Source organism: Zingiber officinale, chromosome 2A, assembly GCF_018446385.1.
Source record: "Zingiber officinale cultivar Zhangliang chromosome 2A, Zo_v1.1, whole genome shotgun sequence".
NCBI classification, from domain to species: Eukaryota; Viridiplantae; Streptophyta; class Magnoliopsida; order Zingiberales; family Zingiberaceae; genus Zingiber; species Zingiber officinale.
The window spans coordinates 139,255,839-139,327,927 of record NC_055988.1 but is presented as its reverse complement, the minus strand read 5'-3'; the positions used below and the strand labels follow the sequence as shown (position 1 = coordinate 139,327,927).

At 39.3% G+C, this 72,089-nt stretch overlaps 2 protein-coding genes across 2 annotated transcripts; both read right to left on the bottom strand.

Moving 5' to 3' along the window:
* Positions 1-10,089: 10,089 nt before the first annotated feature.
* Positions 10,090-11,978, bottom strand: LOC122042436 (cytochrome P450 84A1-like). Its single transcript, XM_042602562.1, has 3 exons — positions 11,197-11,978; positions 10,915-11,136; positions 10,090-10,804 (listed from the first exon to the last, which is right to left on the bottom strand). Exons 1-3 carry the CDS (start codon positions 11,926-11,928, stop codon positions 10,172-10,174), a joined length of 1,587 nt encoding a protein of 528 aa, XP_042458496.1. The 5' UTR covers positions 11,929-11,978; the 3' UTR covers positions 10,090-10,171.
* Positions 11,979-17,901: 5,923 nt separating this feature from the next.
* On the bottom strand, positions 17,902-60,562 carry LOC122042435 (SH3 domain-containing protein 2-like). The gene is made up of 10 exons (XM_042602561.1): positions 60,293-60,562; positions 59,090-59,212; positions 58,933-59,002; positions 58,708-58,859; positions 50,187-50,288; positions 33,960-34,160; positions 33,814-33,876; positions 33,521-33,673; positions 33,357-33,431; positions 17,902-18,329 (listed from the first exon to the last, which is right to left on the bottom strand). Exons 1-10 carry the CDS (start codon positions 60,350-60,352, stop codon positions 18,213-18,215), a joined length of 1,116 nt encoding a protein of 371 aa, XP_042458495.1. The 5' UTR covers positions 60,353-60,562; the 3' UTR covers positions 17,902-18,212.
* Between the last annotated feature and the right edge of the window lie 11,527 nt (positions 60,563-72,089).

Below are 72,089 nucleotides of genomic sequence, written 5' to 3'. Positions count from 1 at the left end.
AGGAAACCCAAATTTGGAAGTTTTGAGGGTCAAATATTCAAAATTTGAAACAACATCAACCTAAACTTCTACTTAGTCTTCGTTAACCAATCCATCCTTGTTTTCAACATGAAAACACCCTTTGTATGTATACAAATGTATTTAAGGGGTTTGGAATGGTTACCTAGACTCAAAGAGGTTCAAAGATGCTGAAATCAGGCCTTCCCAGCCAAAATCAGCAACTTGGATTGATTGGAGTTGGGTTCCAATCGATTGAACCTTTCTGAATCGATCCACGGATCGATTCAGACTCCCTGGATCGATCGGCTGATCGATCCAGCGAGCTTCTGCTCGCGGGAATTGCCGTTTGAATCGATCCATGGATCGATTCATGGAACTCCAATCGATGGATCGATCGGAGCTCGATAGTTACTGAAATTCCATTTCGGTCAACTTCAGAAACCCCTAAAAAATTCTACAAAAATCCAAAAATTATGAAATTTTGTGTAGACATTATTTAGGGCATACTTAATCATGGAAAAATAGCTTTCTATGAAAATACATCATATTTTCAAAGATTGACACAAACTTGAAAACTTGCAAAAACTTTAGTGTTTTTCTTCAAGTTTGTGTCTAACTATTCAATGGTGATTACTATCAAAAGATAGCCTTCACCAAGGTTTTCCAAAACATTTTAAAAACATTTTCAAAACCAATATCCCATCATGTTCCTTGGGCATAATGCACATGACTTGTACATTAGCTTTCCCAATGATGGGAAAACACATAACTATGTGTTTTGATGAATTTAAAACTCAAAGGAATGCACTAAATCAATATCTTGAGCTTTGTTCATCATCCTAACATCTCACTTGTATATAATATGCACTAAAACACATACAAGTCACCTTAGAGGTCTTTGTGAGATGTAAAATTTGGTTTTGCCCTATTCTAGGGATCATGCATATCTATCTAGGCATCTTAGAAATGTTAGACATCCACCTAGGATGTCACTTGTCAATAAGTGTCGTTAAATGCCATTCGTCCTTAATTACAAGGAATTAAACTTAATGCATGATTATGTTATGGCATACATCAAAATAAAATAGCTTTCAAAAGAAAGATTTCTATAACTACATGATGTATGTATGGCATGACATGGTATTTTTGTATTTTTCATGATAAGTCATGAATGCAAAATCCAAATAAGATAAAATATGATGTCATGGCATATTATGAGCAAACAATCATGGCATGGTTTAGCATAAATAAAATATACCTAGATTACCTATCTAAGTATCATTAATCTTAGCTAATCCTAAAACTTAAACCCTAGATTGCCCAAAGTGCTTCAAGAGAGTGCCAAAACCTAAGTTTGCATTTCTTATTCCCTTGATTAATTTATGCCAATTAAAATAAACATGTCCTCAAATGTTGGCATATTCCATTTTTCCTCAAGAGTAGCACTTTTAAATTTAAGGCCCGGATTGCCTTAAATTGCCTAAGAACATACCAAAAACCCAACTTGATAGTTCTTATGAATTTTCCAATATGTGCCATTTAAGATTAAAATCAATTCTTCCACCATTAGGCACATTTTACTCTTTCAAGGAGTAATCAATAATTCCATTTCATTTTCAAAGGTTAACAAAAACCTTGAAAATACTCCTTGAGTGTCAATTTCCTCAAAGTTGGGTTAACTACCCTTCTAATCGGAGTTGACACTCTCTAACCCATCTATGGGGTAGAGAAGATGCTCCTAGGAACCCAACACCTATTGGTGCTCCTTGGATGCTCTAGGTACTCACTAGGGATAACTTCCCTAGATACCTTCCTAGTGACCTTGTTGGGCCTCTTAGAAGCCTTGGTCACATTTTCTAGGTTAACTCTAGGGATAACCTCCCTTGTGACCTTGTTTGTGACTTTCTTAGACTTCTTAGAAGTATTAGTCACATTTATTGCAAAAATACTCTTAGGGATGACTTCCCTAGTATTTTTGGCTTGACTACTAGACCTAGGGTTTATTCCATAACTATATGGAACTCTATGGTAAGAGGGCACATCCTTCTTAGCCTTTGGTTTGTATCCCAAACCTTTATGGCCATTGGATGACGTTTGTACCCCTAAACCTAGGTTATGCTCATTTTGCCCTAATAGGATATTTTCCATCCTTTTTAGGGTCTTTTCAATTTTATCAAGTCTTGACCTCAAGACTTGATTTTCCATCACTAAGTCCTTAGTTTTTGGTTTTCCATTTAGTTCATGAGCATTTTTGTTTCTAGGCTTGTATCTTACATCCTTAGAGTTATCGCCTAGGTTTTTACCTACATTCCTAGCCTTTGGGATAGTAGTTTTGGCATGTAGGGCCACATGCTTTTCCTTAAAGCCCTCATGCTTCCTATTCTTATGGTAAATCGCATTAAGATGATAAAAATTTGACCTAGCATGTTTTTTACCATTTTGCAAGGGAATAGGCTCAATGAATGTTACCTTCTTCTTTACCTTGGAGGCTCCCCCTTGACTAGTGCCTCCTTGAGCCTTGACCATCTTCTTCCCCTTGGGACATTGACTTCGGTAATGCCCTTTTTGTTGACACAAGAAGCACACAATGTGCTCCTTGCTCTTCTTTGTCCCGGGGGTGGTCTCCTTGAGCTTCTCCTTGCGCTTTTGTGCCATTTGGCCCTTCTTCTTGGCCAAGTTGGGACACTTGCTCTTGTAGTGCCCACTTTTCCTACACTCAAAACATATTATATGATTTTTATTTTTAATTGAAACATTTATACCTTCTTGTGTAGGGATGGCACTTGCTCCTCCATTTGCTATTTCTTGAATTTCGGAGGTGGCACCATCTTCTTCTTCTTCACTTGACCCGGATGTAGAAGCTTCTCCTTCTTCTTGATCCGGCGTCACCAAGGATTGCTCCCCCTCAATCCTAGAGGTGGAGGCTTCATCATCTTGAACATGAAACAAGGAGTATGCTCCCTCCTTGTTCCCTTCGTTGCATTCCCTTGAGGATGAAGCTTCTTGGATTTCCTCTTCTTCGGAGGTTGAGCATCTCTCAACCTCGGAGTCCTCCTCTTGGTCTTGCTCCAAAGAGTCACCCTCTCGGATTCTTCATGATCTTGTACAGTGGAGGGATCTCTTCATGAAGCTTGGCCAATTTGCTCCATAGCTCCTTTGCATCTTCAAACTCTCCAATTTTGCAAAGGATGGTGCTTGGCAATAAATTGACCAAAAGCTTGGTCACTTTGTCATTGGCCTCGCACCTTTGGACTTGCTCCGGGCTCCATTTGCTTTTCTTTAGAACTTTGCCCTTTGAATTTCTTGGAGCCTTGAAGCCTTCCATTAGAGCAAACCATTGCTCTATCTCCATCATAAGAAAATTTTCGATTCTTGATTTCCAAGAATCGAAACTCGTAGAAGTGTATGGTGGAGCCACCCTTGTGTCAAATCCAAGCCCATCTTGGAATTGCATCTTGAAGTTGAGCTTGATAAAGTCTTGAACTTGAAGAATTTGCTCCAACTTCTTCACCCTCTAGCTTTTCTTGATATGCTTGACCCTTCCGGCGATGATTCCGGTGAAGAGCGGCCTTGCTCTGATACCACTTGTTAGGACCAAAAGTAGCTAGAGGGGGTGAATAGCTCGTCGCGTGCTCGTTGCTCGGTGTTGCTTGTTTCTTCAAGAATGCGCAGCGGAAAATACATAAACAAACACAAACACGCTAACACTAGGAGTTTACTTGGTATCCACCTCCAACGGAGATGACTAATCCAAGGATCCACACCACGCACGCACCCTCCACTATGAAAACACTCCTTTTCGGTAACTACCGAGGGCGGAGAAACCCTACAAGACTCTCAGTACAAGAAGAAGAAAGGGTAGTAAAGAATAAGCAAAAGCTTACAAGAAATGCAATAAAACCCCTAGCTTCTTCTTCTTCTCGTTGCAACTCGCCTCTTGACTTGGATGAACCTCCAAGAACCTTCAAGAACTGGCGGTGAGGAGCTTAGAGAGTGCTGGGGAGGAGCTGTGTTGAATCTGGAATGAATCGGTAAAAACTTCCGAAGAATCGCCGCCAACAACTATAAACGACGCAACGGTCGGATCCCGATCGATTCGAATGTTCCCAATCGATCGAGGCTTTGGATCGATCCACGGATCGATCCGAGCGCCTGATTTCGAATGCGCCGATCGATCCACGGATCGATCCGCTATTCCACGGAGGGCCCCCAATCGATCCATCGATCGATTGGACCTCGATCGATCCACGGATCGATCCGAAGCTCGTCATTGGACAGTCGGATCGATCCACCGACGATCCGAGCCCGGATCGATCCATCGACGATCCGACTTGATTTTGTCCAAAACCAAGTCCCAAACCTCCCAACCAACATCCGGTCAACCTTGACCTGTTGGTATGTCATGCCTAGCATCTAGTCACCCTTGACCGCTAGGACTCCTTACCAAGTGTCCGATCAACCTTTGACCCACTTGACTTTTCTCTCATACAAGTATCCGGTCAATCCCTTGACCTACTTGGACTTTTCTTTCATGCCAAGTATCCAATCAATCCTTTGACCTACTTGACTTCCCAACACCGATGTCCGATCATCCTTGATCCATCTAGATTTTCCTTTGCCTGGCTTCACTCACCAGGACTTTCACCTAGCTTCACTCACTAGGGTTTTACATCTGCCTAGCTTCACTCACTAGGACTTTCACCTGGCTTCACTCACCAGGATTTCCATCTGCCTAGCTTCACTCACTAGGACTTTCACCTGGCTTCACTCACCAGGATTTCCATCTGCCTAGCTTCACTCACTAGGACTTCCTTCTGCCTGGCTTCACTCACCAGGACTTTTCTTCTGCCTGGCTTCACTCACCAGGACTTTCATACTGCCTAGCTTCACTCACTAGGTCTTTCATTTTGCCTAACATCCCAGTTAGGACTTCCCAGTCAAGTATCCAGTCAACCTTGACCTACTTGACTCTTCTTCAATCAATATCTTATTGTCAAACATCTAAACCCAAACCAAGACTCAGCTTGGTTACCCAGGTCAACCTTGACCTGAGGAATGTTGCACCAACAGATATCTCCCTGTGGGGATATGAGAAGTGCTCCTACACCACTCCCCCGATGGGTAGCCGACCCGTCCACGTAGATTTTCCAGACCTCTTCTGAGTCCGCTGGGTGTACTTCTGTCAGGAAATTTGCCAGAGCCTGTGCTTTGATTGCGGTTCGAGGTTGATATTGTATGTCATATTCTCCTAGCTCAGTTGCCCACTTGATAAGCCGACCCGCCACTTCCACCTTGGTGAGAGCTCGGCCCATTGTACTGTTCGTCAAGACAGTAATGGGGTGCACCAAGAAATACGGCCGGAGACGCCGAGCCATGAGAACAAGTCCATAGACCAACATTTCCAGGGTCGTATACCGAGACTCAGCCCCCTTCAATAGATGACTAAAAAATACACTGGCCGTTGTACATTATCCTGCTCTTTAACCAGCACAGCCCCCACGGCCTCAGGGGTAGCTGACAAGTACACCCAAAGAGGCTCTCCCACAACGGGCTTAAACAACGACGGCAAGGATTCCAGGTACTGCTTTAGCTCCTCCAAGGCCTGCGTGCACTCCTCCGTCCACTGAAACTTGGCAGCCTTTCTAAGCACTTTGAAGAAAGGCGCAGCTCGATCTGCAGATCTGGAGATAAATCGGGATAATGCTGTTATTCGGCCGACCAGCTTCTGTGTTTCCTTCAGATTCTGTGGGACCTGCATGTCACGAAGTGCTTGAACCTTCTCAGGATTGGCTTCTATCCCTCGCTCAGTCACCAAGTAGCCCAAAAACTTCCCTCCTCTGGCCCCGAACAAACATTTCAGGGGATTCAGCTTTACCCCATATTGCCTCAGAGTCCCACAGGTTTCTTCTACATCTTTTATCAGACTGGACGCTAGGGGGGACTTGATCAGGATGTCATCAACATAGACTTCTACGTTCCGCCCGATCTGACTTCGAAAAACCTTATCCATCATCCTTTGGTAGGTAGCTCCAGCGTTCCTGAGTCCAAACGACATGACAGTATAACAGAAAGTACCATCAGCTGTTATGAAACTAACCTTCTCCTGATCCTCCTTAGCCAGAGGTATCTGATGGTATCCCTGATAAGCGTCCATCATGCATATCCTTTCACAGCCAGCAGTTGAATTCACCACCTGATCAATCCGCGGGAGTGGGTAACAATCTTTGGGGGTGGCTTTGTTGAGGTCGCGAAAGTCTATGCACACCCTCCACTTGTTGTTGGGCTTCTTCACCAGTACGACGTTGGAAAGCCAGGATGGGAATTGCACCTCTCGAACATGTCCTGCCTTCCTGAGCTGATTCACTTCAACCCGGATAATCTTATTTTGATCGGTGGAGAAGTTTCTCTTCTTCTGCTTGACTGGCTGGGCCTCGGGTATAGTATGCAACTTGTGCTCAGCTACCTCTGGTTTGACGCCGGGCAGTTCTTCTGGAGACCAAGCAAAGACGTCTCTGTTACGGATCAGGCATTGTATCAGCTCCGCCTTGAGCTCCGGTGACAGGTCACTAGCAATGCGAGTGATGCTCTCAGCTCTGTCAGGATACAACTGAATATCTTCGCAGGAGACAAGCTCTTCAGCAATAGGCAGAGGCTCCTCCTGGATGGCATGTACACCGCCATCCTGAGTCCGCCGGCTTTTGCGCGCCTCCACCCGGACCGTATCGATGTAGCAACTTCGAGATACCCTCTGCTCCCCCCTTACTTCTCCGACCTGCTCGCCTACTGGGAACTTGATCTTCTGGTGAAAGGTGGAGACGGCGGCTCGGAACTCATGCAGGGCTGGCCTTCCCAGGATGACGTTATAGGAGGAAGGTGAATCCACCACAATGAAGGTGCTCCTCCGGGTACGCACCAATGGCTCAGTGCCCATGGAGATGGCCAGCTTGATCTGACCCATGGGTTTGACTTCGTTACCTGTGAACCCATACAAGGAAGTGGCCACGGGTTGAAGCTCAGCGGCGTCGATCTGCATCTCTTCGAACGCAGCTCTGAATAAAATGTTGACCGAGCTCCCGGTATCCACAAAGACCCGAGCCACCCAGCTATTAGCAATAACGGCCTTGATTATGAGGGCATCGTCATGAGGCAGTTCCAGACCCTCCAGGTCTTGAGGCCCAAAGCTGATAATAGGGCCGGAGGCCTGCTCGTTTCTGCATCCCACGGCTCCCACGTACAGCCGCCGAACGTGTGACTTACGGGCTCGGCCTGAGTCTCCGTCAGTGGGTCCTCCTGAGATCATGCCGATCTCTCGCACAGCAGCGTTGCCCCGGTTCTCCAGTTCTCCGACATCTCCTCGATCTTCTCCAAGGCCAGCCTGATTATATGGGCCGGCTAGGTCAGGTCGGGTCTGCCGAGCGCGCCCAGCTGCAGCCCGTTCTTCGTCCATCCTTTGTATTTGGGGCGCCAACGTTGGGGGAGGCAAGCCCTGCTCTGCAGCTCGCCTGGAGTCACGAGCGAATTGGAAGCAGTTACTGAGATCGTGCGTCCTGGACCGATGCTGGCTCTCCCCTTGGTCCAGGCCTAGGCGCATGTACGGCGGCAACCCGCGATGCTGGCCTAATTCCCTGGGCAGGCTGAGGAGCAGGCCTGGGTTGACCTCGCTGGAAGGGCTGAGTCGGTTGTGGTGCTCTCATTTCAGGTCGGTTGCCTGGGGCCATCGTCTTTTCGGCTTTCCTCCTAGTGGCCTGCGCTTCTTCCACCTTGATGTAGCACGAAGCTTTCTCCACCATATCGTCGAAGCTTTGGGCGGGGTTTTTGATGAGGTCCCTGAAGAATTCCCCCTCTCGCAATCCATGGGAGAAGGCGCTCATCAATATTTCTGAGGTGGCGGAGGGGACGTCATTGGCCACCTGACTGAACCGGTTGATGTAGTTCCGCAAGGGCGCTCATCAATATCGTCGAATCCTGCTTGAGAGCAAAAAGACAGTGGTCGGTTTTTTTATACTTACGACTACTGGCGAAGCGGCGTAGGAATGCCGTTTTGAAATCCATGAAGCGATTGATGGACTCTGGGGGCAATCCATCAAACCACTTTTGTGCCGACCCGGACAGGGTGTGTAGGAACACTCGGCATTTGACAGCGTCGCTGTATTGATACAAGATAGCCACGTTCTTAAACTTCCTCAGGTGCTCTTCCGGGTCTTTGCTCCCATCGTATTCTCCGATGTTCGGGGCTCGATACCCTTTAGGCAGGCTTTCCCTAAGGATATGAGCCGAGAAGGGTACCTTGTCATCCGGATCTTCAGGTAGATCTCCAGCAGGGATTATAACTTTTCCCTTCCCTGAATCCCGAGGTGGGTGTAAAGAGCTTTCCGCCACCGATGCCGGCGGTTCCTCCTTCTTCGGGCTGTGCGCACGAGGTTCGGCTCGATGATAGTTGCGGCGAGGCTCCCGGAATGAAGTACGAGGGAGTTCTTCCTGCTGCTTCCTCTTTGAGCCCCTGTCGGAGGTAGGAGCTGGTTCCTTAGACGCTTCGGGCACCAAGCGAGGTCGCGAAACTGTTCCTTGCTTTTCAGAGGCGGCTTGCCTTCTAACTTCCTTGAAGAGCTCGTATTCCCCCGCGGTCATGGTTACGTTGATCCTCCTGCTAGAGCTACGGCCCGAGTCCTCCATCTTCACGCTCCGGATCAGGCTGTTGTGTTTCCCACAGATGGCGCCAAATTTGATCCCGTCCGGAGGCTGAGTCGGACGGAGGTCGGTCCAGGTGTCCCGATGGTTGACGGAAGGTCGTAGAAGATGATCTGCCCCACGGTGGTCGACGCTGCAGGACCTCGCACACTCGCACGATCTCCTCCTACGTTAGAGACCGAAACCCGTGGAAAGTCCCTGATCGCCCTCCGACGCCTGTTAGGTCATTTTTCCCGAAAGAACAGAGAGAAGCGAAGGAAAGACAGGAAAAAGTGGCGAGAGAGTGTGTGCGCACTGCATACCGGAATTTCTCGCCTTTATGTCCCCCTTCTCGAGTCCGCCATCCCGCCGAAAACGTTAGACTGGCTTGTCGCCTAGTTCCGGATACTGTCGGTCGCTATTTGTCGCGCCAGATCTTCCGCTAGGAACCTCCGCCTCAGACATGATTTTGTCCTCAGAGTGACACCGGCGAGCTACTACTGGTTATGAGGGCATCTTTTCGTTTTAGGAACCTCTGCCTTCGCCCGCATTGTTGATGTGTAATGACTCTCCTCGACGGACCGTTGAGATTCTCCGCGCCCGTATTACTTAGCTCCTCCGATCCATTGTATCCCTGCACCGGCCTACACCTGTGATTCGCATTTCCAAGCCTCCAACTCGCAGACCTGCAGCTCAAGCTGTCTAGACACAGCTACGCTGATCTTCAACCTGCATCCTGCACATTGTACTTCCTGGCCCTCAACTGCAGGTCTGTAGATCGGGCTGCTTCTGATCAGCTCTGCCGATCCCGACTTGCATCCTGCACTTTGTACTTCCTGGCCCTCAACTGCAGGTCTGTAGATCGGGCTGCTTCTGGTCAGCTCTGCCGATCCCGACCCACTGGCCTATACTTCCTGTTCTTGGCCTCTGCTCAGCTCTGCCGATCCCGACTTGCATTCTGCGCTTTGTACTTCCTGGCCCTCAACTGCAGGTCTATAGATCGGGCTGCTTCTGGTCAGCTCTGCCGATGCCGACCTGTGACCTGTGTGCCGCCTGACGTCTTCCCTCGCCTTCCGACTGCTTTGCCCCCTTGATTGATCAGCCTGCCTGACTTCTGACTATTGCACCTGCTCGTCTTTAACCGCCCCGTCAGCCTCGCCTTCCGACTGCTTTGCCCCCTTGATCGATCAGCCTGCCTGACTTCTGACTAGCGCACCTGCTCGTCTTTAACCGCCTCGTCAGCCTAACCATTGACTGCCACATCACCTTGACTATTGACCACCACGTCCTCCTGACTTTTGACCGCCACATAGTCTTGACTTTTCCAACCCTTTCCTCATAGGCCCTCCATTACCAACCGTATCAATAATGAATTATTATCTTTTTTTATCTTCATTACTATATCATTATTTATAATTATCATATTTATAATATTTTCTATCAAGATCAAACAACTATATACATATATATTTGCTCCATATTTTACTCACTCCGATCATCACTATCAATAGAGAGGACAGGTGAGGCGCAGGGTGGGAACGGCCACCAGCCTCACCGCCCTAGGCGAGGTCAGCCCAGAAACATCATCCATATCTAGTTCACTGGGTTCCATGCCGCCGGGCAGCGCCCACTCGAAGCAGTGGGCCATCTGTGCCACCGCCAACTCCATCCCATAAAGCCCCAATTGCATCCCCGGGCAGGACCGCCGCCCCGACCCGAAGGGCAGGAACTCGAAGAAGTTCCCCTTAAAGTCCACCGCCGCCGCCTCGCCGCCCGGGATGAACCGCACGGGACGGAACTCCCCCGCCTCCTTCCACACTGATGTCTGCCGCCCGATCGCCCACACATTGACCATCACCCGAGACCGCGCCGGAACCAAGTACCCAGCCACCTGGCTCTCCTCTGCCGTCTCGTGGAGTAGCAGCGGGATGGGCGGGTGCAGGCGGAGCGTCTCCTTCACTGCGCACTTGAGGTAGGGAAGCTTCTCGAGATCGCTCTCTTGGACTTGTCGGTCGACGCCGACGATGGCAGCTAGCTCTTCCTGCACGCGCCTCATCTCATCGGGGTTCTTCATCAGCTCCGCCATCGCCCATTCGATTGCCGACGCCACCGTCTCCGTGCCACCAAACATGACGTCCTGCATGCGTCAGTATAATAATTTTTAATTAGCTAGGTTTATCTGATGAGACTAATTGACGGCGTGGGTGAAGATAATTACTGATCGGCTAATTAAGCGACGTTAATTACCATGATTATTGCTTTGATATTGTTTCTTGTCAGCCGGAAGCTACTGGTCAGCAGCTCATCCTTCTCCATCCCTCGAGTAGCATCGACGGTACCGGCTGCCTCCTCTAAGAACACGAGCATCTCGTCGACCATGTCGCGATCCGACGCCGCCTCCGCCTTCGGGTTCGCGATGTGCTCGTCGATAATTTTATCGATGAACCTATCGAGTGATCCTCGCGCCGCCTGCAATGTATAATTAATTAATTAATTAATTAATATATAATAAATTAATTGATGATCTACTTTGAGACGTTTGTTGATGCCATGGTAATCGATCCATGTGAGGGCGGGGATGAAGTCGCCGATGTTGAAGGCGGCGAAGAGCCGCGAGAACTCTTGCAGAATGGCAATGAACTCTTCCTGGTCCCCGTGGCGGCTCTGCGTCCCGAACGCCGCCCGGAAGATGATGCTCATCGTCATCTTAAACATGAGCTCCCCGAGATTGACGGCGGCACCGGCGCCGGCGCACTTCGCCACCTCCCGCACCGCGCCGTCCACCTCCGCCCGCACCGAGGCCCACGACTCCGCCCGCTTCTTGCTGAACAGCCTCATCACGCACAGCTTCCGCATCTGGCGCCAGAAAGGACCGTAGTGCGCGAACGCCATGTCGGCGCGGTCGTACGTCAGGTACGCCACCGCGATGGTCGCCGGCCGGTTGGAGAACACGTGGTCCTGCGCCTGCAGCACCTCCCGCGCCACCTCCGGCGTCGACACCGAGAACGCGTGCCGCGCGCCGAGGCGGAGGTGGCAGATCCCCGAGCCGTACCGCTCGTTCAGCCTAGCCAGTCCCCGGTGCGTCAGCTGGTCCATCATCAGCATGTTGCCGATGATCGGCAGCGGCGTCGGCCCCGGCGGAAACCCCAGCCTTCTCCGCCGCCACGTCAACCTCAACAGCATTACGAGAACCGCCGAGGGAACGAGAAGACCACATGCAAAGCGCAGGCACTCAACTTCTTCAAGCTTAAGCCATGCCATGTCTAATGGCGAGGAGCTTAATTAATAATATAATTAAACGTGTAATTAAATTACGCCTTGAGTAGCGTTATATAGAAACAAGAAGATGCCCCGGCTGATGTTTTAAGCCCCGGGTTACAGTGCGAGTGCGGTGATAAGAGGTGAAACGGATTTACTAGGTAAATTTGAATACATCACGTTTAAAATTAATAAAAATTGAATATTTAGATTATCAATGAAAAAAAGTACCCAAGGGAATTGGGATAGATTGCAGACGGGGTAGTTGAGATATCTAGAACATGGATGATGCATTAATTATTGTACGGCGTCGACTTGAGTGTCTTAGTGGGTTTGATCGTAGGGAAGTGGGTGAGTTCACTAGTGACGATGCAGTGATGAAACTCGACGTGAACCCGTGCAACTCCTGTGCGTGATGCCAGAGTCCATATATCTATACATATTTGTGGACGTCACGCCGCACTACTCATTTTAAGTGCATTTAACAATTTAAAGTTGCTACAAGCTTAGGTTTTACGGCTCAACGGACTTTGAAATCAATGATTCCACAATTTTTATAAAAAAATTAATTTTAACACCATCTAATTTATGATTCATGACGATATATTTTATTTTTTAATTATAAATATATATATTATAATAAAAAATAAAAGGCGTAAATTTATTTAAGTGGTTAAAGCTCACGTAGTAGTTTGTAGTTCATTCCATATCAAAATATTTCATGTCGTCTTTTGAAAACTGTATTCTTTTTATTTATTTTTTTTATAATTTTCGTGCAATTTAATCGTGCACCTGATATTAATAATTTTTTTTTTATCTAATATCAATATTATTATATTTTAGTATAATGAAAGATATATCACATGAATTATATCTTTTAAACAATTTTATATATTTAATGATAGACTTCAAAATATATATATATATATATATATAAAAAGATATATCACATGAATTATATCTTTTAAACAATTTTATATATTTAATGATAGACTTCAATATATATATATATATAATAAATTAGTTTTGTGCCCGATAAATTTATACTTTGAGACTTTGTAAAGTAATTAACACTTTGCTCATTGAAAGAAATACAAGGAAACAATATGCATATATTATATATAATATTATTAAATTTAAATTTTATATATTATATCTTTATCCTATTAAGTCTAAAATCTTTCCTTTCTAATATTTTTTGTTAAAATTCTAGTTTATCATTACTCCTTCAAGTAGTCTATAAAATAATATCATCTGCAAACAATATGCATCATGGTACTATATCTTGAATGTATGCAGTGAATTCGTCCATAATTAGTATAGAAAGATAAAGACTTAAAGTTGATTTTTAATGTAATTTTATCTTTATTGGAAATACTTCAGTTACTTCGTCTGAAGTCTTTATGCTAGTCGTTACATTCTCGTACATATATTTAATTAGTTCAATATATGTTACGCTAACACTCCTCTTTTCTAGAATTCTCCATATAATTTCTTTTGGAACTCTCTCATAAGTTTTTTCTAAATCAATGAATACCTTGTGTAGATCTTGTTTTTGCTCATAATATTTTTCAATTAATTGTCTAAGAAGATGTATAGTTTTTATTATCGACCTTCTAAGCACAAACCCAAATTAATTTTCAATCACCGTGACCTCTTTCCTTAATCTTTTATCTATTACTTTTTCCTAAAATTTCATGGTATAACTTATTATTTTTCTATAGTTTGCACAATTTGGTATGTCTCCTTTGTTCTTATATAAGAGAACTAGAGTACTTATCCTCTATAAATCAGACTTTTTTTTCGTTTTCAATATCATGTTAAATAATTTTATAAGTCATTCAATATCTTGTTTCCCTAAGCATTTCCATACCTCGATCGAAATATCATATGATCCAATGACTTTTTCATTGTGCATCCCATTTAAATCTTATTCTATTTCTGAAATTTGAATTATACGATAAAAATTTAAATTTTTATGTTCATTTGACCTACTTAAATTACCTAAGTTAAGTTGGTCATGTTCATTAAAAAGTTGATGAAAATACATCTTCCACCGCTCTTTTATTTATTTATCGTTTACTTGTACCCTGTTATATTCATCTTTAATACATTTTATTTGGATAAGATCTCTTATCTTTCTTTCTCTCACTTTAGTTATTCTATAAATATCTCTTTATCCTTCTTTTGTATCTAATTTTTGATATAATCGTTCAAAAGTTTTATTGTTTACTTCATTCACTACTCTCTTATCTTCTTTCTTAGTTATTGTATATTTTTTTAAAATTTTCCTACTTCTTACAAATATATAATTCCTTATAAGTTATTTATTTTTCCTTCACTTTTTCTGGTATATTCTCATTCCACCGCCAAGATTCTTTACTTAATGGTGTATGCCCCTTTGACTCGCCGAGTAAACCCTTAGCTACTATTTTCAACTTTAATATCATCTTATCCCATGTCGTATTAGAATCACCGTATATTTCACCTAATCTTGTACTTCTACCTTCTTCTTAAATATATTTTACTTCTCATTCTTTAACTTCCACCACTCAATTCTAAGAGTCGTATATATTTTATTGAGACGTATATCCAACACTACTAACCTATGTTGAGTAGTTAAGCTTTCTGCAAGGATGACTTTGCAATTTTTATAAATTTTTCTATCCTTCTTTCTAACCATAAGAAAGTCAATTTGCGATTTATTGTTCCCACTTTTGAACGTGACTAAGTGTTCTTCTCATTTCTTAAAAAACGTATTAACTAATATAAAATCATATGTTTTCGCAAAATCTAATATAGTTTTCCCTTCCTCATTTCTCATTTTAAACTCATAACTGTCATGTACCCTCTCATATTCCTCATTTTTCACTCCGACATATCTATTTATATCACCTCCTAATAAAATCATTTCATTTGACGAAATATTTTATAATATTTCATCTAAGTCGTTCCAACACCTTAATTTAGTAGTTTTATCTAATTCTACTTGCGATACATATAGACTAATTAAGTTCATTGTTTTTTTCGTCACTATTATCTTAAGGGTTATAATTCTATCTCTTTTTCTAATTACTCCTATAACTTTATCCTTTAACGAACTATCTACAATAATTCTTTTCTATGTACCATAACTTAAAACTCGAGTTCTCTATCAGTTTTATCTTTTTGTCTATCCATTTTTTCTCTTATACAGATAAAATACTAATTATTCTCCCAATAATTATATCTACTACCTCCATTGATTTACCATTGAGAGTTCGTATGTTCCATGTTCTAGATCTTAGATTATTAATTTTCTTATTATATTTGTTCTTATCCAACTTATGTTGTAAAGATTCACCCTTTACAACGCTATTAATTATATATTTGGTATTGGAGTTGTTTGCTCTTAGAGGACTCACCATTGATAGAGTCTAAACCTAGAAAAGAGAGTTGTACTACCATCCACATTTGGTATCAAAGAGCACTCTTTGAGAGACTTGCTACCTACAACGATACAAATTAGAAGAAAACGAGGCGAACTTCGCATATGAAGTCATGGATAGGATATCTCATCCAAACGAACTTTAAATGTAGGATAGCGATATAGTGGCTTCGAGCCTCAAAAGGAATAGAAGAATAATTAAGAAAGAAAAGTGGACCTACCGAGATAGATCGAAAAATCTAAGGCAAAAGAAAAGGTAAAAAGTATATTAACTACCATTTAATAATATTTTGTCTGATGAAGTGTTGTACAAGATAGGTAGTTATGCAGATAAAAGAAATCTGAAATAAGATAGTCAACCTCCACAAAAATCGCTCGCCAACTCAATCTCAAGGTCAAAAGTTGGAAGAGAAGGACGAAAGACCATTAGACACTATAACAAATAGAAACCTTAATGAAACCGCCTCTACCCACGAAGAATAAAGAGCCGATATTGAGGGTAAGTAATGGAGAAAGCAACCTCGACATTCCAAGTGTTGCAGTCTAAACATCAACAACAACAACAATAATCAAGCATTTTCCCACTAGGCGGGGTCGGCTGTATGAATCCTTTTACGTCATTGAGCTCTATCTCCTATTATATCATCATCTATATTTAAATAAATTTTATCTTATTTTATTATTTCTAACCAAGTCTTTTTTGGTCTTCCTCTTCCTCGTTTGATATGCATATTTATCATAGTTTCACATCGCCTAACTGGAGTATTTATTGGTCGTCTAAGTATATGTCTGTACCATCTTAAATGTGTCTTTCGGAGTTTGTTCTCAATAAATGCAACTCCGACTTTCTCTCTAATGTTCTCATTCCTTATTGTCTATCTTCGTATGTCCACACATCCACCTTAACATCCTCATCTTTGCAACTCTCATCTTATGCTCATGTGCTCGAGTCATAGCCCAACATTCAACTCCATATAACATAGCAGGTCTAACAGCGCTTTTATAGAACTTACCTTTAAGTTTAAGAGGTACTTTATGGTCACATAAAACACCCGACGCTCCTCTCCATTTCACTCATCCTGCTTGTATTCTATGTAAGACGTCTCTCTCAATCCCTCCATCATTTTGTAAAAATGATCCTAAATATTTAAATCTCTCGGTTCCGGGCAACTCGTCATCTCCTATCTTAACAATTATTTCATTACTTCTAATATTACTAAATTTAAATTTCATATATTCTGTCTTTAATCTACTAAACTTAAAACTTTTCCCTTCTAGTGTTTCCCTCCAAGATTCTAACTTAATATTTACTCCTTCACGTGTCTCATCTACCAAAAAAATATCATCTGCAAATAACAAAAGATATTATTGTAAACAAAAGACAACTTCATATAACATAACATTTTTTTTGATGTCATAGTCTAAACATCAAAAAATAAATATCATATAATACGTTTATTTTTTTTTTATGTAAACAAAGGACATTGTAAAAGTTGTATCTTCATGCCGAGAAAGAAAAAGTAGAAACGCAAGCGGAAAAAAACAAAAGAAAGAAGCTAAAGGCAACATCCCATTAAGATAACAAAGGAAAAAATAGATAAAAATGGACAAAAATAAAGAAGACATTCCGTTTTTTCCTAAATTGTAAAGAGATGTCCCACTTTAAATTTTTTTTTAAAAAAGCTATTTTATCTTAAGTAAAATAATATAATTATCATCTAATATTATTCTCATAGTCACAATAATTTACAAACTGCTACACATATTATAAAAAATTTCATAATTACTACAACTATAACAGTAGGAGCTACGATTTTGTACTACACAACTTGTGAACTTGATGCATGATTTGCATTTTATTTAGGGGATTTTAAAAAATTAACCAAGAACACCAATTGGAAAGGTTAAAAATAGAATAAATTTAAGTCACATTTTTAAAAAATAATTAAAAATGTAAAAAATAAAGATGACATAATATGTTTGTTTTTTATGTAAAAAAAAGGGCATTGTAAAAGTTGTATCTTCGTGCCAAGAAAGAAAAATAGAAACGCAAGGGGGAAAAAAAAAAAGAAAGAAAGAAGCTAAAGGCAACATCTCATCAAGGTAACATGGAAACAATAAAGAGAAAGCTTAGATTGAAAGGAAATTATTAAAATTTTCAAAAAATGTATATAATTTAATTTACACAACTTAGTGCATGATTTGTATTTTAGTTAGATGAATTTTTTAAAAAAAACACCAAGCAAAATAGCTTAAATTGTCACTACACTTCGTGGCGATTTAACAAATCAAGGCAAGAATAAACACTTCGAAGCCCACGATTTTAGAACTTATCAAGACAATAGAACTTAGTTAATTGATAAGGAATAAATGAAAGCACGAGAACGAAGATGGTGCAACAATAACGAGAACAAGAAGGTAAAGGTCGTTCATTATATATGAAAGTAACAATAAACATATACCTAAGGAAGAAATCAAGTAGAAATACCTGGGAACATCTTTCAATCAAAACTTACCACAAGTCATTCAAAGTTAAAAGGATTTTTCGATACGGAAAAGGAATAACTATGTTTCAATATCCGCAAGTTATTTCTAGAGACAATAACTTGTTTGATATGCTGACCATTATGACTGTAGAAACTGTGGATTCACAATAATATAGTATCTAGATTAATTAGATCGGACATAAACAAGATACGATCATGTGTCAGGCTTACAAAAAATAGCCATATATATAGACAGAACATGCAAGAAAAAAGGAAAGGAGGGGGGATCAAGAGTAGATGCAAACCCAATATGTTTTCAGCTTATGGATGCAAACATCACTGCACGAGGTCGGCATCTAATGAAACATTGATATCTATAGGTTCGGAACAACCTTACTTGCAAGCACTCGCTCCCGTCTTTCCATATACGCAAAAGGGAACCAACCAGCTTTTCCTTTGCATTCACCTTCTGCCCAACCATTATTTGAAATCTGCAAGTGAACAATCAGATCAGTAAGTGGAAACAAATGGAAACTAGTAGGATTTTTGGCTTGAGAATTACGTGGTTGTGGCAGTTTAAATAACACCTTTTTGTCATTAAATATAGATTCTCTACATTAACAGTCCCCCTAGTGCCGGCTCCACGGATATGGAGGGAGGTACATGTAAGTACACAGCCGTCAGGCGCATGGTGGGATAAACCCTAGGTCGTCAATTCCTGAGAATCGACCCCTGCCTATTACGCCATAGATGTCATGCACCCACCGTCTCTACTATGCCCTGGGGGCAGCTTTTTGTCATTAAGTAATAGGAACAAGTAAACAAAAACGAAAATAAGAAACATTTGACAGATGCTCAGATAGTGGAGGATTGAGAACACCTGTTTGCATAGTTAGGGGTAATCATGAATAGAACTTAGAGATCACCTAGTAAGATTCAGCTTGTGTGAATTGGCATCCATAGAATAATATCATCAAGACTGTCGACTATACATACAAAGTAACACTACCAGTGTCACCATAGTAGAAAATTTGTCAACTTATGTGCAGTTTGTATGCTTTAACTATTAACTGAAAAAGAATGAGCATATGAAATAATAAGACAGATTAAACCTTTTCAGAGTTTATCAACTGCTCTGTGAACCAGACATATGACTGCCACTCTAAATCTTTTCATAGTTTACTAAGTTAAAGCCAGAAATACGGCAAGTGCTGCATAGTAAATGTAATTTATCTTCCAACTCACTAGGTCTGGTGCTTTGTTTCAGGGTAGCAGGTATTGCATAAATTAGCCAAAACTCATAGCATTTTAGGTTCATAGGAATGGTTATTCCATTACTCATAATTCTGATGTAGCTATTCGTGCCTTTAATTTAAAGAATAAAATCAGAACTCATGAGAAAATAATATTATTTTCTTTCAATCTAGCATTCTTGCTTCCCATTCCTCCCATCAACCTACATAAATAATATTGCAGCCTAATTGTTATTTTCCATAAATATCCTTTAAAAACATTCATTTCCTTTCCAATGTTGATTGGACTCAACCTAACTAAAAAGAAATATACTCCATCTTGGATCTAGATGTTTAACAAGTTGTCTGCAACACTTTGACATGTAGTAATTGGCAATGTCAATGTCCAACATAAAGGGTGGACATAAAGTGTGGTTGGTGGGTGCTTAGTGCCAATGCAATGTTGAATAACATTGCACCATCCTATTACTTGCACAATATCTCCAAACCCAGCATAGAGACAGAATAAAACCTTTATTTCTTCAATTAACTACAAAATTTCATTCATACTCTAGTCCTATTCTATTTCATTCCTTAAGAAAGCTGTCAATGTTAGCCACAATTCTACATGGTTCTAGTTTGTGTCTTGAACATCAGTCTAGACGCAATTTAAGGAGTTATGCCTTCAACCAAATAAGTTTCATTTAAATCCAAAAAATAATTGAAAATTAATCAAATGGGACGTGGATAAACAAGATTCGTCGATTGATCAAACTAAATTGAATAGGGGCACCCAATTAGACCAGGCACTTTCTATATCTGTTATCTTAATCCTTGAATATTAAAAATCAAATTAGTTGTCACACATCATGATGACAGCATGACAAGATAAAGTAGAAAGTTTAAGAGGAAATCAGTTGCCAAACCACTTAATCGATCGCTTCAAAATCAAAGGTTGTGAAATTGTCGCTCAGATCATAGAGCACATAGAAAAAATTTCAAATTATGAATCGTGAATCCATCGATTTTTTGAATTGTTAAGTGTATCTGACGTCGAGCGAATATAGATTATTCTAGGGCGTGAAATTTTTGAGAGATTAACGAGAAACAAGAGAAAAATAACGAAATAAGAAGTAACCCAAGCTAGGCTTCAAAACCTTCTCGAGAAAACAATTAACCATCAAGACTTAATTTCCTAAAATTTAGGACAAGATTAAATATGATTAAGGAAAAAGCAAACTAAACTTAAAAAACGAATAACCAATTAAAAAAAACCCAAAAAGATACAAATCTGAATACTTTAGACCCCTCCTATATCAGTCGCCTGGAGTTGAAGAGAACTCGTCCTCGAATTTAAGGTGGGTATATCCAGCTCCATAGCACAATGACTTAAGTGTTTCACATTAAAAACATCAGAAGTTTTTAAATGACTAGGAAGGCGCAACCTATATGCATTATCGTTACTATTTTCTAGTACCTCGCAAGGTCCAATCTTTCGATCTTTGAGCTTGTTGTATTCACCAACAAGGAAACGGTCACAAGTTAATACAACTCAAACCATATCACCAACATCAAAAAGAACCTGACGTCAATGTCGATCTGCCATCTTGTACTTGGTGTTGCTTTCCTGAATAGCCTACTTAACCGGCTCATGAATGACCCAAAGATGCTCAGTCATGGGGTTAGCTTATCCTGGACGTGAAATAGGGACTAAATCCAGTACCACGAATGGGTTTCGTCCATAAACAACTTCTAAAGGGATCAAACCATTGGTTCTGTTCTTTGATCTATTGTATGTGAATTCCGCTTGAGGTAAAACTAGATCTCATTGCTTCGATTTGATTCCTATGAGACATCTCAGAAGATTTCTCAAGCTCCGGTTCACCACCTCGATCTGACTATCCATCTAAGGATGATAGGCACTGCTGAAGTTTAGCTTCTTCCCAAGCTTTCCCCATAAACTCTTGCAAAATTGGCTGACAAATTTAGTATCATAATATGAAGTATTAGTTTGACAAATACCATGTTAGGGGTGTCAAAAATGAACCCGACCCGACGACCCAACCCGAGTCGACCCGAAAAAAATCGGGTTCGGGTTGGACATTTTCGGGTTCGGGTCGGGTTCGGGTTGGAGGGTTGATGAGTAAAAATGTTTCGAGTTGGGTCGGGTCGGGTTCGGGTTGACCCGGGTTGGCTTAAATATAGGGTTTTGTGGGTTTTTTTGGGGTTAAATCAAATTTTATTTTAAAAATTTAGATGTTTTTATGTATATTAATATCATGCTTGTATGATAATGATGAAGTATTGAGATAAAAGTGAAGAATTATAGGGAAAATAGTCCAAAAAAGTCGTTTTTAATCAGATTTTCGGGTTATATGGGTCGGGTTCGGGTTGGTCGGGTTCGGGTTCGGGTTGAGGTGGTTTGGGTTGAACTTGGGTTCGGGCGGGTTCGAGTTGGGTTAAAAAAAAAAAAAACTCAACCCGACCCGACCCACCCGAATTGACACCCCTATACCATGTAAACACACATCTCTTTGAAGAAGAGGGTGACAGTCCGAACAACATCCATAGTTTTTTTGCACAGCACAAGTGAACCATCTTAGAGAATCGGTCCACCACAACTAGAATATAAAATGTGGTCCGTTGGGTGCGGGGGTAAACCCAATACAAAATCCATGCTAACCTCGCACCAAAAGACTTCGGGAATTGGTAAGGGAGTATACAAACTAACATTGGTAAGGGTTCCCTTAAATTGCTAACAAACAAAGCAACAATCCACAAATGAGCTAATGTTTAGCTTGGGCCAATAGAAGTAAGAAGAAATGAGGGCTAATGTCTTATCTCGGCCGAGGTGTCCTTCGTTATGCAATTCATTCATAATGTGTTATCTTAAGGAACAATCTGGAATGCATAATCATAGTTCACGAAATAAACCATTATACAAAATAAAGTCGTTACAAAGCTCATTAGTTACCTCCTAAAATATCTTGCCGAAGGAGAGTTCAACAACATACATATCTGAGAAAGATCCAAAGCCGGCAACTCTAATGCTCATGGTAGTAAGCAAGGAAAAACAACGGCTTAGAGCATCAGCAACACGATTGAGACTCCCGGATTGATTCTTCAGCGTGAAGCTGAATTCCTGCAAGTAGTTTACCGACTTGACATGTCGACTACTCAGCTTGTGTTGGTCGTTGATGTACTCCTCATGATCAATGAACAAGATAAATTCCTTCTGCACGAGATAATGACGCTAATGCTTCAAGGATTGCACAATAGCGTAGAATTCCACGTCATAGGTGGAGTAATTTTTCTTGACACTAAATAGTTTCTAAGAAGGCAATCGACATCCCTATTGACTTAGAACTCCACTAATGTCAATGTTAGATGCGTCACAGTTTACTTCAAATAGTTTGTTGCAATCTGGAAGTACTGGAATGGATGCTCAGTCATCTTTTGCTTCACCGGTTGAAAACAATTGTAACTGCTTCAGTACACTTGAACTCGTGCCCCTTGAGACACTCGGTGATAGGAGCAATTAAGGCACTGAAGTTTCAGATGAACCGACGGTAGAAAGAGGCCAATCTATGGAAACTTCGGACATCGTAAATAGTTTTTGGCTGCGACCACTCTAAGAGGGGTGTATTCAATGTTGGAGTTTTAATTACTTTGACTGACTTTTGTAGATTTTAAAAGTCTAGATGTATTCAATCTAGACTTTTATAAACTTTATAGAAATATAGTGATATTCAAACTAGATTTTTATAGAGTTTTAATAAGTCATGTGATATTCAAACTTGACTTTTTAAAACTCTATAAAAATCTTCTTATATCCAAAGTTTTACTAGATTTTCATGGGTTCATTTAAAATCCCTTGGATACAAATTTTAAACAATAAGAGTTCTCCAAAACACTTGATACAACTTAAAAATAAAATAAAAAGTCTTCTCCTCACCCATGAGATTTCTATGGACTTCAAATCGCCTTAATTTTTTACGAATAACCCTTTTCTCTTCCAACTCCTCGATTTTAATTATTTCTTTGATCTTAAAGGCCCAATCCTTATTTAACCTCTCGACGGCCTACATCACCCTTTGCGTACCCCAATCGTTCCACTCTTCTAGTTTCCTCTCGAGCATGCATTTCATGCAAAGCTCATGATTGTGACTCAAGCAAATTCATAATTTATAATTGCTCATTTGGTGAGGCGAAGACTTTTATTAATTTAATAAATAAACTAGAAACTTGAATTATAAAAATTTCCATGCGAAGACTTTTATAAATTAATAAAAGGTGATGTAGGCCATGCTCACTAGTTTCAAGTTGAATCATGAGCTTCGCATGAAATGCTTTAAAAATTTATAAATTATCTTGAGTACATTTATAAATTTACAAGTTTTAAGTCTCGAGCATGCATTTCATTTTTAATAAATTTACTCAAGATTGTGACTCGATTTGAGAGATAACAAAAGTGCCCAATTGCTCAAGATTCCTAGAACAGGCAAGGCAAACATCAAGGTGAGCTGCAACATCAAGCGCTACAAGACCTCACCTTTACTGAGAGGCTTGTTTGCCTTGCTGATTACATCATTGACCATCTCTTTCGAGATTCTCATCATCTGCTTCTTCAATTCATCAGAAGCTTTCAGTTTATAAGGACCTACAGATAAACCTTTTGTCAGGATAATCATGGGATATAAAGGCTCTAATTGTTGCTCAACCCACAACCTATACCAGCTGGCCTGATAATCTATATGCTCGAATATTTCGTTTTGAGTTTCTCTCTTTTTTCTCTTTACGTGTGTTTTTCTTTCTTTCATGATAATTTGGATCAAATTTATAAATAAAAAACATTTAAAATTGTTATAATATTTTTGGATTTTAAATTATATAATTAAAGTTTTTTTTAAATTATAAAGTGAGATGTATCCTCTCTTTTTTTTAGCCAAAACAAGGCAAAAGTATAAAAAGTTGAAAAAAAAAATTATGGACAAGTATGATATTTATTATTTTATTAAAAAAATTAATTTAATTAGGTATTTTAGATTTTGTTCAAAGATAAATATCGCGCGAGACCATGACCACTTATGCTTTTCCAAGATTAAATACACCCCCCTTAACCCTACACGTCTCTCTCTTTTCTACTCTCACAAGACAAGACATTCCTTTCTCTCTAGAAAATTACACAATCGAGGGTTCTCACCGTCAGAATTTTTCTTTCCCATAAATTCACAAGTTTTCATGAAGTTTACAAATATCTGTAAAAGTCTTACAAAAAAAAATTCTATAAAACTCCATAGACTTCTTTTCACAACTATATAAGATTCTATAAAAATCAATAAAAATCTATCAACTCCATAAAATTCTATTATTAAAAAAAATCAATGAAAGTCATTCAATCTCTTGATTGAATACACCCCTCTAAGATTGTATCTTTTTGCTTAGATTTACACGGACACTATCAGTAGACACAATAAATCCAAAAATGAAATTGTGGTTGTGAAGAAAAAACACTTTCTTTTGTTGACGAATAAGTATTCTGCCTTTATATTCTCAAAAACAGTTCGGAGGTGATCAAGGTGCAAAGTCTGCGTCAGACTATAAATGAGGATGTCGTCAAAGTATACAACCATGAATCGTCGCAAGACCTGATGCATGAATCTCATGAACGTGATTGGTGCATTGGATAATCTGAAAGGCATGACCATTCACTCATATATCCCATGTTGTATCTTGAAGGTGGTCTTCCATTCATCTCCGAGCTTGATTCGAATTTGGCAGTAACCACTCCTAAGATCGATCTTGGAGAAGATTTTAGAGCCGGAAAGTTGATCCAACATGTTATCTAAGCAAGGAATCTGAAATTTATACTTCACCGTGATGTTGTTGATAGCTCGACTATCAACACACACGCACCACGAACCGTCTTTCTTTAGCACGAGTAGGGCAAGGACTGCACAACGACTCATACTCTCGCGAATATAGCCTCGTCTCAATAGCTCCACAATTTATTGTTCTTCAGCATCCTTAGGGCTATGGCGGTATGTCGGCTAGTTAGGTAATCTTGACCTCGGCATAAAGTCAATCTGGTGTTGAATGTCTCTCATAGAGGGAAGTCCTGGAGGAAGGTCTTCGTCCATCAAATCAGCAAAGTCGAATAGGAGTTGTTGCACCTCGGCTGGTAGATCCGAGTCTAGGTCTATTACATTACTTTCGCAAAGAAGTAAAGCGCATACCACATCTCCATGCTTCATCTCGTTCAAAAATATGGATATATAAAATAGTGTAGAGCTATTGATTACCAAATTTGAAGGGGTTCCTTCTTGTTGAGGAGCCAATATGATGTTCCTCCCTTTAATGTTGAGGGTGTAGGTGTTCTTATCTCCTTCGTGAATGACGCTGCGATCATATTGCCAAGGTCATCCCAACAGTACGTTACCTGCGTCCATTGACACAACATCACACCATACTTGGTCGTAATACTTGCTGCCCTATAGAAAAAGACAAAAAGCAACGCCCATCCACGGTTACCTCGCTCTCTTTGCTAAGTCATGACAACTTGTAGGATGTTGGAAGACGATCTATCTTCAACTGTACCTTTTGAACAGCATCTTCGGATACAATATTTTCACAGCTTCCACTATCAATATTCATCTTGTAAACTTTGTCCGCAACCGTGCAAGTTGTGTGAAAGATGTTGGTTCTCAGTCAATCATCTTCCAATTCTTCCTTGGGCACCGGTAGGCTCTTGTGTCTGTTCAAGTTCATCCTCCATGTCTTCCTCAACCAAGTTTTATTTTTTTTATTTAGGGATCTTTTACAATTTGAAGCTCGATGCCTCTGTTCACTACATCAAAAGCACTTGACAAAGGTCTTAGGATTACCTTGTGGTGGCTGCTGGGAAGGGCGTAGCTCCTCAAGGTGAACAACTCGATTATTTTGATTGCTCCTATTTGTTAGTTTTCGATTTAACTGTTTTTCAAGAGTCAAGGCTCGCTGATAAGCCTCCGAAACAATCCAGAGTGAGTGGAGGCTCAGGGAATCTTGTAAGGGTTGTCGTAATCCCCCCAAATATCGCGCTACCGTCTACTCCTCGGTCTCAGATCGATTGTTCCAACAATAAGCTGATAGAATTCCTCCTTATAGTCGTCGACAGTTCTAACCCCTTGCATCAACATATGGAATCGTTGAAACAACGTTTGCACGTAGCCAAAGGGAATAAAGTGGGTTCTCATCGGTTTTTTCAATTTTTCCCGATCAGTGATTTTGGATTTACATTGTCTCACTCGTGATCGTCAAAGTTGCTTCCACCATACTGAGGCTTGGCCTTTAAACTTGACAACGACCAATTTTACTTTGACTTGATCAGGTACATCCTTGTACTTGAAAATCCTCTCTACTTCATTGATCCAATCAATGAAGCCTTCCACCTGTAATGTGCCAAAAAAATTAGAAAGATCAACTTGGAAAACCAAAGTCCCCATATCGTTCCTCTCAACTACGATTCTCAGTATGTAGTACGATGGTAATATGGATTCTCAAAAGTAGGCTCAGAGTTACGATCAAAGATCACAAGATCTTTAAAATCTCGTGCTGCTAGACGTTGGATTAATTCTACAACTTGTTTCTGCAAATCCTCAATCATCATTACATCCTAGATGTTACGATCACGATGCTGGATTTCCTCATTCGGAACCTACTTATTGTGACCACGACCACGACCATGACCACATCCACAATGACCCTTCATTGGATCTTAATAAGCTCTGATACCAACTGACGTCAGGCAAAATATAAATTATTCTGAGGCACATAGGTTTATATAGCTCTCAAAGCCCTAAAAAAATCTAAATGAAAAATTAACTAACCAGACTTAATTCCCTAAGATCTAGGACAAATTAACCAACAAGACTTAGTTCCCTAAGATTTAGGACAAGATTAAATATAATTAAGGAAAAAGCAAACTAAATTTAATAAACAGATAACCAATTAAAAAAATCTAAAAGATGTAAATCTGAATACTTTGGATCTCCTCCTGCATCAGTATGCAATTATGAATCACAAGATTTGGCTATAATTTGTTAAAAAAAAAAATCCCTGCTTTATCCCCAATATAAAAACCAACCTATCTGGTAACATAACATGAACAATGGAAGATGTTGATTAACATTTTCATCTTTCATTAACATTTTAAATGAAACAAAATGACTTTAGGACATTTGCTTTGAAATTCTTCAAAAATAGGATTGGTCATTGTTAACTCCAACATTGTTCTCGACTTCAAGTCTAAATAGCATTAACATGGTTGAAGAGAAAGATGATTTCAACATGCGAAGACTTTTTGCTCATCTTCAACACCATCCTCCCATCAAGACAAATGTGATCCTTCTCTGCGAAAAAAATGAAGTGTAGCCTTTCCCTCCCAAACGCCATTGTTGGGGTTCGGACTTCACCCTCGCTAACTTTTTTTCATATTCTTACAGCCTTACTGACTCATAAGTCTACATAGGGTAAAGATTTCTATTTCTATGTGAAAGTTCATCTTCTTTGGCTTCTATTTTTATCGTACAATAAAGATCTACGATTTTAGTGATTTGGGTTTCATTTCTGTTAGAATAAGTAAAAGGGTATTTGTGTCTTTTGATGTCTATCTTCTTTTCTATATAAAGGCCTAACTCGTGGGGTTTCTATAACACGAGATTTTAGGTTTTGCTTTTAATATAACATGATATCAGAGCAAAAACCCTAATTTCTTTTTCTCTTCCCCGCGCCGAATTCGTGTTCCCTCGCGCCGAATTCCTGTTCCCTCGAGACTCCGACTGGATCCCAATCGAAGCTGCTCGCCGCCACGTTCCATCGTCGCCCTCCCTTTCCACAGTTTCCAGGTCAGTGCCAGCTCCTCGATCGCGCTTCGTCGGCCCTCCTCCTTCCTCGCGCCGCCTGGTTCGCGACATTTCTTCTCTCGCGGCTAGGGTTTGCGTGACGACAGCCCTCCAGCGACGGGCCGTCTCTTTCTGCCGAGCTTCGCCTGCTGTTTCGTGGACGCCGAGCTCCGCCTCGTCTCCACCATATCTTCGTTACTTCTTCCTTGATCTCTTCGCCCTCCTCTTTAAGGCTCGCGACCAATGATTGAGCACGAACCCCAATCCTTCTCCTGTCTCTGCTCCGTCATCAGCAGCCCATCAGCAAGCTTCGAAGTCTGCCGTTTTCTGTTGCACAGAACCGTCTGCTCTGTCCCTGCTCCATCATCAGCAGCCAAGAATCTTCGCCTCTGCTTCTGCTCTGTCTCTGCTCTGTCATCAGCAGCCCATCAGCAAGCTTCGAAGAGTTCCTGCTGGAGTAGGGCATCTCCGTAGAAGCTTCTACATCTCATCCGACCCTGCTGCGAGTTTTTCCGGTGGCTGTTCTCGTTCTCGGATTCATCTGATTGGGCAGAAGAAGCAAGCACAGTCCAGTTCACAGTTCTATTCATGGCTACATCTGGCACCCCAAAGCCAGATACCTCAATCTTTACCAACCATATTACTGCACCCCTTTCTTCCGAGCAGTTGGATGGTAAAAATTATATCTCCTGGGCATCTCACATTGAACTTTGGCTTGTTGGACAGGGGTATGAGACACATCTCACTCAAACTGAAGAAGATGTTCAAGACGTCGATCGTCCTCTGTGGAAGAAGGTTGACGCTCAGTTGTGTTGTATTATCCGAGCCACCATCCATTCATCTCTTAGGAATGTCTTCCGTACTCACAAAACCTGCAAAGCTGTTTGGACACAAGCTCAACAACTCTTTACAAACACCTCTCGGCGACTCTATCAAGTTTGTAAAGATCTCATGACTATCCTCAGTGCCAATCAGATTAAGGATTCAATGTCAAATTATCTGGGTTCAGTTTCTAGCCTTCTTTGTGACTTCAATGAACTGCTCCCACCTGCGGCCGATCCTGTTGAAGAGCTTGAAAATCGGAAGAAATTTTTTATGTCTTTGGCTTTATATGGTCTGCCCACAGATTATTCTCATGTCCGTGACCAGATCCTGGGCAGCCCCACAGAAGCTACCATGGAAAATACCTGGGCGACTCTTCTCCGTGTCCCGGCCAAAGTCTTGACGATGCCTTCTTCTGTTCCTGTCGACTCGTCAGCTTTGGTCTCTCGACACAAAGGACCTCCACCTCGCAAGGGTGGCAAAGGACGCCCTTGGTGTGATCATTGCCACCGACCGGGACACACGATTGATAAATGCTGGAGTCTACATGGTCGTCCTCCTCGTGCTGCTCAGATTGTTCAGAGTTTTGTTGCTCCTTCGGCTTCCACTTCACAGTTAACACTTGATTCGACTTCAACACCTTCCTATACTGACTTTCTGAAATGGTTTGAGGATCGACAGGCTTCGGGCTCCACTGCTACCATTGCAGACGTTGGTACTTCCTTTGCTGGCATATCTCGTTCTTCGAGTCCTTGGGTTCTTGATTCTGGGGCCACCGATCATATCACTGGTAATAAATCCCTTTTTTCCTCTCTCACTACTTCTGGTAATTTACTAATGGTCACCATGGCCAATGGTTCCCAAACTCAATCCCAGGGTATTGGTATTGTTCATCCTTCTTCATCTCTTTCAGTTCATAATGTTCTTTATGTTCCCAGTGCTCCTTTTAATTTACTGTCGATAAGTCAACTTACTCGATCTCTTGATTGTGTCATTTCTTTTACAAACACGTCTGTTTCCTTACAAGACCGGAGTACGGGGAGGATGATTGGCTTCGGATGTGAATCTCATGGCCTATATCGACTTCACCAACCCTCTTTTGTTGGTTCGGCGGCGACATCTCCACTTCTTATTCATGCTCAGTTGGGACATCCAGGTCTTAATAAGTTGAAACAGTTACATCCTAGTCTTTCTCACTTAGAGTCTTTATCTTGTGCGTCGTGTCAATTAGGTAAGCATGTTCGTAGTTCTTTTTCTCCTCGTATTGAGAGTCGGGCCATGTCTCCTTTTTCTTTGGTTCATTCTGATGTTTGGGGTCCGAGTCGTGTTTCTTCTACAATGAGGTCAAGGTATTTTGTTACTTTTATAGATGATTTTTCCTGTTGTACATGGTTATATCTAATGAAGGATCGTTCCGAATTGTTTTCTATTTTTGAATCATTTTTCCTTGAAATAAAAACTCAATTTGGTACTTCCCTTCGAACTTTGCAAAGTGATAACGCACGCGAGTATTTGTCTACTCAGTTTCGTACCTTCTTGACATCTCATGGTGTGCTGCATCGCACGTCTTGCCCTCATACCCCTCAACAGAATGGGGTTGCAGAACGCAAGAATCGTCATCTCCTTGAAACCACTCGGACTCTTCTTCTCCATTCTCATGTCCCTCATCAGTTTTGGGGTGATGCGGTACTTACTGCATGTTATCTCATCAATCGCATGCCTTCATCCACTCTCCAGGGTAAAATACCTCATCAGGTGCTTTATCCACATCAGTCCCTTCATCCTCTACCACCTCGAGTCTTTGGTTCTATTTGTTTTGCTCATGCTCTTGATCCCGACATTGACAAACTCTCTCCTCGGTCTCATAAGTGTGTCTTCCTTGGGTACCCACGGTCTCAGAAAGGGTACAAGTGTTATTCCCCTACTCTTCGTCGATACTTCATCTCTGCTGACGTCACATTCTTTGAGTCGGTTTCCTTTTTTGGTCCTTCCGCTTCACAGGTTTCTCCCTCTCCACCTGCACCAGTGACTATCTTTTACCCTCCGGAGGCGCCTCTATCACTGCCGGCCTCGTCTCCTCCTTTGCAGGTTTATCAGCGTCGTCCTCGTTCTGCTTTGCCGCCGACCAACACTGACACTGCTGTGGGCACATCTTTGGAGCCAAGTCCTTCGTCGTTTCCTCCGGTCCCATCTCCTGACTCTGATGTTCCTATTGCACTTCGAAAGGGTATGCGTTCCACTCGTAATCCTTCTCCTCACTATGTTTCTTTAAGCTATCATCGTCTTTCCCCATCCTATTATTATTGTCTGTCTTCCCTGTCGTCTGTTTCTGTTCCAAAGACTGCAGGTGATGCTTTTGCCCATCCAGGATGGAAGCAGGCTATGCTTGATGAAATGAGTGCCCTACAGAGCAGTGGGACTTGGGACCTCGTTCCTCTACCTCCTGGGAAGTCAGTGGTTGGTTGTCGATGGGTGTTTACGGTGAAAGTTGGTGTAGACGACACGGTTGATCGGCTTAAGACTCGTCTTGTCGCTAAAGGCTATACTCAGGTATTTGGATTGGATTATGGCGACACCTTTTCTCCTGTTGCCAAGATGTCTTCTGTGCGTCTTTTTCTGTCTATTGCTGCAATTCGCCATTGGCCCCTTCATCAGTTGGACATCAAAAATGCATTCTTACATGGTGACTTGCTCGAGGAAGTCTACATGGAGCAACCTCCGTGTTTTGTTGCTCAGGGGGAGTCCTCTGGTCTTGTATGTCGCTTGCGGAAGTCTTTATATGGTCTCAAGCAGTCACCTAGAGCATGGTTTAGTAGATTTAGTACCATAATTCAACAGTTTGGCATGACTCGAAGCAAGGCTGATCATTCTGTTTTTTATCGCCACTCATCTACTGGTTGCATCTATGTAGTGGTTTATGTTGATGATATTGTCATCACATGTAATGATCATCTTGGAATTTCACAAGTCAAACATCTTTTCAAACATTTCCAGACAAAAAATCTTGGTAAACTCAAATATTTTCTAGGGATAGAAGTGGCACATTCTAAAGATGGGATCATTATATCCCAAAGGAAGTATGCAATGGATATTCTGGAAGAAACAGGAATGTTAAATTCAAAGACAGTCGACAATCCCATGAATCCTAATGTCAAGCTCCTACCCAATCAGGGGGAGCCTCTTTCAGATCCTGAGCGGTTACAGGCGATTGATAGGGAAACTAAGCTACCTTACTGTCACTCGTCCGGATATCTCATTTGCAGTGAGTGTAGTAAGTCAGTTTCTTAGCTCCCCATGCAAAGAACATTGGAATGCAGTGACTCGCATTGTTCGATATATCAGGGGTGCACCAGGAAAGGGTCTTTTATATGAAGACAAAGGACATACTAAAGTCGTAGGATATTCCGATGCAGATTGGGCAGGATCTCCCTCTGATAGAAGGTCCACTTCTGGATTTTGTATATTTATCGGAGGTAACCTTATTTCTTGGAAAAGCAAAAAACAAAATGTTGTGGCAAGCTCCAGTGCAGAGGCAGAATATCGAGCTATGGCTATTGCTAGTCAAGAACTTATATGGTTAAAACAGTTGCTTCAGGAACTAAGGTTTGGAGAGGTTACACAAATGTCACTCATATGTGACAACCAAGCCGCTATGCATATTGCCTCAAATCCAGTCTTCCATGAGAGAACAAAGCATATTGAAGTTGACTGTCACTTTGTCAGAGAAAGTCATATCTGGAGAAATATCTACTAGTTTTGTCAACTCAAATGATCAGCTAGCAGATATATTCACTAAATCACTTAGAGGTCCCCGGATTGACTACATATGTAACAAGCTTGGTATATATGATCTATATTCTCAAGTTTGAGGGGGAGTGTTAGAATAAGTAAAAGGGTATTTGTGTCTTTTGATGTCTATCTTCTTTTCTATATAAAGGCCTAACTCGTGGGGTTTCTATAACACGAGATTTTAGGTTTTGCTTTTAATATAACAATTTCCAATGACATGAATTATTTTTTGACGGTCAAGTTAATTTAGTGAAATTTAATTTACTGAAATTTATAGTGTTTTTCCTTCTTAAAAATCAGATAAAATGTGACTCATATCAAATAATATTGAATTGAATCAGGTCCTCAGGGTTCCTTTAGGTTTTGGATTATTTATGAACTTATCATTTTACATTCAATTTGAAATCTATTGTGATATGAAACATGAGTCAAACAATTCAAATGTGTTTAAGAAAATGATCTCATCTATTTAATGTAACAGACATTAAAGAAATTGTTTCAGCAATTCAAACCCTTCAGGTACCAACAAACAAGTAATCTTATCATTGCTGAAGAATGAATAATGGCATACGACATAGGAACTGAGGGAAATAGTCAACACATGATATCAGCATTATGAGACCCATTCTAGAGCCATCATAAAATAAGATCGAATAAAAAATTGAAATACAATCAGAATGATAATTTTCTATAACAAAGTCACATTCCTATAGTTATTTTACTATTTGAACCAACATCAATTATAAAATAAAATTCTTACTTCCACAGCATGCATTTGCAGAATAACACGTACCTTACGCACAACTACATAGTCACCAACAGACAAGTTAAGCTCCACTTCTGTCTCAGCTAAGTATGATTGTATAACCTTGCAGAACAAATAGAATATATGAACACACGTGAGCACAACTTAGCATAACCTAACTTCATATAGTGGACATATAAGCCACTGGCTACCTCAGCTAAAAAGAATTGCACATTTTCAGTTGATACATCAGTAGTAGAGTCGACAAAAATGTCATTGACTTCTTCATATGATGGTGGAGGCGGCATATAGTTTTCTGCAGCAGGACTCGGAGATGCTTCAATTCTTTGGCGCTCTGACAGCATCTGTAAAGTGGCCAATCAGCAAAGTTGAACAATTTAGTTTCTGTATTCCATATGAAAAAAGTTTATCCACCAGAAATGTGTGTAAAAGTGAAGTTACAAGAAAAAGTATATTCATAAGACTAAGAATGATGGTTAGTTACCTCTGCTTCAAGTTGTTCAAGAATTTGTAGGATTTTCTGATGGTAAGTATGCTCTGACTCAACCTTTAGAGAAGAGAATTTTGTTACTTGACATGAATAAAAACTGGAAACTAACAGTTAATCGCATGGAAGAAATAGGGAAATACCATGGCAATAAGCCGCTGTAAGGTTAACCTTTGTTGTTGGGCTTCAACTGCAGTCATTGCTGCAACTGCTTCCTTACCTAGAACTACCATATTAGATTTTAGTTCTTGCAATTTAGCCTCAGCAGCTTCTAACTTTGAAATGTAATCACCACCAGCTGCACTTTCTCTTACTTTAATTTGGCGTCTTGAAACTTCAATTGCCTGATGAAAATCAAATATATCTTCAGACAAGAATTTCTTGAAGCTAATAATTCTATCTTCAATTTCCTAATGAACTTTATGGAGTCATAAACAAAGCTTTCCACAAAATTTAAGTTTTTATCATTTTGCCTACCGGAATAGGGATTCAATAATAATTAAAAAAAAACATTGAAGTGATTAGAAATGGCAAGGGCATTGTCTTTCTTAATATGGTAATGGATGGTCCATCATCATCATCCATACCTTAATTTTGCATGTTGGATAAGTAATGACAGTATCCCCTCCAAGATCAACTTCTCACATGCAAAATTGAGGGATCTGGGGTGGATTCAAGGTGGCTGCAGTGCCTCTTGAAGCAAGCCAATTTGTTCCGTTATCTCCTTCAGTCAAGCCACAGCTAGTGGATTGTGGAGGAACCAAAGGTTAGATACTTTTCTCCTTGATTTATTGACTTGTATCGAAATTCCCTTGTCCTTCTCGAGCAATTACGAATAGCCCATTCAAGTTCCATTTCTCACATGCATAATTGAGGAATCTTGTGTGGATTCAAGGTGGCTGCAGCGACTCTTGAAATGTGTTGATTTGTTCCTTTCCCTCCTTCAGTCGAGCCACAGCGTGTGGGTTACGGAGGAACAAAAGGTTAGATAATTTTTCTCTTGATTTATTGAAAATGTATCTAAATTTCCTTACCCTTTTCATTTAAAGCATCAGATTCAAGGGAAGTAAACAGCATCCTTAGATCATCCTTTGGCAGTCAACCTTACTCCTCTAGGTAGGATCCTCAACTCTTTACAGGGGGAAGACTATCAAACTAGAGGATCTACCAGGCAGGAAGCAACGAGCCAAGGGATAGGTTATGATCAAGGGAAGCTTGTTTGCTTATGGTGTCCATAACTGGTGAAGAGTTCAATCTAATAATTATGATATAATTGTGGTTGATACCTGGGAAAAGTACCTCCGAACACACAAGCAAGCATAAGCACACATCACTCTTGAAGGATGGAATGAGCACTTGGCAACTCAAGCACTTTAGCTCCTGCCTGAGCATCTCTCGTCCTTTTGCTCTGACTTAGTTAATTGGGCGGCTGATCGTCCAAGCCGGATCATCTCCTGGACCTTCTGCCGACAAGGGCGCTTTCTTCAAAAACCTGCACACCCCTCAAAGAACCTGCATGACACTCCGACTGGTATGGGCTCATGGATGGACACGAAATAAGAATGACAATAGCAGTCATCGTAAAACATAGCTAGGGCAAGTAAGCCATGAATGGGGAAGGCCATGGCAAGAGCAAACCACAGCAGGACATGGCCGCCCCTAGCTTATCTAATCCACAAACACATTCCTCTAATAGGCATCTGTACTTCAGGATCATGTCACTATCATCGCTCAGAGATAAGACTTATGAAGGTAAACTCCATAACCGTGAGGGGATTCTCCTCTTTTCTGATTAATATCTTCCTCTTAATTTTCTTTAGGAAATGATCAATTTATTTTTCAGCATTCTAAATGACGATTGAGGCGGCCGCCTAAGTGGCACCTAGGCGAGAGGCAGGCATCAACAGCTGGTGAGACAAAAGAGGCTCGTGAGGCGTGCGAGGCAACGCACAAGGCGGGCGAGGCAGTGGGTGAGACGGTCATAGTCAACAAAATTTTAAAAACCCTAGATATATTAATACACTTTCTCTCCTTTTTGAAACATAAATAACTCCACCAACCTACAAAGTCACCCACAACCCACCACCTTCCGCCTGGAATCAGAAAATGAGAAACAACCGGAAGTAGAATTGAAGCAAAAGTCTAATAACATTATTTGGGATTATAGGGTATTGTATTGCAAAAAAAGATTGGATCACATGCAAATTGTGTAAGCAGCTTATTAAGGGAGGAGTTTATCATAAGAAGCGTCATATTACGGGTATTATAGGACAAGTTGAAGCATAGCCTAAAACATCCGATGAAGACAAAAAAGAGGAAGAGTTTATCTTAAAAATAGCAAGAATAAGAAGCGAGAAAAGGTGGAAGAACTAAAAAAAAAGAGGGCAGAAGTAAATGTATGTGTTAAAGTAGAGGATGATTGTTGTCAAGTGGAGGACAATTTTTCTAAAAGGAACTCAAAGCATCTCAGGACTATTGATAAGTGGGCATCCGCAATTGATCCAACAAAGGCAAGACAATAAAACATAAATGATGCATGGAAGTTAAAGCTTACAAATGATGTGCATGAGTAACTTGCAAGATGGATTTATAAGGCAGAAATCCCTTTTCATGCAATTGACAATCAAAGCTTCAGATAATTTGTAGAGGCGGTTGATCAATTCAGCCCAGCTACAAACCTCCAAGTCAATATTGTTGGTGCAATCAACCTCAAGTCAAGGTTAACCAGGCTAACCAAACTTGGGTTGACTCGAGTTTGGATTTTGATGTTCAATCAATATGTTAAATGTCAAGTATGTCAAAGTTGTCTAGATACTTGACGGTAAAGAAGAATCGAGTAAATTAAAGATGACCAAATACTTAATAGTAAAGAAGTCAAGTAAGTCAAAGTTAACTAGATACTTGACGATGCCAGAAGTCCAACAGAGAGTTGGCACGAGAAGTCAAGTAGGTCAAGGTTGACCGGATACTTGACGATGTCAGAAGTCCAACGTGGCGTTGGCATGAGGTGAGAAAAGTCTTAGGTGAGTCATGGTTGACTAGACACCTGATGATCATAAGACCAACAAGAAGTTGGCACGAAGACAAGAAGTCCAAGTGGGTCACGGTTGATCGGACACTTGGCAATCAGAAGTCCAATAGGGAGTTGGCATGAGAAAAAGAAAGTCCAAGTAGATCACGGTTGACCAGACACTTGGTGATTAGAAGTCTAACAGGTAGTTGGCAAAAGAAAAGTCCAAGTGGATCACGGTTGACCAGACACTTTGTGGTTAAAAGTCTAATAGGGAGTTAGCATGAGGCGTGATCAAAGTTGATCGGATGCTAGGCAATGAGAAAGTTCTGACACAACAAACTTCCGAAGTCATAACTATTGACTCGGATATCAGAATGAAATGATTTTTGTGTGGAACAAAGCTCGTTTATTTCCAGCCAGCAAAATGCTTCCGAATCAATTGGCTTGATTAGTTGGAAGCAACCAATCGATTGGTGAGGTAAAAAATAATCGTTCGGCAAGTTTAAACCATCGGATCCAACAAAATTGTAGGCGAAAATTAGTCCGAATGCAACCCTATAAAAGAGGGTTTCGTGAAGATTGAAGAGGTCAATTCTTAAGAGGTTAGAGGCGAAGTGTTAGTGCATTTCCAACCATCAAGAGACATTCCAAAGCAACAAAAGAGCAAGCAAAGCAAAGATCATTATGCAAAGTTGTTTTCACTTTTAATTGTATTTGCATTTTTTGTTTTCCTATAGTTCTTATAAGAGGCCTCTTCGTCTCTGGAAGGTTTCCGAAAAGAAGAAAGTTCATAATGGAGGGAGATCATTAGGAATAGACCTTGGATTAGTCGCCTAAGGGCCGAATACCAAGTAAATCTCAGAGTTATACATGTGACATCAATTTTGGATTCAAATTTCGACTGCACATACAAACGACGAGCACAAGATCAATCAATGATGCGATTGGAGCTATTCACCTCACTCAGCTTGCATGGGTCCAAACAAATGGTATAGAGCAAGGTCGCTTTTCATTAGATTAACTTCTATCGGAGCACAAAGTTAGAGGTAGAAGATAAAGCTTCATTTTGAAGGAGTCAAGCGGAGTTTAAGGACGGATTTGGATACAACAGTCAAATTCCACCTCCTTTCGGAATAGGAGGGTTTGCTCAATGGAAATCAAGAATGGAGAACATTTTAAAGATGGATATAGAGTAATGGTTTACTCTAGCGGAAAGATTTGAAGCTCCTAAAGACAAAAAGAGAAAACTTTTTCGAAAGAGTAAATGGACCGAGAAGCAATCAAGAGATCCGATGCACACGATAATGCAACCAAGATTTTGACTAATTTAGTGCCTAATAATATTTTGTGTAAGCTAGGAAAATACCAAGATGTAAAGGAACTATGGAGTAAGTTGGCCAAACTCCATGAAAATCCATCATCAGCACAAAGTGAAAACGAGCCCAAGGAGGGAGATTCACACTAGAGCACGATGACTCGGAGGTTGATGTGCTCAACATCCAAGATGAAAGACAAAGAAACATCCACCTTAAGGATTGAAGGAGGGAGCTATATGAAACAAGAAAAACCCTCAACTTTCAGAGCGAATGAGAAAGAAGAATGTGTCACCTCTACGAGCGATGGTATAACAATTGCAATTGTTAAAAATAAAAAACATATCATTTGCTTCGAGTGTAGGGGAAAAGGTCATTACAAGAGCAAAAGTTCTAACTTCACGAAGAAAAAGACAGAGTTAGCACCCAAGGTGAGGGAGAAGTCAAAGAAAGCCGAAACTTTGATACAAAAGGGCAAAGAGTACATTGTATGTTTCTTGCAACCAAAAAAGATATTATCAAAATCAATATCCAAGGAGGAGACTTTCAAGTAAAAACAAAGGAGGGAGAACAAGTTTAGAAGAACACCTAATCTGAGGTACCATTAGTTAATAGTATTTCTTTATTTCAAGATAATGACCATGTTAGAAATAGATTTCATCATCTTGGTGCTAACTTTCATGAACATAGTGAAAAGTTTAGAGTGTTTAATGGTAGACCTACCCAATCTAAGGATAGAAACAATCTAGGCAAGAACCCTAAGAAATTTAGACATATGCCTAGAAAGAACAATAATCAAGACATTCATGAAGAGTCAAGGATTAATGACTTAGAAATGGAAAATCAAATTTTAAGGTCGAGACTTGATAAATTAGAAAAGACCCTTAAGAAAATGACAAATAAAGTTAAAGGGTCCAAGCAGAAAAATCTAGGCTTAGATAGGCAAGAATCATTCAAGGTCAAGAAAGATTTGAGATATAAACTCAATGCCAAGGAGAATGTGTCATCGTACTATAGAGTTCTATATAGTTATAGAATTAACCCTAACTCTAGAAGTCAAGTGAAGGTTACAAGGGAAGTTCTCTAGTGTTGAGCTTGAGAAGATTAGTATGACTAAAGCTTCTAAGAAGCCTAGAAAAGTCATTAGGAAGGTATATAGGGAAGTTATCCCTAATGAGTACCTAGTGCACCCAAAGAGCTCCAATAGGTATTAAGTTCCTAAGAGTGTGATCTCTTTACACTAAATGGAAATAAGGTGCCAACCCTAATTGGAAAAGTAATTAACCCAAACATGGTAAAGTCGATATTTTAGAGCATTTTCAAGGTATTGTGACATTTTCAAAATGAGAAGTTATTTTTTATCCTTGATAAGTTTATAGTATCAATAAGAAATGAGTTCTTAAACTGATTACAAATTGGCACCATAGGAAAAAATCATGAAGTGTGCTAAGTGGCCTCCAGGGCATAGCGTAGACGGTGGGCGCATGACATGTCTGGTGTAACAGTCAAGGGTTGAATCTCGTAGGAACTCACTACTTGAAATTCACCCCACTATACATCTCCCGCCTGTGTACCTGAATTTATCTCCCTTCATATTTGTGGGGTCAACTCTAAAGGGAGCTGCTGAGGTGGCGGATCCTCATGAAGTGTGCAAAGTGTGGGTTTTTGGCACATTTGAGGGAGATAAGATCATCTATGTAAAATTGAGTATTTGACACAGTGATTAGTTGATGACACTTAAATGAAAATCTAGATATCTTCTTATGAGTCATAATTATCATGATTGTGTGTCATATCATATGTCATCACATCATATCTTTCATATTGTCATAAAAATAATACATGTCATACATGCATCATTCATTTAAGCTATAATATATTTAGACTTCTTTTTGAAAGATATGTATTGTATGTCATAATCATTTACATAGATTATTTCAATTCTTGGCATTGTTTGATATCTTAGTACGATGATCAAATTTAAAATGCTTAGTTAGAGATGCATGATCTCTTGGTTTAAAGAAAATCTATTTTACATCTCACAAGACAATAGGATGACTAATGATTAGACACAAGTAAGATGTTAGAATGGTGAACTAAGTTGAAGATGCAATTTTATATATCAAAATGAGCTTTAGTTTTATCAAACTAATGGATTTTACATAATCAATCATGGGAAAACTAATTTGTAAGTTATGTGCATTTAGCCCATAGATGATGGTTGGAAATTGTATTTGAAAATCATTTCAAAATTATTTTGGAAAACCTTGGTGAAGTCTATTTGTTAATAGGAATCACCATTGATTAATTAGATACAAAGTCATGAAAACAAGATGTATTTTCATAAAAAACTATATTTACCTAATAGTATTTGATATTAAATGTCTACACGAAATTTTGTGATTTTTCGAATATCATAGAATTGCTTATGTATTTCTGAAATTCAGTTTGAAAAACAAAATTTCAGGTTTTCAGTCCACCAAATACCAATCGATTGGTAGCTATATTTTTTATTAAAATGAGTTTATTTCCGCCATTAAACCTAATTTTTAGAGTTCCTAACTATCCTTAACCCTCTGATATGCTTGGATAAACATTCAAACGTGATTTTCTTGATGAAAATATGAAAAGGGATGGTAAAAGAAGAAGAATGAGGATCTGAGGAGAATTAGATCCAAGATTGAATTTTTAATCTCAGGATTTTAAAATTTCCTAAAGATTTAGGAATTCTAAATCATTGTTGGTGTAATGACTATAGTTGGAGAATGCTTTGAGGTAAAGTCTATCTTAAAGGCATGAGTTGAAAATGAAAATGGGAGATATGAAGGATTGAGAAAAAGGATAATGGGTGTATGCTCAAGGTTGAGCATTGAAGACAATGGAAGATAGGGAGCCTCCATTGTGATGTTGGAAGTTTAAGATGAATGGATCTTAAGAAAAGTTTTTTGATGTTTGTTAAAGAAGGAGAATGTAAGATTTTAATTAGGACATCCTCATTCATACTTTGGCATGAGAAGAAGGATGAAGAAGAAAAGTTGGCTAAGGAGTTAGCCTATCAAATATCAAAATGGACAGATTGTCTGTGCAATCAACCTCATATCAAGGTTAATCTAGTCGACCAAGCTTGAGTTAACTTGAATTTAGGTTTCGATGTTTGATCAATATATTAGTAAGATGTCAACTATGCAAGATTGTTTGAATACTTGACTATGAAGAAGAGTCGAGTAGATTATGGTTGACCATGGTAAAAAAGTCAAGTAGGTCAAGGTTGACCGGATACTTGATGATGTCAGAAGTTCAATAGAGAGTTGGCACAAGAAATCAAAGAGGTCAAAATTAATCAAATATTTGATGATGTTAGAAGTCCAATGTTGCATTGGCATGAGGCGAGAAAAGTCCAGGTAGGTCACAGTTGACCGGACACCTAGTGATCAAAAGGCAGGAAGTTAGCACGAAGACGAGAAATCCAAGTGGGCTACGGTTGATCAGACGCTTGACGATTGGAAGTCCAATAGGGGATTGGCATGAGAAGAAAGTCCAAGTGGGTCATGGTTGACCAGATACTTGGTGATCAGAAGTCCAATAGGTAGTTAGCAAGAGAAAAGTCCAAGTGGGTCATGGTTGACCGAATACTTGGCGATCGAAAGTCCAACAGGGAGCTGGCATGAGGTATGAAGTCCCAACAAGTCAAGGTTGATCGGATATTAGGCAATGAGGAAATCCCGACAGAGCAAACTTCCGAAGGCCATAATTTTTTACTTGGATACCATAGCGAGACAAGTTTTTATCAAAACGGAGCTCATTCAAAGATCAATATTTTTACTACTTACCAATCGATTAGTGCAATCGATCAATCGATTGGTGCAATCGATCAATTGATTGGTGCAATCGATTGATAGCTTATTTCCAATGAACAGAATGTTTCCAAATCAATTGACCTGATCGACTAGAAGTAACCAATCGATTGGTGAGTCTCATCAATCGATTGATAAGGTAAAAAATAGTTGTTCTATAGGTTTAAATGACCAGATCCACGTGACAATTGATTGGTATTGGTAGCTGGAAATTAATCTAAATGTGTTAAACAAAATGATAATTATTCATCCACTTTATTCAAGAGTGGGACATATTTATATACACAATAGAAATTTTAAGAAACTATAATTAGGCTAATTGACAATTAGCCTAATTTAAGAGATATATTACCATATATATATATATATACACACACACACAGATAATACTTCCCTTTAAGTTGGAGCATAGATATTAATCATACCCAACTTATTATAAAGATAATCAACTCGAACCTCATTTAAAGCTTTTATGAAGATGCCCCCAAGTTGTTTTTCAATCTTCACATATCATGTAGAAATCAAGCTTTGTTGAATTTTCTCACGAACAAAATGATAATCAATTTCAATGTACTTAGTTCGTTCATGAAACACAAGATTCAATGCAATATGAAGAGTTGCTTGGTTATCATACCATAGTTTTGCTGGTACTGAAATTTTAAAATCTACTTCTGTCAAGAGTTGATATATCCACATTATCTCACACACACTGTGTCATAGCCCTATATTTAAACTCTGCACTAGATCGTAACACAACATTCTGCTAAATTTCCTGTCACAAAGATACAATAACCTGAAGTAGATCTTCTATCAATTTTGGAACCTGCCCAATCTGATTCCGAAAAACATTCAATATGAATGGTGCCCATGATTTGCATATACGATATCCCGTCTGGATGCTCCCTTCAAGTAACACAAAATTTGCTCTAACACTGTCCAATGATGAATAGTTGGGGATGACAATTAACTGACAACACTAACCAAATATGCAATATCTGGACGAGTCACAGTAAGATAATTCAACTTCCCAACCAATCTTCGATATCTATCAGGATGTTCAAATAGTTCTCTATATCTTGTGAGGTGCATGTTCTGATTCATTAGAGCACTACAAGGCTTTAGCCCTAATTTCCCTGTCTCAGTTAATAGATTGAGGATATATTTTCTCTGAGATAAAAATATACCTTTTTTACTCCTCGTAACTCCAACACCTAAGAAATACTTTCGCACCCCACGCCTTTTGTGTGAAACTAAGCATGAATGAAAGATTTGAGAGATGCGATTCCCATAATATCACTACTAGTGATAACAATATCATCCACATATACAACTAATAGAATGATATCAGCTTCTGACTACTTGTAGTACACAAAATGGCCAGACTTACTTTTCATCATACCGAATTTTTCAACAACCTGACTAAATTTTCCAAACCAAGCACAAGGACTCTATTTCAAACCATACAAAGATTTTCGAAAACAACAAACTTGCCCTGACTCCCGTAAGCAACAAAACCAGGAGGTTGCTCTATATACACCTCCTCTAGAAGATCACCATAAAGAAAAGCATTCTTGATATCAAGTTAATGTAAAGGTCAATGATGAGTAGCGGCTATTAAAATAAATAATCGAACAAATGTCAACTTTGTATTGGAGAAAAACTGTCAGAATAATCTATACCATAGGTCTGAGCATAGCCTTTAGCGATAAGACAGACTTTTAGTCTGGCAAATGACTCATCCGGATTAACTTTAACTGTGAATACTCATTTGCATCCAATAGCCCGTTTTCCTAGAAGTAGATCAACTAAGTCCATGTGTTATTATCATCTAAAGCATTCATCTCCTCTATCATTACATCTTTCCAATCAGGATGAGATATGGCCTTAGGGACAGTTTTAGGAATGGATATAGTCAAGTGAAGCAATAAAAGAACAAGAGGAAGACGACAAGTCGTTATAAGAAACAACAGAAGTAGGATAAGTAGCGTTTATCTTTACGTAACGCAATAAGAAGATTATTGCTCGGAACTAGATCCAATGACGAACTAGTAGGCGCAGGACATGAATCAAGAGGTTGACATCTTGAATAGACTTGAATAATAGGTGGTTTGACAGGAGGTGACTCCGGGACGGATGTAGAGGATGTGATAGCATATACCAACAAATCATCATCATCCTTTTGACGAGTCGGAATAGGTGAGGATGGGAAATAAGATATATCTTCTATAAAGGTAACATCGATTGAGATAAGATATTTGTCAATAATACTAGGACAATAACACTTAAAACCTTTCTGAAGACGAGAATAACTAAGGAAGATACACTTCAAAGATTTGGGATCTAAATTCGTGACATGCAGACGAACATCCCGAACACAACAAGCGTTAACAAATATCCTAGGGTTAACAAGAAACAATGACTTATTGGGAAAAAGAATTTTGTAAGGGATCTGACCATGAAGAATTGCGAATGGCATGCGATTAATGAGAAAATATGCTATGGAAATTGCATCAACCCAAAAAGGTCTAGGAACATTCATTTGAAATAAAAGGGCTCATGCATGTCTGTTTTAAGTTCAGCCACGTCATTTTGGGATGGAATATCAATACAAGAGGTTTCATAAAGCACGTCATTCTGACTCATATAAGATTGGAATAAATCAGACGTATATTCTTTGGCATTATCACTTTACAAAGTACGGATGGACTCATTGATTTGAGTTTCTTAGCACAAAAGACACAAAACAAAGACAATAACTTAGAACGATTTTTCATTAAATATAACCAAATTACAAGAGAATAATCATCACAAAAGTAACAAAATACCTAACACCAAGTTTAGACAAAATAGGACAAAAGACCCGAAATATCAGAATGAACTAATTCAAAAGGAATAGTAGCATGTTTATTTACTCTAGGACTCAAACTAAGACGGTGATGTTTTGCAAACTAACATGACTCAGAATCTAATGAAGATACCTTACCATATTGTGGACAAAGCTTTTTTAGCAAAGGGAAAGATGGATGTCCCAACCTACAATGAGCCTCGAAAGGAGAAGTGACACTCAAGCAAGCAAAAGAATTTGGGAGCAGTGTGTCAAGAATGTAGAGGCCTCTGACTCATGTTCTTTACCAATAATCTTCTTTGTCAAAAGATCCAGAAATAAGCAATGCTCATGAAAAAATGAGATCCAACAGTTAAGATTACAAGTTAGTTGACTGACAGAGAGCAAATTGAAGGATAAATTAGGTAAATGTAAAAAAGAAGATAGAGAAAACAAAGGGGTAGGGTGTGTATAGTGTCAGACCCACGAATACAAGATAGAGATCCATCAGTTAAAGTAGCAGTCGAAATGTTAGCTTTGGACTGAATAGTAGAAAAGAGAATAAAATTACATGTATATGATCCATGGCACCAAAATCAATGACTCATTTGGAGGATGAGGAAAGAAGACATGTGTTTTGTTTACCTGAATCAGCAATAGCAGTGACAATGGGAGATGAAGACTTGAGTAATTCCTGATATTTTGAGAACTTGGCAAATTCAACGGCGGAGATGAGGACCAATTTATCAGAGACATCATGCGTGGATGTCATATGGGCCAAGTGTTTCTACTAATTTTGATACTAAAGCTTTCTACACTCAAATTTCGTATATCCTGACTTATGACAATAGTTGCACACAATACCACCCAAATTTGTTGTCCAAATTTCAAAATTCTATAAGCCACTTCCTTTGTTCTCTCTGCTACTAGTTGATCTTCCAGGCATCTAATTAGTATTGCGACTCACAAAGCACCACTAAGAGGAACATGTGCAGTAATTTTTGTATGGAGAATGCGACAAAATACATCTTGTAAATAGGATACCTCAGAAGCAAAGAGAACTTCTGACTTAGCATACTTAAATTCAGGAGATAGGCCGGCGAGAAAGCTCATGATAGCCATCTGCTCTCATTGGCATTGTTGTACCTTCACATCAGGGCTAAAGGATAGCAGCATATTAAGCTCCTCATATGTCTTCTTGAATGCCATAAAATAATAGATCAGAGGTTGATCTCGTTTTTCCACACGGTAAAATACCTTGCAAACCTCATATATGCAGGAGAGATTTCCTTTTCAAGAGTACAAAAATTCTAAGTAATCCATTAATTCCTTAACAAATTCACAATAATTGATTAAACCAATTACCTCACTGTTAATACAATTCCAGATCTAAAGGAACAAATGAGCATCCTCTCTAAGTCATGTCTACTTCAAATCATCTTGAGGAGGGTCATTAGTCAAATGACCATCTTTGTCAATACTTCGTAGATAAAGACGAAAAGTCTTACTCCAATCCAAATAGTTCAAACCATTTAGCTTATAATCTATGATCTTAGACATCACAGGTACCACATCCGTCACAATAGAAGACTTATTTTCTGCCATAAGACTTTATTTTAAAGAAAGTCAAATAAAAGAAGAATCTGAGACAGACACTAGGGATAAGGCTGATGAACCAGAGATGAAACAGCACAGGCACAGTTGTGTGCGTTGTGGATGCTTCCAGCCGCCTGCGAGAGAGAGATCGAGGCAAAGGCAGAACAGAGGAGGGAAGAAGAAGGCTTTCTTCTCCTCTGCTTCTGCAAGTAAGAAAGCAGCAGGCTGTGGGGAATTTCTGGAAGATGCCACAGCGCTGGAGAGGAGACAATCTCCTTGCTGTGGAAGAAAAATAGCTACTGTGGGCAGCAGCGACACAGGCTGCAGCTTTTCGCCAGAAAGGAATTTTCTCCGTGGCTGCACCTTCCTGAGGCTGGAGCAGGGAGGCAGGCTGGAGCAATAGGGCATGTCCGTGATCCAAAAGGGTTCACACTTTTTTTTTTGTGAGAGTTGCAAGCTTGTTGAGAACGCAAAGAAGTTCGTGTGATGCGAAGGGGGCGGCAAGTTTTGTTTCATGTGATGCGTTGATGAAGAAGAAGGGGAAGCGAGACAAGCGCAAAGCGCAGAATGGTGTTGTTGCACCCAGTCAGGAACAAAACGAGAATGGCAGAAGAAGCGGTGGATATTGACCCTAATTTCGAATTTATTTCGAATGGCTCTAATACCATGTTAAACAAAATGATAATTATTCATCCACTTTACTCAAGAGTAAGACATATTACAATAAAAATCTATCTTAGGAAATTATAATTAGACTAATTGACAATTAGCCTAATTTGACAAATATATTAATCAATATATATATATGGTAACTAATATATATAGATAATAGCATGCAACCCTATAAAAGAATCGTGTAGATTTGATAAGGTCGGTTCTTGAGAGGTTAAAGGCGAAGTATTGTTGCATTTACAACCATTAAGAGGCATTCCAAAGCAACAAAAAAGCAAGCAAAGCAAAGATCATTGTGTAAAGTTGTTTTCGCTTTTATTTATATTTGCATTCTTGTTTTCTTGTTGTTCTTGTAAGAACTTATTGTAAGAGTCTTCTGAACCTCCGGAAGGTTTACAAAAAGGAGAAAGTTCATAGTGGAGGGAGATTACTAAGAGTAGGCCTTGGATTAGTCACTTAAGAGATGGATACCAAGTAAATCTTGAAGTTGTGCATGTGGTGTCGGTTTTGGATTCAAGTTTCCGCTGTGTATTCAAACGACGAGCACAAGATCAATCGACGAAGCGATTGAGGCTATTCATCCCCCTGCTCGCACAAGTCCTAATAAATATCTTCTAAGAGAGCCACTTTTGGAGCAAGTCGAGAGGACCAAATTATTTATAAAAAAACATGAAAAAGAGTGAATGAAAAATGAATGTTCAATTATGACCGAAACATAAACCGATCGTAAGAGAAGCATTATGAATTTATGTGTTAATTGCAAACTAGGCACTTCATTCCTTGGTTCTATTGAAGAATCGAGGCACACACCAGGGCTTACATCTTCAAGTTTGTGGAAAAATACATTAATGAAATTAACCCTTAACATATTGTTCAAGTAGTGACGGCATATAGCCCCCGAGGCTATGGTGCAGTGGCAGGGCATCCAGGTTGTCACCCAGGCACCCGTGGTTCAAGCCCCAGCTATGACAAATTTGCAAGAATTTTTCCTCCAAATGGGGCATCCAGATTATATGAGTCGCATAAGATGAGTTAACGTATAGTGGGAGGACTTACATGTATCTTGGAATCATCCGAGAGATTTTAGTCAATGATTGGAGTGTAATCGCAGGGTGCCTAATGATTTTTGTTATTAGTGTGTACTAAAATATCATATAACTTCAAGGTTACTATAGAGTGTATGACGAATTAGGTAATCAATCCCTAATTAGTAATCATGCATCTTCATAAATATAATAGTGCATGATGATTGAGCTACCAATGCTTAATTGGGGTATTATATGACTTCAAGGATATGAAGGGCGTGTTACATTTAGTATTGTTAATGTCTAACTAGGGGATCACATGACCTACTGCAATATACTGAGAGACCCCTTTGAGTCAATACAAGTGTTTTACCTATGATGTAGTTGTGGATAGAACATGAAGTGATACATGTATCAATGGAATTGTTGCAGCTTCAAAGTGAATTTTCATAACCTTGGGAAGAGGGATCACTTGGTGCATGACAACTATTAGGGCTTCCGCAATGGTTATTTTTAACCGGTGTTATAACTGGTTTTTGATGTTAAAACCATTGCAGGTCGGCGTTAATGCCAACATGGCATTGAACGCGTTCAATTGCCTTCTTTATATAAAAAAATAATAAAAAAAAAAACTTAAACGTGTGTTTAATTGCCTTCTTTATAAAAAAATAAAAAAATAAGATGTATATAAAAAAAATATCTCACTTGTCACACACTATGTGAGTGTATTTTTTTTTTAATTTTATTTACTAAAAAAATTATAAATTTTAAAATGTATTAAAAATAATAATTATTATTTAAATATTTTAAAACATATTTAAAATGTATTTATTTAATATGATATTATTTTAAGATGATTGAATGGACTGTGAAACCTATAAATAATGAGTGTTAATGTTAAAAGGAATATGGGTGAAAGAAATGTGCTGTTATAATGAGTATGTGGCAGTGGACCCCATGCTTTTTAATGAGGTGGTGGGTGTTATAATGGGAGTAAGTTACAGATGCCCTTAATCATGCAATGTGTTTCCTACAGCAAATGGAACACTACAAAACAACAACAACCAAGCCTTATCCCACTAGGTGGGGTCGGATATATGGATTCTTTTACGCCATTAAACTATATCTCCTACTATATCATCATCTATACTTAAATAAATTTTATCTTATTTTATTGTTATTAACCAAGTCTTTTTTAGCCTCCCTCTTCCTCGTTTGATATGCGTCTTTGTCATAGTTTCACATTGTCTAATTGAAGCATTTGTTGGTCATCTAGTACATGCTCATACCAACTTAAACGTGTCTCTCAGATTTTCCCTCAATAAATACAACTCTGACTTTCTCTCTAATGCAAATGGAACACTAGCAAAAAAAAATGCAAATGGAACATAAAATAATGGTTAATTTTACCTATAAAATCTTCTAAAGAAATGGTGTGGGAAGAAAATTCTATATATGTTTTTTTTCTCAAAAGTATTAGAGAATCACTCTATCACCTCTATGCTGCCTTATTTCTATCTCTCTATTTTTCTATCTCCAATTTTTCATGGCATAAAGAGTAAAAATATTATTTGTATACGTTGAAATGTTATATATACACATACATGCAATTTGGGAGGCACTAGGAACTAAGAAATGCATGCAAATCAGTTACAATTTTATGTATGATAAAAAATTTAACTTATCTAAGCATATTTAGCGGTGTTTGCATCCTTGTTGATAACAAGTTTTTTGACAATAACAACAACCAAGCCTTTTTCCACTAGGTGGGGTCGGCTGTGTTGTTGTTGAATATTTGCCATAGTTTAACGTTGGCTGGCAACCTAACGCAACCCTCCTCCTTTATCCGGGCTTGGGACCGGCCATGGCCGGTCGTCATGGGCGGAGTTTACTGGTAAATTATCGAGTCATTAAATAAAAACTTGAGATACAGACAACAATTTGACAAAAAATAATAAAAATATTCCATAACCAAAGCTTCATAAAATACGGATGATATACTGGTAAATGCATAATACCTATACAGAGAAAAAGGAATAGAAGATAATTTAACTGGCTTGCGACAGTACTTACCTGAGCTTCAGCTTCTTGGCGCATCCTATCATATCTTTGGGCAAGATGTCGAGCATCTTCCAAGGGAGCACCCATTACCATGGCTCTTAATGGCTCTGCAACCTAGCAAGGAAAGATCATGAGAAATGATATGATCAGTATACATTTAGAGCATGTAGCATATTGTTCAGAGTGTCAGAAAGCTTTCAAATTTGATGTTTGCATGACCAATGAACTTCTAAAGCAATCTCACAGCACGTCTCGCGTAGCATTCTCATGCCTTCTTACTCACAAATCTCAATACATGGAACAGCATATCATCAATGGAGAACTGATGCATGTGTACAAGCACAGCAATAATAGGAAATCAATAACTAAGATAAAAAAAGAACAAAAAATCAAAAATAGGGATCGCTGATATGTAAGAATCCTGATAATTTTTAAAATAGCATCTTGTAAAAAAATTCACAGAGAATTACAAAAACAAGAGTTTGCATAGCAACAAAGGAAAACTACAGGTAAGAACACAGCACCATGCAACATGGTAGAGAAGAGAGTATCGAGAACAATAAACTCTATTGTTTTGGTTTTTTTTTTTTTTTTGATAAGGTAAATACTATTAAGGAGTCAAGAAAAGAATGTACATATTAGGTGTTCAAAGATCAAAACATATACGTTGGGATCTTGATGAACATCCTATCAATACTTGGCACATCATCATCAAAATTACATGGATTCCTAACTTTCCATATGAGATATACTGTACACACATAGCCAAAAGCCTTGTGAGATGGCAACTCCCTCGGAATGTCCTCTTGAGGGCCCACAGCATTCTCCTTGCTGTGCTCATCTCCTGTAGCATTCCCAGCCATGTCGACACTTTGGCCTATAGGACCATGCTGATTGAACACCAGAAGGTGTGATCAAGTGTCTCATCCGCCGCACATCATGAGGTAAGGCTTCCAAACGAAGGTGGCCCATGGCTAAGCACTGCTTCTCAGACAGAAGCCATAGGCTTTGGAAAGTCCCTGCTGGTCTTGTGTGTACCAATCAGTGAGCAACATAGCATCCTGCTCCAGTGTGCCCGTGTGCGCAAGAAAGCCACCCGAATCTGCAGCAGTCTTTTGACGAGTGGAGAATCGAAGGCCTTTGTTTGCCACACCTAAAGGTCAGTCCGCCATCCACCCCAAGTACAGATAATGAATCCACCGGACCCAAACTGAGTCCTTCTTTCACTAAATGTTCCATAGAGCACGACTGAGCAACACCGAATTCCACACTCGAAGATCTCTAACCCCATATCCCCCTTCCTCCTTCGGTAAGCACATTGCAGTTCAAGAGATAGGGGGATGTTTGGAAGTCCATACGAATGATCTGCAAATGGAGTATAGCTTGTCAATGATCCCACTCGGAGCCGGCAATATGGAGAGCCAAAAGCACTCGATGCCTAGCAGAACCGTCTTCACCAACTCCAACTTCCTAGTATAGGACAGCATGTGTCTCAGCCAAGAGGTTAGCCGACCCATAACTGTCACTATCAATGCTCCCTAGTTATATTCATGGAGCTTCTTAACTGCCAAGGGGATGCCAAGATACCAAAAGGGGAAAACTCCTTGTTGGAATCCAGTGAGCTCAAGCAATCTATCTCGCATCCAAGCGTCGACACTGTCCATATGCATTTTTGATTTGTGCACCGGCCCGCAGTCGAACAATGTCACCAAACTCCCTCAAACAATCTGCAATCATCATGATGGTGGATTTGTCCCTCCTCACAAACAAAAGAAGATCATCTGCATACGCTAAATGTGTGATGCTAGTAGTTGCACACATAAGTGTTGGGGTTGCAAGGTTGCAAACATAGTCCCACATTAAAAATACATGGAAAAGATCATGGGTTTATAAGAGAAAAGATATCTCCATTGGCATGAAACCTTTTGGATAGAGCCCAAGAGCAAAACCATGAGGGCTTAGGCCCAAAGTGGACAATATCATATCATTGTGGAGATATCTAAATTCTTTTTGATTCAACAATAAGATGATGATGATGAAACCCCGGTTGCGACGTAGAAACCCGAAGAAGTCTGAAAAACACCTCAAGGCATAGCCCAAACAATAACGAAGAAAGGGGGTCGCCCTGTCAGAGGCCTTCACTCCCTTGAAGTGTCCGTATACTACTCCATTAATGCACACCAAAAAGGGAGTGGTAGTAACTCATTCAACGATCCATTCCGGGTAGAGTTGCAAAAAAATCAAAGCCTTGCAAGGCAGTCTTCAAGAAGATCTAGTCTACTATGTCAAACGCCTTTTGAAGATCCACTTTGGACCACAGTGTGAACCTGTTTCCTTGAGTATTTTTGCACAAGATTTATGTTTTTGACTATCGATCATCCTTGAACAAAGGTCACCTAAGCTGGATCAAGTATGTTGTCAACCTTGCTGCTAGTATTTTGGAGATTACCTTGTACACAACCATGCAGCACGATACTGACCGGTAGCGCATGACACTCGGAGCATGGACAAATTTAGGGACTAACAACATGAGCACATAATTCCATTATTTCAGCAAGCGGCTAGAGGAAAAGAACTCCAAGACTACTTGTTGCAAATCAGACTCACGGTAAATCGAACTCGATTGTCTCCCATGCCACCTTGTAAAATTTTCTCATATCCATCCGAGCCTAGAGCCTTGTCATTGCTTGATCTTTTCCAGAGTAATAGGTAGGATGAAGCCCTATTATTAGACCTCACTAATTACCAGCTCGTTCTAAGCACTTTGACATCCAAATTGGCACACGGTACACCTGTCCCCAATAAACTCTTGTAATAGCCAACGAATTCTACAATAACCTCTAGTAAACTTGTTGTGCATTCACCAAATGCCTTTGTGATCGCCACAATGGTGTTGTGTTTATTATTGTGCTTGACAAGATCATGAAAGAACTTTGGTCGTTGTTCTTCATATATGCACACTTAGCTCGTTGCTATAGGAATAGACGCTCTGCCTCAGCTAGCATGTTGGCCCGTGCCCAAAGATCCGTGCCATAGTTTGATGGTTGATCAACCTTCCAATATTCCACGATGATCTCCTCTAATTCCTCCTTAGCACGAAGATCTCACTTAAGAGCTAAGCGCAACAAGTCACAAGCGCGCTTCAGAGACCTCGGAAGCGCACGAGGTCTCTGAAGCGCACGCGCGAACAAAAGCACAAGTGTTTGCTCTTGCGCAAAGCACATAAACATTCCTTTTTTGTTTTAGTTTAAAGCCTTAAACCCTCTTTAAATTGATCATTAAGTCGATTGGTCTGCCTCTCACTGCCAAAAGCATCTACTGCCTCTCGATCTTTGGTAAGAATCTTCTTTTCTTCTTTTCTGTCAATTTTTTTACTCTTTTGTATTTCACAAGTGTCCGGGAGGCGCCGCAATGCTCACGGTTACTGTGGACGAAAGCTTAGGTCTGTGGATTTGATTAATTCAATTTACTCCTAACCTAAATGGGATCATTCAAATAGCTTTCATAAATCTTAATTAAATCATCCCAATAGAATATATGAAAAAATATATTTTAAATTAAAAAAATTCAAATAAATTTTATTAATTCATATAAATCATATTTATATTCTGATATTTTTTTTTTACTATTTTGTTTTTTTTATTGATTGTAGTAGTCTTAAATCCAACCATGTCAAATACAACAATTCCTATATTGCTTGGAATTATACAATATGTTCGGATCCTAAAAATCCAAATATTGTCAATTGCATTTTCAAAGACTTTTCGACTTATTTTTAGTTTTTTTTTAATAATCCACAATTTCAGCAAAGAATATTTTGTTTATGGTCATTTGGATTTTCAAAGACTTTAATAGATATAATAGTCCTTTTGTTTATTACGTTTTTTTTGTCTTAAAGTGTGTGCTTCGCTTTGCTCTTTGCACTTTTTAAACCCCAAGGGCCTTCAGCGCTTTTTTGCACCTCGCACTTTTGACAACTATGACCCAATTACACGGGCCTAAATCGGAACTAACTCGATTAGGGCCGATTCAAAGCATGAATTAACCGTTGAATCAGTGGTTCAAACCGCCGGTTAAACTACATTATTTTTTTTTTTGAAGGCAATGTGGGTCTTTTTTTAACGGTTGAGATTATTTGATCGTTTTTTTATCAATGGCTACGATTTAGTGTCTATTATTTTCCAAACTCTATAAATAGACAACTCAACTCATTATGTCCACACTATCTTTTCTGCTCTCATCTCTAAATCGCTTTCGACTTCAATTCTCTAATTCTAATGAAAGGAGTTTCATCATCTCGCTCTCTAAAGGGCAAGAAAATAGTCAATCTAAATGTGGAACTTAACGGCATTCAATTTACTGATGATAGCCAGAACAAGTTTTGATGCCCAAAACACAAGGAAGTACCGATACTTTTAAGGTTCGGGATACTCCGTTAAAATTGTCTATTTTTACTAAATATTTTGAGGTCACTCTTCTATCTATAGAAATGGGTACAAAATATAAATATTGCATCACATGTTCCCCGAACAACACTTATACAATTAAAAGATTAGTAAGGCAAGAAAAAAATTAATTAAAAATTTTAGTAAATTAAATAATAAGGTTTTTTATGTTCTAATTATTGGTAAACTCATTCATATATAAGTGTGACTTGTAACTCTGGACAATTTAAAAACATTTATTAGCCTATAGAATTTTTGATGAAGCACACATTGCTCACATCTCTCAATTTAATTTTAGAAGAATATGGATTAACTTCTAAAATATTTTCAATATCATTTCATAATGCTAATTCTACTATTGCAAGTATTGAAAAACTTAAATTTATATCAACTTGTTATTGGTGGTTTAATTTTTTCATATTCGTTGTATATCTCATGTTTTAAATTTGTGTTCAAGATGAATTAAAAATTTTAGAAAATCAAATTAAGTTAATTAAAATTGTTATTTCTTATTTATGGTCACATCCTACTATAATGAAACAATGAGGTAGATTTTGTAAAATTAAAGAAATGAGACCTAAATAATTTCTATGTGATATACCAACACGTTGAAATACATGTAGTATTTGTGAATTCAACATATCAATTATTATAAAATTCATTTTAATATTTCAATATAGAGAATTATTCTATTCATTTTTTTATACAAATTACTAATAATACTAATATATATTTACTTTCACACCAATGAAATACATGTAGTATTTGTGAAATTTTAAAAATATTTAATGATTCAGCCAAACAACATTCCGCTGTTTAGCATCCCACGTCTCATTTAGCTATGGTGAATTTTTGTAGTATAGGTTTAGTTTTAAATAACATAGTACGAATGAACTTTTATCTCCTTGCATATTAACAATGACAATAAAATGGGAAAAATATTTTTATTATATTCCTAATATTTATTTAGTTGCATTTGCTTTAGACCTTAGACTAAAAATTATATGTTTTACATGAAATGTTAGTTTTGTATTATGATATTTTAATTGCATTTAAAGATTCTTATTCTCTTAATCCGGCTAATATTATACAAAATATTAGAACTAATTTATATGACAGTTATAAAGATTATAGTTTAAAATATGGATTAAAAATTAAAATATATGAAATACAAAATTTCAATATTAGTAATAATTTAAAACTTACAAAAACACAATTTTATTAAGACAACGGACGAAACGTCAGCGAGGATCCTCAAGTTGTACACAGGAATTTAAAAAATATTTTATGACTTCTTTTGATTTTAGTGAAGCAGATAGCAAGTCAAATTTCAATATTCTACAGTGGAGGTCACAAAAAAGTCAAAATGTTCTCATCCTCTCTATCATAGCAAAAGAAATTCTAGTTTATTCAGTGTCAATCGTTGTTGTAGAACAGAGTAATATTGTGGATAAACGATAATCTACTATCTCCCAACTCTTTGGAAGCGCAAGCATTACTTGATGATTGGACGAGAACAAAAAAAAGAATACAAGGATTGAAACTTTCATATGTCGAAGTAGAAGATTTTGATACTAAAGGAACGAACATTACAGAACGAAAAATGAAAGTGAGTAACAACGTCACTTCCTAACGTAAAAAAGGTAAAAAGTTAAGCAATGGCTTTGATTCCCTTATATCCTAAGGGGATATGTAAGAAACTTAAATAAGTGCAAGCACTTCTTCATTAGTTTTTATAAATTTCTAGTTTTTTTTTAAATAACAATAAGTTTGAATCGTTGCAAACCATGAAACCATAACCGTCGGTTTCGAACAGTGAACCATAACCATCTTGGATGATTAAGATTAAGGGTCAACATTCTAGAAACTATTGAACCAACAGTTCCGAACCATTGAACCTTGGTCGGGTTTACTCAGAATTGTTCGTCTAGTGGTCACCCATTGTAGAATTTGAAGGACCTCTTTACTAGCTACTAGTGAGACAACGCAGCAGGAATGGTCCGAGAGGCAACCAGACGATGAGTGGCTAGAATTCAGCATATCCACGAAAGTCTTCCACTAGCCATCGAGTGGTCATCATTGTCGATTGGAGATACATTAAATTACTATTGTGAACAAGGTTCTCAAAGTCTTGCAGCTCATAGTTTGCCCTTGATGGTCAACTACACAATAAACTCTATTGTTGATTCTATGAATTCACAATGAGATGAGAACCTCCTTTATAAACTCAACAATAACTTGGCCTCCCTAAGACTCAAGAAAATCTATTAGGTGTACTAGGATTAATAGAAACTGAAATTAAATGAATTATATTAAAATCAATTAGAGAAAATGTACACTGCGAATCAATTTTTATAAGGACTACCCAGTGAAGGAAGCTCCTGCTAATGCGGATCCTGGTGAAGGGTCTATTGTATGCAACTTTACCCTACTTTGCAAGAGGCTATTCCGAGACTCAAACCCATAACCTCTAGATTACACTATGAGTCAATTTTTATATTATTAAAATATTCAAAAATGATCTATTTTTATTCGTGTTGCAAATATTAATGATGTTGATGTTCTCTAAAAATTTGCTTCAATCCAACCTATCAATCAAGAAACTCAAGTCACAAAAGTTGTTGCCTTTACTTACCAAAGTATAACTTAAAATCACCCAAGAACAAGTAGCTCACTGCAAGTTCCCCATCAAAGGAACGAATTGTCAATGGAAGCCTAATACAGCTTACCCTTTTTTCCATACACATAATCCAAATAAAAGATACCCTTGAAATTGCATCCTCCTTGGAAAGATAATTAGCCATAAATTGAGCACCATGCTGCTACAAAACCAGTAAGGTTGTGATAGCCCTAGTAGGAGATGCAACTGGCAAAGTAGAGGATAAGACTAGCCCTCCCAAACTGATCCAACATCTTCAAAATCACGTCATTCAATGATCATTTTCTGACTCAATGTGAATATAACCAGGCTATCTGGCAGGGTATGGTTAGGTGAAGAAGAAACTCTGATATCTGAAACTCAGAGACTTTATGGACCAGATAAAGTTCTCAGCAGCAAAGGTGTAATATTTGTGCTGGAAGTAAGAAGTGCAAGTTGTGCCCCGTTGCATCAAGGTTTTACCATCCTCATATGCACTGATGAGTTGTAGGATCAACTGCATCCACAGCATCGATGACAATGAATGTTGATGACATAACTGAAAAGTGAACTCCCCCTACCCCGCTAGCACCAAGACAGTCTCCACTTGCAAACTGCACTTTAATGCTGATTAACCAGAAATCTTGCCAAGGACATAAAACTTAACTAACACTTGTTATTCATGATTAGGAATAATATATCTAAAAGAAATCCAGATAAAACTATCTGAGAAAGGTATCCTGAACTGAAATTGGGAAATTACAGCTTCTGATACATGTGTGAAAAAAGGGCAGGACACTTAGTGCTTATTTTATGTTTTTATGACTTCATTTAATAAACATACTTGACAGAGACTTAGCCTCAAATTCGAATGTGCAGTTCCTTCTATATTTGAGATTTTTTTCAAAAGCCTTCATTTGGTTAATTTGCTACCTAAGCATATCCTTGGAGAAAATATCCAAAGCACGTTCACTAGTCAATGAACTGTTTGTCAACAGTTCTTTTTATCAGAACACTGAATAAAAAAGGAGGGGAAAAAAAGCAAGAAATAATTGCTGGCTGCACATATATTCAGAAATTAAAATAAATAACAAATAATCAATTAGGAGCATCACCTTGACCAAAATTTAATTTCACTTGAAGTTTACACAAGGAAAAAAAGTTCAGGCATATCCTATGAATAATGCACAGATAGATAGATGGTGAGTAGTCAAAAAAATAAAATCCATAAGAATGAAAATAAAGATTGTGAAGAGATTACAACCTTTACATTTGCAGTAGAAAGGAGGAAAAGGATTCATACACACACACACACACACATATATATATATATATGAAGAAGCTATCTGACTTCTATGGACCAATAAGTTCGATGCCTTCTATCAGCCATCATTCACATGAGAACTGCATGAAATGATTGATATAAACAAGGAATAGCTGATTCACAGACCTGGGTACCAAGAGCTTTCAATAGATTGCCCCGCTCATTTTCCATTTGAGCACGAGCTCTAGCATAACATAAAGCAGCTTTTGATAGTGTATTCCCACTAGTACAGGTGTTTTCGGCACCATATTTTCGACTATCTTCAGACAATTTATTGCCTAGATAAATAATAATAATAATAATAAATATGAATAAACATGATGAAGAAATACAAACAACTTTAAAAATTACCTATTTCAACTTGTTTGGATCCAGTAACAATATAACCTTCCACACCACGCACTATATCCCTTTGAAAATGCTGTAAAAATGATTCAGAGGCATTTACCCAAAAAGGAAATATGCAAAAGTTGGGCAAGAAAATATATAAAAGATTCCAATTTCCAACCTTAGCAGCACGGGTTGATGAATGAAGCTTTTCTAATTTATGATGCTGCTGATATGCTGCTGAATCTGCAAATGCATTATCAGAATTTCCATATGCAGAACCTCCAAATTGCTTGAAAACTGCCTGTTGAAACAAAGAAAGATGTTACATATCTTCAACATGATATCAGTAGGTATCCAATCTATTGTAGTTGGTGTGAAAATTTTGCAGCATATGTTGAATTTATGAAGTAGTCCCTATGAAAGTCTAGATAAATCCACAAGAAGCTATAAATCATTTCACAAAAAGAAAATTATGTTCAGTTAAACAAAGAAGTCACTGCAACAAAAGAGGGAAAAGTGGCTCTGTTTTTTACAAGTTCTTTTGGTGAAAAAAATTAAAGAACAACACTCTAATAATTGATTCTTCAAGCAACTAGAATAGAATTCTCACATGACCACATGAATTTTGGTAGAAAGAAAAGAGAAAAAAAAAACTGAGGTAAATTCTAAGAAGTAAATAAAATCAACAATCAATGAGTATTTAAAAATATTTGATGTCTACAAAGAGATGCAACTTGGTAGATATAACATATAATTGTGAATTACCATATACAGTTTTGTATTCTTGCACCAAAAAAAAGGGAAAGAATAGAGATTAGAGAGTAAGAATATTGTTCTGAGTTATGACCCCTTCTTTACAAATGACTAGTTATTAGCAATTACCATTCCTGATTTCAATTGCTAGGTAGAATTAAGGTAAATAAATGCATGCCACATTTTTCTATGTAGTTATAGAGTCCCATGGAACACAGATTATTCAAGATTATAACCTTGTAATCTATGAAATAATAACTCCAATAAGGTAGTCTACTCTTCTTTTATAATTATTGTCCATTCATCGAGATTAACCTTTTGGATTATGATCATCATTGCATTCAATCACGCCATGATGACTCGACCGCCTTGAAAAAAGGAATAAAGAAGGCCTCAACCAACAATACGCAGCCATGAGCAAACGCGTACTTCCCTCGATTTCTTTCAACAGGTTAAATACACGAAAACAAGAGATTGGAAAAAACTGTTTGACTTTGATGAGTCAATGGATACCCTAGATACAGTGAATCGGCTTGAATCCAAAGCCCCTAGAAGCGAACCAAAGCAAGAGCGCCCAAAACGAATGAGGGAAGGAATAGCGATAAAAAGCTTCAAATAGATGGATTACCTGCTGCTGTCGGGCTACCTGCTCCCTGAATTTGGAAGCCTGCTTCCTGATAGCCTCCATCCACCAAGGGGAAAAGAAGCGCCGGAGGAGTTGTCCGGAAGTCTACGTTGGTAAGGCCTAAATCTCCGATAGGGAAGGGAGGAAGACGCGGAGACTTGGATCTGAAATCCTTTTACCTTATTTGTTAAGCACTGCATCGATTTCGGTGGAATTTTCAATATTCATAATTATCGAAATAATTAATTATACAAATTCAATTCGTATCATGCAGCTGTAGCCGGTAGGGAAGGGCCACGGGATGCGGATATATCATTCATTACATGGGAAGGAAAGATACCGTCTTAACAGACGCTAATATTGGGGTGTAAGGAACAAATTAACCCAAAAAAAAATTTTTTAAAAAAAAGTTCGAATAGCTTAGTAGTAAGTGCTCAAGCTTATTATATAGTTTTAATATAGTTGATAAAGATCTAATGTCAAATTTATATTACTGTATTTAGATTTTGTATTAAGCGTACCGATTAAGTTTTATTAACACTAATATTACAAGTACAATAGAATCTCAACTATGATGCACATAGAGTATTTTTCTTCAATGGAATCAAAATCTCTAGCTTTTAGAAATGAATCCGTTTGTATTTTTGGATTTATTCGATAGAATCATTTACCTCCGAGATTAATTGAACTCAAGTTTAGATAACTAGATTATAAAAAAATAATTATATTAGTTTAATTTTAAATGAGTTAAAGTTCACTAAATATTTGAAATATATATATATATATATAAGTGGTAACTGATATAAAAGTTCAATAGAAAATAAATAAAGTCCTAATAAATTAAAATAAATTGGATACATAATAAATCAAAGAAGACTTAAAAGTGAGGCCTTGTTATACGAGAAGTAGGTAGGGATAAAATCTAGAAAGTAGTAATCTTTTAGTATATAAGATGTAAGAGAGTGATTTAAATTTTGAGTGGCGATAATTTTCTTAGGCAAAGAGTTGCTAGGAAGTGAGCATTTAGAGTCAAAGTTAATATGTGAGTAGAGTGATAATTTTTCCTTATAATAACTATTTATTTTTTTAGTTAGCACTGACTATCCAAGTCTTTGACTTGATTAATCCTAGAATGATTGATTCAGTCCTATAAAAATTTTCAATCGACTACTTAGGTAAATCAGGAAAATACATATAGAGACACATCCTGACAACCAGCGTTCTTGAATATGCTATTGTTACGAAGTCGTAAATGTATAACTACGTCGTCAGTAATAAAAATATCGATTCCATAGAGATTGAGAATATTTAAAGATTTACACTTCGAATTAGCTAAACTAATGAATAGTGGAAAAGGGTTTCTTACATAAAAATAAAGAACACAAATAAAGAAAGTAAACTAGAAATAAGAAAATTGAGGAAGTCGTTCTTAATAAAATGTTCTAAGGGTTTTGGTTTCAAAATGAAGGAACTTAATGTACTTGGACTCTTCCATTCCTATCATCAACTCTCATATATGTAAGAAGTCTAACCAATGTACTAACACTAATCCACGACTACGTGTCGAAGTGTTATCCCTATTTTCATCCAATGTACCTAAATAAAAATGGTAGCCTAAGAAGTCTGGTTAAGAGGAAATCTCTATCACTAGGACCTCTCAGTCATATATTCATAGGTCACTCACATCATCTATGTATACGGGATTAGGAAAAACTCATTAGGAGTAACTAAAATCTCCCATGTGGGAGAATTGCTTCTCTACATCTAAATCAATCCTAGATGTCCGATTAAGACTAAGAGGGAATCCTTATCATTAGGACCCCCCAGTCATGCAATTTAGAGATCAATCTATGTAAAGATAGCAATCCACACACATCCATCAAATCTAACATGAGAAATAAGCACAAAATCATACATACACATTAGATCTAACAAGAACACGAATGAAAGCATCATTTGAATAGGGCATTGGCATAATCCAAGAGTTTTACATCAAATCCACATTCACATCTACTCCCTAGTCCCTAGAACAGATGATCTACTCTATAACAAGAGGAAAATTGATCCTAAAGATAAAGTACACTAATCTCCACATCCAAATCTAGAACGTAAGGAAAAGGAAACTTAGCAAGTGTCGATGAGTGATCATCGAATCAATCCTTGCTAATGGAGAGGTGGAGAACTGGAATCCGACCTTGGATAGTCGAGTTGAAGCCTCCCGGATGTCAGGTTTAGAGCTTTGAATTATCTCCCTTGAAGGGGAAAGCTTCCTCCCTCAATTTGGGAAGAAACTCCTTTTAATAGGCTGGCATGACCCTAGTCGCGGGCCTTGCCACGACCTTGACCCTTGGACACGACCAAAGCTTGTTGACTGTTGGAATTAGTGCACGGCGGTGTGAAATCCACACGGCTTGGGTAATGCCCTACTCCAATTGAGCTCTTGAGGAACCACATGGTCGTGTAGATCTACACGGCCTGAAATTATTGGCCACGAGAAATTTCACACGACCATGCCTGGGGCACGGATATGTTCTGGTTGCAATCGGTAGAAGTAGCACGATCATTCCAAAAGGCACGACCCTGCTCTTCCATTTTCTCCACATGCTCCTCTTTAGCGAATTTTCACTCCAAAAGTGTTCCTATCATCACAAAATGCACAAGAGAAAATCTCCAAACCAAAAGAGTAATTATGCTAAAATAATGATAAGAGTACAAAAAGCATAAGACATACATTAAGATAAAACCGTAGATGTGCGATAAAGCATGCATAAATGTGTATGTATTTTATGCACATCATAACCCCAAACTTAAACCTTTGTTTGTCCTCAAGCAAAAACCTGCAATCAAGATACAAGTGTTCAGATAATTCATTATAATTCCTAATGAATAGATTTTTCTCTATCAACTAATTTCATTTTGTGAGCATAATCATAGAATACTATGAGTTTAGTCCAAAGTTAAGTTCTCATGTGTTAGGATCGATGATCGCGGCTAGAGAGGGGGGGTGTGAATAGCCGTCCCCAAATACTTCGTTTCTTTCTACAAACTAGGGTTAGCGCAGCGGAAATGAAACCGTAGAAACGAAAAGAAAGAAGACAAACCTCAAACTCGATGGATGTAACGAGGTTCGGAGGTGATACTCCTACTCCTCGGCGTGTCCGTAAGGTGGACGAGCCCTATCAATCCGTCGGTGGATGAGTCCCCGGAGAACCGGCTAATAAATACTCCTTGTGGGTGGAGAAACCTCGCCACAATAGCTTGCAACAGCAATATGGAAATACAAAGAAGAGCAAGAACAAAATACACAATGAATGTACAACTACTCGCTTGCCTTCTCGTCGACTGAAGTCCCGGATGAAGCACCAACTTCACGGACGAATGCCAACAAGCAACTCAGTCGAAGAAGCTCACACGAAGCTTCGGAGCTCAGCAAAGCTCAAGAGCACAGCTTTCAGAAGAACAGCAGCTCAGTTCAGAGGAGGAAGAAGAAGCAGATTTGCTGTAGAAGCCCTCGATCTCCTTTTATATCCTGCGAAGAAGAAGACACATAAACTAGCCGTTGTGTCGCAACGGCTAGGGCCTGGACTGATCAGGCACACTCCTGATCGGTCCACACTGTCCCTGATCGGTCTTGGGGACCGATCAGGCTGAGCCTGGACCGATCAGGCTATGTCCTGATCGGTCCAGGAGGAGTCTGATCGGTCCAGGAGGAGTCTGATCGGTCCCTGGACCGATCAGCCTTTCTCCTTCTTCTCTTCTGTTTGCTTCCTGATCGGTCTCCAGACCGATCAGATAATCCACAGAAGCATTCTGTGTGGTTACTGATCGGTCGCCAGACCGATCAGCAGTATCACTGGATCGGTCCCCAGATCGATCCAGAGCTTGGTTTTTCCCAATACCAAGTCTCAAGTCTCCCACACCAACATCCGGTCAACCTTGACCTATTGGTACATCATGCTTAGCATCCGGTCACTCCCTTGACCTGCTAAGACTCCCCACCAAGTGTCCGGTCAATCCCTTTGACCCACTTGGACTTTTCTCTTCGTGTCAAGTATCCGGTCACTCCCTTGATCTACTTGACCTTCTCAACACCAGATGTCCGATCACCCTTGATCCATCTGGATTTTCCCTTGCCCGGCTTCACTCACCAGGACTTTCACCTAGCTTCACTCTCTAGGGTTTTCACCTGGCTTCACTCACCAGGATTTCCAATCTGCCCGGCTTCACTCACCAGGACTTTCCAACTGCCTGGCTTCACTCATCAGGACTTTCCCACTGTCTGGCTTCACTCACCAGGACTTTCCCACTGCCTGGCTTCACTCACCAGGACTTTCACCTAGCTTCACTCACTAGGGTTTTCATAACTGCCTGGCTTCACTCACCAGGACTTTCCACATCCGGTCCAGAGAACGAGCTACCGAGCCCTCTCTAACCACAGTTCGGAGAACGAGCTACCGAGCCCTCTCCGACTTCCCATGTGCCAAGCTTCCATACTTGGACTTCTTCGTGCCAAATCTCCATACTTGGACTTTTCCCGTGCCAAGCTCGCTGCTTGGACTTTTCACCATGTCAAACTCCCTGCTTGGACTTTTCCCATGCCAAGCTCCTTGCTTGGACTTTTCCCGTGCCAAGCTCTCTGCTTGGACTTTTCCGAGTCAGGTCAACTCACCTTGGGTCAACCAAGTCAACCTTGACCACGGGTTGCACCCACAATCTCCCAAGCTTGTATCCTTGTAAAACATCAAGATACAACTTTTCTGTTCACGTCAAACATTGTCAAACATAACTCGTCAAACATCAAAACACAACTCGAGTCAAGTCAACTCGAGTCTGGTCAACCAGGTCAACCTTGACCTAAGGTTGCACCAACAATCTCCCCCTTTTTGATGTTTGACAAAACTCATAATCAAACTTAGGTTTTCTAATGTTCTTCCTCGAACATTCTCCCCAAACCTACACTCTCCCCCTTTTTGACACACATCAAAAAGAGTGAATCAAGGTCAAAAGTTTCTTCCTAATGAAAGTCCCATACCTTTCATTGAAACTCTTAATTTCCCCCTTGATACTAAGGTCCAACAATTAACTTAGTGATAATCCCATATCACTCAAGTCTTTAGGAGTAAAAACTCCCCCTAAAAGTCAACTCCCCTTGACTAATAGGTAAAATTCCCCCTAAAGGTCAACTCCCCCTTGACCATTGCACCAACAATGTCTTGGAGAGTTTCCAACCTTCAAAATACCAACTCCCGAGCTGAAATTTCAGACAACCAGTCGAATTTCAACAATTTGGCATGCCCTGATCGGTCACCAGACCGATCAGGATTCCTCTGGATCGGTCCAGTGACCGATCCACACAGACCTGGACCGATCAGGGAACCTCCTGATCGGTCCACGACCTCTGATTTCTGATTTCTGAATTTTTCTTCTCCCGAAATTCAGAAACCTCTAGAAAATCACAGAAAATTCCAGAAATTATAAAACTTTGAGGATACATTCCTCATAACATATACAATCAAGGAAAAATAGTTTTCTATGAAAATAGCTTCCATTTTTCAATCTTGATACAAAGTTCACAAGTCTTTGAAATAGCTCAAAGTTAACTCATCTTTGTATCACTTTGCTCAATGATGAGAGCTATCACTAGAAAAGCTTCATCAAGGTTTTTCAAATCAATTTTAAAAATATTTTAAACCCTTTAATTTAGGACCACAATCTTAGGGCTAAATGTACATGACTTGTACACAAGCTTTCCCTATGATCCTCAATTTCGAATTAGGCTCATTTAGGTACAAGAACTATGCACCTTGATCCTAACTCATAATCCTAATATCTCACGCACATCTAAGGTGTATCAAACACATCCAAGTCAATTTTGATGTGAGATATGAGTTTAGGTTAGCTTAATCTAAGTTCTCATGCATTTTTCTAAATAACAATTTGATCTCCATATCAAATTATGTTTTAGTCCTTAAATCAATTTCATTGATCATTAATGCACAAGATGATGACATGGCATATAATTGTATCATAAATGGAAACATGTGCCAATGTCATGATGTCATGGCATAAAGTATGAAACTTAAATAAAGCATGACATTTAAATAACTTAAGCATTATCATGACATTTCAAATGATGATAAATTAAGTATGATGTCATGACATGACATATGGCAAGCAATATATGGCAAATAACATGTAAAAGTATAGAAAATACCTAACTCTAGCCTTAGTTGCCATTTTTGATCATATTGCCATAAAATCCATATTCCTAAGTGTATTAGACCTAAAATCATATACTAAGGATTTTTAGATCACTATGTGCCAATTAGATTGACCCTAGAAAACTCTTCAATTGTGATTGACACATCCTAAACACCTTAGGAATAATTTTCCATTTCATTTCCAAGGCTTGATTACACCTTGAAAATTCCTAAAGTGCCACCTTTTGCCATGATTAGGTTAACTAACTATTCAAGTAAGGTTGACACACCCTAACTCATCTAGCGTGATGAAATCACACTCTTAGGAACCCAATACCTATTGGAGCTCATTGGGTTCACTAAATATTCACTAGGGATGTCTTCCCTAGCAACCCTCCTAATGACCCTCCTAGGCTTTAAAGCCTTGGTCATTTGGGACTCATCAAGATCCACTCTAGGGGTGACTCCCCTTGTGACCTTGGTGATGGTCTTTCTAGCCCTAGGTCTTGTTCCATAATCAAATGGAACATTATGATAAGTGGGCTTGACCACTTGGGACTTAGGTTTGTGACCCAAACCTTTCATGTCGTTGGACTTGGGTTTTTGACCCTTAGACCCTAGAGTTGACTTCTCTAAATTTTTAAGGGTCTTTTCTAAAGTGTCAAGTCTTGACCTCAAGACTTGATTTTCCTTCTCTAATACCTCAAGTTTTAATTTCTCATTTTTCTTTGAGGTATTCCTAGGCATATGTCTAGTTGATTTGGGATTTCTACCTAGGTTTTCCTTAACCTTAGATGAGTTAATTCTAGGGTTGGTTTTCCTAGTGTTATCCTTGGCTCACATGTTTAGCACCTAAGCATGTGTATCGATTTCTAATGTTATCATGCTTACAATTATTAACAATAGCAATAAGGCTACTAGCATGTGTCTTATTATTATTACAATAATGTGCCTTAGAGATTACCTTAGGGTTTGTCTTAGCTCCCCCTATCGATGTGCTCGTCTTCTTGTCCTTGTGAGGTTGCCTCCCCCTCGGACATTGACTCCTATAGTGTCCCCTTCGCTTGCATTGGAAGCACACCACGTGCTCCTTGCCCTTGCGTGTTGGGACTCCGGCTTCCTTGACCTTTGGCGCCGGTGGAGTCTTTCTAACCCTCTTTGGACATTTACTCTTGTAATGTCCAAATTCCCTACACTCAAAGCACATTATGTGTAATTTGCTAGAAACTAAATGGCTTGAGTTACCTAGAGTTGAGGATGGATGAACGCTCTCTCCTTCATCCCTTCCGGAGGTAGAAGCTTCTTCTTCTTGCTCCGAACTTGAAGAAGAACTCTCCTCCTCTTCTTCTTTAGATGTTGAGTGGCCCTCAACTTCTAAATCCATCCCTCCATGATGTGAACTCCTTGGCTCACTTGACTCCTCTTCATGGCTTGAAGTGGAGCTCCCCTCATGGAACTTAGCCAAGTTATTCCACAACTCCTTGGCATTGTTGCATCCATCTATCTTACATAGAATGTCATTAGGTAATGAGAATTCAAATACTTTCATTACCTCATCGTTGATTGTGGAATGGTGGATTTGTTCCCTTGTCCACTTCTTCTTCTCGAGTGGTTTTCCTTCCTTATCCATTGGAGGCTTGAAACCTAATTGAACACAACTCCAATTTTCAAGGTTAGTCATAAGAAAATACCTCATTCTTACCTTCCAATATGCGAAGTCGTCGTGGTCATAGAAAGGTGGAATGGTGATGTCTTCTCCGAGTTGATCCATCTCTAGCTTGTGCTCCCTCGGGTGTTAATCCGGCGAAAAGCGACCTCGCTCTGATACCACTTGTTAGGATCGATGATCTCGGCTAGAGAGGGGGGGTGTGAATAGCCGTCCCCAAATACTTCGTTTCTTTCTACAAACTAGGGTTAGCGCAGCGGAAATGAAACCGTAGAAACGAAAAGAAAGAAGACAAACCTCAAACTCGATGGATGTAACGAGGTTCGGAGGTGATACTCCTACTCCTCGGCGTGTCCGTAAGGTGGACGAGCCCTATCAATCCGTCGGTGGATGAGTCCCCGGAGAACCGGCTAATAAATACTCCTTGTGGGTGGAGAAACCTCGCCACAATAGCTTGCAACAGCAATATGGAAATACAAAGAAGAGCAAGAACAAAATACACAATGAATGTACAACTACTCGCTTGCCTTCTCGTCGATTGAAGTCCCGGATGAAGCACCAACTTCACGGACGAATGCCAACAAGCAACTCAGTCGAAGAAGCTCACACGAAGCTTCGGAGCTCAGCAAAGCTCAAGAGCACAACTTTCAGAAGAACAGCAGCTCAGTTCAGAGGAGGAAGAAGAAGCAGATTTGCTGTAGAAGCCCTCGATCTCCTTTTATATCCTGCGAAGAAGAAGACACATAAACTAGCCGTTGTGTCGCAACGGCTAGGGCCTGGACCGATCAGGCACACTCCTGATCGGTTCACACTGTCCCTGATCGGTCTTGGGGACCGATCAGGCTGAGCCTGGACCGATCAGGCTATGTCCTGATCGGTCCAGGAGGAGTCTGATCGGTCCCTAGACCGATCAGCCTTTCTCCTTCTTCTCTTCTGTTTGCTTCCTGATCGGTCTCCAGACCGATCAGATAATCCACAGAAGCATTCTGTGTGGTTACTGATCGGTCGCCAGACCGATCAGCCGTATCACTGGATCGGTCCCCAGATCGATCCAGAGCTTGGTTTTTCCCAATACCAAGTCCCAAGTCTCCCACACCAACATCCGGTCAACCTTGACCTATTGGTACATCATGCTTAGCATCCGGTCACTCCCTTGACCTGCTAAGACTCCCCACCAAGTGTCCGGCCAATCCCTTTGACCCACTTGGACTTTTCTCTTCGTGTCAAGTATCCGGTCACTCCCTTGATCTACTTGACCTTCTCAACACCAGATGTCCGATCACCCTTGATCCATCTGGATTTTCCCTTGCCCGGCTTCACTCACCAGGACTTTCACCTAGCTTCACTCTCTAGGGTTTTCACCTGGCTTCACTCACCAGGATTTCCAATCTGCCCGGCTTCACTCACCAGGACTTTCCAACTGCCTGGCTTCACTCATCAGGACTTTCCCACTGTCTGGCTTCACTCACCAGGACTTTCCCACTGCCTGGCTTCACTCACCAGGACTTTCACATAGCTTCACTCACTAGGGTTTTCATAACTGCCTCTTTAAGATGTTAGACATGATAGAGAAAATATGGAGAGAGTGCTTATTATCTAAGAAAAGAAAGATATAAGAAGAAGAATTGGAGAGAAGAAGTAAAGATGAAAGAAAAACACTATTCAAATGTAGATCTAGATGTTTGCAATGGATTAGAAAAAAGAAAAAACTATGAAAGAAAGGTGTAGTAAAGGAGATTTAGGAATTTTAGAAGAAAGGTTTGGGGAGATCTAGAGTGGACAAGATCTTGAGAAGAGGTGAAAGAATTTTTGTTTGGAGGTGGAGAAGAAAAGGATAATTGGATAAAAAGTTAATAAAGAAAAAGAAGAGGAGAAAGGGGGTGCGGGTGGGGCATGTACCTCCCCGCTCGCGTGCCTGGAGGGCACGGGTCGAACCTTGTTTGGTTCGGTGGCTTGGGCATGGTTGTGCCTATACGACATGGTAGTGTCAACCGTTTATTTCATTATTCTACACGAGCCATGCCATTTGACATGGCCAGACCTTATTCACCTTGGCCATCAGGGCACGACCATGTCAAATGACACAACCTTACCTAGATTGTGCTTGGCCACAATCACATAGTCGTGCCCAATGGGCACGACATTAGCTTGTTCAGCTCAGTTAATGTCACATGGCCATGTCAAATGACACGGCCAGTGTGTATAGGCATGTTTTAATAAAAATTTTACCTCCTTATTGATTGCTGAAACGCCTCTACAAACCTGAAAAAGAACACAAATGAAAATAAAATTAATATCTACATAGAGAAACAAGGAAAAATATAAACTAAATTAAAGAACTCTTGGGTTATCTCCCAAGAAGCGCTTATTTAAAGTTTTTAGCTCAACCCATATAAGCTCCTTCAAGAGCTAGGTATCGGAGGAATAGATTTCTCCTCCTATGGTGGATTCTTCCTTCGTCCATGCTCTCGCCGGATAGAGGTACTTTTCATTTTGAATGGGAGGCCTTCTCCCATTATTTACCAGGCTCAACTCCACATTCGGTAACCTTCCATGTGGATGAAACTTCCACTCACTAGTGTGGTACTCTTCAAATGTTCTACAGTTATTTAATAGAAGAGTAACATGGTTAGAAAACTTAGATAAATCAAATGTAAACCTTTCTTCACCAATAACCAGGTCCAACTTATAATTTTTTACGTCGATTATGGCTCTGGCTGTAGCAAGGAAGGGCCTTCCCAGAATTATTTGAATTTTGGAGTCCTCTTACATGTCAAGAACCACAAAATCGGTGAGCACCAAACATCCGCTCACCTCTACCGGTACATGTTCAATTATTTCCATCGAATATCTGCATGAATGATCAACAAATTTAGTACCATAGTAGTCAGTTTAATGTCTTTTAAGCCCAACTTATTACAAATTGAATAAGGAATGAGGCTAATACTTGCACTCAAATCACAAAAAGTCTTTTCTATCAAGGTATTCCCTATCTTGCAGGGGATGGAAAAGCTTCCTAGATCTTGGACTTTTGGAGGTGTGGTGTCTAGTGGCAAGGCACTACTCTCCTCTGTCGATGCTACTATTTCATAGCCTCCTTTCCTTCTCTTGCTTGACATTATTATTTTAAAAATTTGACAAACTTGGGCATCTCTTATAGTGCATCAATGAGTGAAACCTCAATGCAGAAGTCCTTGACTTTCTCTAGAAATTTGCCAAACTCTTCATCTCTTTTAAGGTTGATCAATCTTTGAGAGAATGGAACTGCATGTGTTTGAATAATAGGTGAAGATGACTCCTAACCTTAGCGGTACTCTCCTTCTATTCTTTATTGCCTTCATCATTAGATAGAGAAGGATAGAGCTCTCCATTATTGTGGGTTCCATGACTTTGAGCAATTACTTGGGGTTCTCCCAAGGCTCGTCCACTCCTAAGTTCAATCCTATTATAGTGCTTAATAAGTTTCACATCTGTCTTCCCTAGAAATGTTCCTAGAGCTCTTGCAAAAGATGAAGCTATCTGAGCTATTTGGCTATCCTGGATTTTTTGATATTTTTTCACAGTGTTTATCCTTTGACTCATTTGCTTGAGTTCACTTTTCATCTCCTTTTACTTAGTAAGAACTTCATCAAACATCTTTTCTATCTAGGATAGTTGATAACTTTGTGACGGTTATTGTTTGTAGCTTTGTTGTTTGGGTTAGTAACTTAGCCTTGCCCCTGTAAATGGTCCTTGATCTTGATTGTTCTGATAAGAAAATTTTGGATGATTCTTCCACCCAGGATTGTATGTGTTGGAGTACGGTTTGTTTTATTTTTTATTGTAACTTTCTATTGCATTACACTACTCAAGTTAATCTATTTGTGTAGAAATTGCCCCTAGAGAGCAAGTTTCTTGAGCATGGTCCATGCTTCCACAAAAATCACACATATAC

Excerpts from the sequence above, each read along its gene's own strand:
- LOC122042436 (XM_042602562.1), bottom strand. The coding sequence starts at position 11,928 with ATGGCATGGCTTAAGCTTGAAGAAGTTGAGTGCCTGCGCTTTGCATGT. Across the intron at positions 11,137-11,196 it reads GCATCAACAAACGTCTCAAA|GCGGCGCGAGGATCACTCGA; the intron begins GTAGATCATCAA and ends TATACATTGCAG. Across the intron at positions 10,805-10,914 it reads ATATCAAAGCAATAATCATG|GACGTCATGTTTGGTGGCAC; the intron begins GTAATTAACGTC and ends TGACGCATGCAG.
- LOC122042435 (XM_042602561.1), bottom strand. The coding sequence starts at position 60,352 with ATGGAGGCTATCAGGAAGCAGGCTTCCAAATTCAGGGAGCAGGTAGCC. Across the intron at positions 58,860-58,932 it reads ATCCAAACAAGTTGAAATAG|GCAATAAATTGTCTGAAGAT; the intron begins GTAATTTTTAAA and ends TTATTTATCTAG. Across the intron at positions 33,432-33,520 it reads TGCAATTCTTTTTAGCTGAG|GTTATACAATCATACTTAGC; the intron begins GTAGCCAGTGGC and ends TTGTTCTGCAAG.